Genomic DNA, 72,089 nt, shown 5'->3' with positions numbered 1-72,089 from the left:
GTCTATCAGTTTCTTGCTGTTCTTTGGGTCTTTGGCCCCTACGCAAACAAAGGGTCTGTTAATGAAGTTGTCAGCCCTCTCTATAAAATGCATCAAAAGCATGGGAAAATCATTCCAGTTAAGATTCGAAGAAATTCTGAAATCTCTCATAATACAGTTTGATAAAGTATTTTTTTATATATATGATGAATTATGACTTATTTTTCTTATTTTTTTTGGACTATTCACTTTTCTTTTTCTTCCTCTGTGATCAAAACTACCTACACCTTGTTATAAGAAGTTTTTTTTTTTTTTTTTTTTTTTTTAGCAAAGGCATGTGAGTAAATATACTGAGACAATTACTGCTAAAAAAACTCATCTAACATTCTACATAGGGCACCTGGAATGCACTGCTGTATCAGTATAGCACCATGTGAAATTAGCTACATCCTCAAATCCTCAAACCTAAAATATTCAGTACTGTCCGCATATTCATTTAAATTGCTAAGCACAATTTGAGTGGTGTAGGAAACAACTGTTTTACCTGTCCTCTTAGTTAATTATCAGTTAATTTGTCAGGAATATCCATATGTTTAAAAAGATTTAAACCTCCCATTTCAAGACTAATTTAACCATTTAAGGTATGAAATGCTCCTAGCTTTCACAAATGGTATCTTCCTAATAAATACAGGTCACAGTTGTTATAAGATAGGTATTTAGGTAATTACAGTCTGTAATATTATTCCTCAGTGATAGAAGTAGGCCTCAAAATCTTCATTTGCAAGCAGAGCTCAAAAATGCTGTACGAAAATAATCTTCCTGAAGTAGTTATATTCTGATATTAAAGGGAGTGTTTCCTGATTTTCATATTTTTCTTCTAATTTTACATTCGGAGGGAACTCCAGCATAGATAGCTCTAGAGTAAATTTTATGTTCCAATTACTTGCGTTACTGTTTTGTGGAACATTTTCGTTATAGAATATCTAGAAGAATAAAAATGTCACCTGGTGATTACAATTTTGTTTATGAGGTTTCTCAGATTGTTCTCAAGAGCATCAAGAAAACAGTGTACTTAATACTACAAAGATCACACCATCATTAGGAGTGGTGTGCTTGGAGTAGTGATTAATTTTAAGCAATTATTTCTCAGTACACAGGAGATAAAAAAGAGATTTTAGTATAATTATATTATGAATGCCAAGGTCATGATCAATAAGAATTAAAGACCATTTACAAAAACTATATTTGATCAATTTATATATGATCTTTTTCTTTTATTCAGATATATAAAAGTGTAGTACATAAAACTGTTGGGATTCTATGTTATCACCATCATAAACTTGAGTTTTCTTCTTGATTTGTAAAATAGTTACTTAATAACTTTGATTTTCCATATAAAATAAAGTTAGCATTTATGTTTAGTTCTGCAGGTGTCAATTTAATTAATAATCAACCAAATGACATTCTAGATTTTCCTTGGATTGTAGTTCAATGTCTTCTATTGATTTTGTATTATTGGACTAGATGTTGTCATCATTATTACTGTGTACAATGCTTCAGGCAGGATTTGAACTAACCCATAGTAAGTATAGAGTATTTCTTGATTTTGTTAGTTAGTTTGTCTGTTTGTTTTTGTCTTTTGGCATGGGAATTGTTTTATAGTTCAGCAATGAACTCAAATTTAACACATCCTTTTTATTTATTTTTTTTGTTTCTAGCATGATGTGTCAAAATGATTCAAACTAAAATGCTTCCAAATGTTTTAACTTGTTTATGCACTTCTTTTTATACATTTTTTTCCTTAAAACTCTATTATATTCTCCTGAGAATATACCACTAATGTAATATGAACTAGTATTTTAACATCAGGGCTGAGTTTAGATGGTTGTTTGTATATATTGACTTTTTTTTTTCCCTTCTATTCAGTAAAAGCAACACAGTATTCTCAGCTAGGCCTTCAACTACAGGAGCATATCCTGTGCCAGTGAGCCACGGGAACTGCTCTGGCAGGAAACCAGTCTCAACATGGACATGAATGACAATAGACAAATGTTTTGGTATGTTCAAAGCCTCTGCAACCCTGAGATACAGGGCATCTTGTATTGTATTTTTTGTAGCCGGGATTCCTTAGGGAGAGAGTCTTTTCTTGCAGGAGTGTCAGAATTTGAGAATAGTGTAGCCTTCTCTCTACTTTTTGTGCAGAAAGTACATGTTCCTCCCAAACTAGTACCTGTCATGAATTTAGAAAGTTTTGTACAGAGCTTTTCAACCTCAAACCAATACAGCTGCTAGTGAGAAAGAAAGGTTACAGATACTCAGATCTGGACAGTGACCTGTTTGAGATCAGTCTGACTGTTCTTATCATTAATGAAGACAACAGTGACTCCCTGGGAGTATGAAAGTGGCATATGAGTTGTACTTGTTTTTAATGGGGCCCAAAGTGTACTCAGCTCATTGTGCTGCTTACCAGGGTTTTAGAAATGGCTGAGACTCAAAGTGCTTTTGAAAAGTTGTAGTTCTTCACTGGAAGTATTGGATCTTTGGACTTTTTTGAGAGATTAGCAAAACCCAAATCAAAATACTACTGCTTTATAGTCTGCCTGGGCCCAAACTGTAGAACAGAAAGACCTTTCCTTTGTTATATCATACTGTTGTGAAAAAAATATATTGACCTCAAAATAGTATTTTTGGGTTAGCTGTCCATGTAAATGTTGCCTGTGATGCTGTTAAACTAAAGGAAAACATTCTAAACACAAACCCAAATATGTACTATTAGAGAAGCACCTGCTTTTCAAAATGGAGTAAAATATATAATTAAGTAATAACACAGAGTCAGTTTGGAGAACTTTTCCCAAACTTTGCTCCATTTTAATTTCACACATGTGACATCTTGTTCTGACAATTCATGTGATTATAACCATGTGTCACAATATGTAAAAATACTGAAACATGATGTATCCAAGCAGAATGAGTCATCCCAATGGCATATAAAATCCAACCTATTCCAGCTCAACTTTCCTTAAAACATACTGACTAAACCCTCCAAACCTGTTCATATTCCTTGTATTTCCTATTGCTGTTCCTCCTGTTAAGTAAAATTGGGTATTTTGCAACCTGCCTTTTTTGACTCAGCTAACCTTCACTTAAAGTCAGTACACAAGAGAAGAGAGGGATGTATAAAACGACCGGGATAAAATGCAAAACAAAGTATTCTTTCTTTACTTGTATCTTTGCTCCATTTTGAAGATATATTCATCTGGAAACGTAAACTTTATTCCTGTATTAATTCACACCTATTAGTAATCGGCATATTCCACTCTTAAAATCTGGAGTCAGAAGGAAGGAGCTGGAACATTTCACTAGTGTATCTTCTAGTGCAAACTGCAAACTAGCAATGGGATAGACTTCATTGGGCAAAAATCTCATTACTGAATTTTGTCAAGAATTCCTGGAGTATAGTTTCATTTTCTTTTACTCTAAGAGCTCAGAACTAAAGACTCAAAACAATATATTCCTGCTGCTACATGGTAAGAAAGAACAATAAATGATTTAATATCACTTCAAGAAAGATGATGTATTTTCTTACAGTTTTTGTTACCTGAATAAAAATTTCTAAACTTCTTATGAAGAGTTTTTGTCATTCTATTAGATATTTTTCAAGACATTTAGATATCAATCTAGAAAATAAATCATATTAATGTAGAAAATAGTACTATTTTCTACTTCTTCATTTTTGGTGCATGGTAGCTGTGTTTTTTCTCTTTCACATGCCCCACTTACTAGAAAATGCAAGATACATATTCTATAGATGGGAGGTGATAAAATTCCTCATCTTCAGGAATACTGCCAAATTCTTGATGATACTTTCTGTTAGATGTCCTTTTTTTTCTGAAGATGAAGATTGGGAAGGTCTCTGTTTGACTTCAGTCTCACATTGTTTTGAGAAGGAATTTGTGACCTGCTTGCAGAACAGAGTTAGCCTTCGTGGAGAGAAAAAAAAAAAAAAAAAAAAAAAAAAAGTATGTTTGAAGTTTTGCACAATTTATTAGCTGCTTTTCTATTCCTGAGCATGGTTAACCTTAATCCTAATGGAAAATATGTGCACACCTTCACAGGCAAGTGTGTACTTGCTGAATAGATTTAGTATTATGCTACTAAAGGAGAAAACAAGGAAAATGATTGCGGACTCCCCAGAAAGTGATGCAAAGCAAAACAATAATATTAACCAGAATGACTTTCAATAGTGATAATAGGTTCTAACATGGAGTTTACAGGACAGAAATCTTGGCAGCTCTTTTTTTTTTTTTTTTTTTTTTTGCTTCCTCTTCTGTAGAGAGTCTATCTTTCCCCAACAAGATGCTGCTTTGCAGTGCTAACATCCTGCTCATCCTCAACTATATATCAATAATGGAACTTAAAAAAAAAGGCCAAAAAAAGTATGATCTTGCTAATTTGAAATCCCACTGTACATGTGCAAGCAGGGGCAAGGTAAAGGAAAACAATGAGGAGAAAGAAAGCTGAACAGAGGAGATTTCATTTTGTATTGTATTTTCTGAGTGTAAGTGGGAATTCATTGAAATGCAAGCTGACAGACGGCTCTGAACTTCCTGCTGTAGAGGTTTTTCTTTTTTTTCTTTAGGTTATGAGCACAAATGAAGTGATATAAACAGCAGCCTCTCTTATATAGGTGGATATATCTGAGAGCCCTCATTGTTGCCCCACAAAATGTGTGCATAATTAGTTAAAACATAATCCCATTCAATAATAATAAACCATCTGCAAGTTATGGGAGAAATAATACATTTTGTCAGCAAACCAATATATTGGTGGAATGATATTACCAGGTGAAATAAAACATACATTTCATTAGTGTCTATTGCATGAGACAATATTCCTATCCAATTTTATTCTATAAAAATAACCCTGAAAAAAGGCAAAGATTAAAGTGAGATGTGTGGTAACTCCTTACATATTGACAAAATGATCAAATAATAGTCAGTACAGATATTCATAAAACATATATTTAAAGGCTAGAATGCATTTGAATAATTATAACTCTTCTGGAAATAATGCAGTATTTATTGAAACTGCTGTATATGCTATTATTTTAAACAGTTTGGTTTGGTACCTATAGTTATTTAATGCAGGGTTTTTTTGGGGGGGTGGCATAAACATGTTTTCTGATTCATTTTTTAATATTGTATTTTTACATGGCTAGATTTGCTAGCGAACAGCCATATTTCAGTTTGTCACCAGACTTCCTTCCAAATGGAGGCACTTTATAAAACAAGGGAAATCACAATACCCAATCATTCAGAAATATTGGGCTACTTCAAATTTTTATAAGCTCTTAAATTTGGAGGTGATCAGGGTTCTGAGCTTGCAGTGCACAGAATAATTTAAAATTATTGGAGCACTTCACATATTTTTAAAACCACTTCGGCTAGGAAATGATGGGGTTCTAGAAATATGTGGCATATAAGGGTGTAAAATTATCAGAGAGCTTAAGTGCTTCAGTGTGAAAGTGATCAAGGTTCCTTGCTTGCACATTGCAAAGCAATTGAAAATTACTGGAGTGCTTCAAGTGGTTCATGTTTTTAGAAGAGTTTTAGTCTTTCTTGCTCAAATACTCTTTAAAACTGTGAATGTCTCCAATATTTTATAATGTTGAATATATACCCGTTATGCTGCTTTTCATGATTCTGGGTTGTTATTTTTTTTAGTTTCAAATATTTAACTTTGGAAGCTCTGAAAGACAAGTAAGAAAATTCTGTTTAAATGCTTTCCGACACATAGAATCTTTGCAGAATTTAATTGTGCTATTGCTTCTGAAGAAAACAGTTCAAAAATAGTTTTAATAACATTAATGTTGAAAGCTGACACCTGAATTCATGCACACGTGTAATTATAGAATACTGCCTACAGAACCTTTATGCAATTAAAAATTTTACAAGGTATGATCCTTTTGAATTAGGTATTTTAAGTTATTTTATACAGCTTTTAATATTATTTTTTATTTTACGTTACCTTTAAAGTATTGATTTTTTTCTTCCTCCTTTTGTGTGCCCTTCCTTCTCTTCCATTCCTTGCTCTATTCAATACACACACTACACAAACCACAGGTATATCATAATTCATTCTCTCACAGCTCATTCTAGTGCTATGTTTTGGTAGAACTCACAGTGGGTAGATTTTTGAGCTGGATTTATCATCCACACAAGAGAATCATAATAGTTCCTTATTTTAAGAAGGAAAGGGGGAAAAAAAAAAGAGCCTATAAAGTGCATCACTCTGCAATGCATTGTTTCTGTATGTTGAATTTATGACTCTAAGAAGGAAATCACTTGTGTTATACAGGTATTCTGTAGTGTGCATTTAAAAATTTAATTCAGTCCCTACTGTGCTATTTGTTTTACTTAACTGTTTTCATGAACTTTGCTTATTTCAGGTCCATATTTCCTCATCTTATCTCTATTACAAACTATTCTCTTCAACTATTTGCTTTTTCCAAAATGCAAGAAAAAAGATCTATGCAGCATGTCTTTTTCATTTTCTTTTAGATCTAACTATACATAAATGGTCACAAATGGTTACAAGCAAAAATTATATGTGTTTTTATTAATCTCAGTGTTGCATATATGAACTGAAATAGTAATAAATGCTATTTTCTGAAAAGTTCTTTATTTAGTGAGCGTTTTACAATGTCTGGATAAAGAGGATGACTTTTTTGTAAGTGAAATGGTACAATCATTGCCTTTTGAAGAGGCAACTAGAAAAGATCTTTCTTTTCTTAAAGATCAAAAAGGATGTATTACACTGTTTAACATAAAATTTCATTCATTTTCATGCACTTGTTTCCTGTCAGAAATTCTTAAAACAGTATAATTCCTAACAACTGATGCTACCTGATCATTTGAATTGGCTGTTTAGAAACTTTATGCATTGTGCTTGTACAAACTGCAAGAAAAAAAAAAGGGCATACTTTGTAAGACACATTTAGAATTTCAAAAATGTAATTTTGTATACACTCTGTGCATGAATAGCACCCTCCAACCTTTATGACCCATGCAAAGTTAAAATAAATGATGTTTTCTTAGAAAATCATACTAATATTGACTACAGATATACCCATAACAATTTTTAAAACACTATCAAAACAATACTTTCTCAAACTTGTAAAATAAGATGGCTATTACCATTACAATTGTTGGGATAAATAAGGAAGATATTTATGGGCATTGAAAAGACTGAAATTGTAAACATTAATAGAGAAATTGTTTACGATGTTAACATCTATCAGAGACAGAATTTTCTGTATGTCACAATAAATCATCTCTCACTGTGCAAGTACCTGGCCTCTATTTTTCAGCTCAGCATTTTCAAATATTAAATGTGAGCATGAGGGAAAAACAGTAACAAAAAAAATTATTTATACCTGTTGTTCCTTTTAATCAAACTGATTTAAAACAAGGGAAAACATAAGCTGTAAGCAGACAGAATAATACTTCTCCGACATCTTTCTTGCATGTTATGGTTAAGGTGGGAAGAGGAACGTATCTAAGCGTTTTGAGAGATTTTCTTCTGGAAAACTTACTTAATATGTTAAAAATGTCTAAAGAAGAGATGTTGATATTGTCCCCTTCTACTCTACTACTGTTCTTTTTCCATAGCAGATATAGACTGATAGGGAAAACTGCCATGTATGCTTTGTGCATAGTGAACACGGAGCTACCGATGGAGGAGGTCAGAAGAGGATTCAAAATGGCTCCCAAAGTGACAGAGGAGAAATCCACCAGCACAATTAAGCCCAGACCAGCTAAATCCTCATTGCAGAAACTGAAAGGGGATTCGGGGAGAAATATCACTTGGGAGAAGCATGTCTCTATTCCACCATCTGTTGTTTTTTATTCTTTACTTGGGCATTTACTGCCGTCTACCATCAAAATAAGGATACTGCTTAAGGTATACCTTTGATCTCAGTATGTATGGTCATTTCCAGTCAGTACTTACCAAAAAAATGAATAAGGTATCATCACTGCCTAAGGCTATTCCTTGCTACTCTCTAATAACTTCAAACATCTCATAAATGTGCTGCTGAAAAAAATCTCCATTTCCCATGAGGTGGACATGTATTTCTTTAATTTTCATATACATATGAATGTGTTTAGATACTATAACCCAATTATTTGTTGTACTTTCACAATCCCTCTGTTATACTGATAAATCTAAAAACGTATTGGAAGGACAGTAACAACATATCTAGTAAAGGAACAAATGAAATATTCAATAAATACAGTCCATATGACCTGTCTTCAAGAAAAGTACATATAGAGAGATATTATTAATAATGTTTATATTAAGTTTTTCACTTAACTGGAACGTGGCAGTAGGGTAAATGAAATTTTTGTGAAAAATTGTGTGCAAATATTTGTCTAATTCTTATGGTAGGAGGAGACCATAAGTCAAATCAGTTTGGGCATTTTAAGGGTTCTGCTTTTTGTTTCTTTGCTTTTGTTTTTGATTTTTTCCCATTGTTTTGTTTGTTTGTTTGTTTTAATCAAGAATTGGTCAGAGGCCTGCTGCTTCTTTTGTTTTTTCCCTCAGCATTGTGACCGAGGTTTGCATGAGTGGATTGGCCTCTTTTGCTAGTTTATTCATCTATAAGGAGGATGAAAAGTTGTGTATAAAGACATGTACAACAGTTACATACATCATGAAGAAAGATGGAGGAAAGAAATGTTGACACACTGAGAATGTCTCCATTACCCTCTATTGCAAACCTACCTTGCTTGCCAACTGAACACTACTATGAACAACTAAGGAACTGACTACAAAAGTGGCCTTTATGCAGGGTAACCTATGAAAAAACGTACCAAGGTTTTAAAAATGTTCAGAACTGTCCCCTAGTTTGTTGTATTCTGAGAACATCTATTTCATGGTTAATCACAGATGCCTTCTGCAGCCCTGTTTGCTACGTAAGTGCAGTGGTTATTTGGCATCGCACCCATAAAAGATTAAAAAATTAAAAGACTTGGGTGTATATATATATCCTATTGTACTTTATTTTGGATACAGAATTTAAATGTGAGTGCTTATTTCAAAAAAGTAATTAATTGAACTACTTCTCCTGCACATAGAATATTAGGTATCAAACACATTTCCCTCTGAATTTTGATATAGGTAGCTTTTTAAAGACAGATTTATGAAAATGTGTTACTTGGTATTTGGAATATTTGGCTATTCGGCTAGTTTTGTTTTTGAATCCCCGATCTGACATATTTTTTTCATAAAACCTTCAGACCTTGATTTTTTCCTGACCAACTAATTGCAGCAATGTTGTAACGTTGAATTTTAGAGAAAGTATATATTTAAATATCCTGAACTTTTAATAACAGTACAAAATCCCGTAAAGATAGGAAATATATTGATTGAGGTTAGATTCCATAGTTCAAGCTACAGTAAACTTTTGGTACAAACTGGAACAGATCTGTAACTTCTGAAAATCATTTTGGCCACATCTTTGGGAAGTATGGCAGGCACTAAAGTTCACGCTGGGGTTTTAAATAAAATTCTGTAAAGATGGAGCTTTTTAACATAACTTTTACCTAGAAATATCAAAAAGTTATAGAAGTACTATTTCTATATTCCAAATTCTCTGTAAATTCTGTTTATTTAATTGTGATTTTGTTCTCAAATATTTTCCAGGATACAGTTATTTTTGTAGGCTGATCAAGGCAGCATTGTGGTGACTGGAAAAAGCCTTTCCATCAAAAGTATATATTTGACATTAAAAAAAAAATCTCAAAGCTTCATGATTTAAGTGTCTAAAGAAGGTGTTTTGGAATTGGCAGTAGATGGCATGCTGGAAATTCAGAAAATGATCCTGAACAAACATTCCTAAAAATACATTTGAGTTAATCAAAATATTTTGTCTCAGTAACATCAATATGATTAATATTGTATTTTATTTTAACTTCATTTAGTGTGTGCGTGAAGGCATAAAAAAACTTGAACTAAATTAGAATTTTTTAGTTTATGAAAGAATGGAAGAAATCATTTCATTTCACTGCTGTGAATCATCTAGGAGAAATCAACTCAAATCTCTGTAAACTACTACATATTACCGTATTAAAAAAAAAACAAAAATTTAACAATAATGTCTTAAACAATACATATGTATAGAACATTTTCATTGCGATGTTCCTTAAATGATAGAGTAGTTGTTCTTCTTACAGATTGTGTGTACTATAGATATCTGTTCAAAAAGTAACACTACTAATTTCAGTACTTGAAAAACTCCTATAAAAAATGTTCTTTAAACAGAAAAATATTGCTTTTTAAATAGTTAGAGAACATTTATATTTCTCATTACCTTTATCTGCAAAGAAAAGAGGTTGTACTCTTTCAAACAATGTTGGATGTCCTTTTTAATTTTCGCGGAAGAAAAATATTATCTGCACTGTTACTTTAAGTAAATCTTACAGAACTGATCACTCTTCATTTTTCTTTGAATGCAAGGCCATTTATTCTTTCCTCAACTTTTGGTACACCTTAATGGGGTGTTTAAACTATTTAATAATAATAAAAAAGCTTTTTAATCTTTTTCATCTTTTTTTTTTTTTTTTTAGCATGGTCTCATATGGAAATGAGGCTTCTGCTGTGATTCTCAATCAATCCGTTCCGTTCCAGGAGACGGCCACAGAACTTAACCATTTTACGTTGGATGGCAGCAAATACAACTGTTCAGCCAATGCACACGTAACTTGTGACATGCCACAGCACTACTCATGCCTGTGGGTATTGCAGGAGATCACGTGAGGGGGAAGAGTTGGGGTGACGGCCTGTAAATTGCCCAAGATCTGGCTACCTTGGGAAGCTGCTAAGAAACCAGACATCCTTGAGTCTCCTGATGATAGTTAGTTCTACTACTACTTATATAACTGAATAGGGATCCAGTGGGATCCAGCTGCATTGGCACACATTTCAGGAGTACAGAACTCACAATATGGCTGGGAAGTACTGGGGCTTTAGGGTTTACTATATCTATGTGTAAGTTACGGGTATACCAGCCAGCAATGTGCAGGACTCTATCTAGGACCTGGGAAAGCTGCCAGCTGGCACTTCTAGCTTAAAAAGCCCGGCCAACTGGCTGATCCTAGATTATTCACACAGGGACAGTGCCGATAATGCTTCTGCTAATTGTAAAAGTAAAACACTGGTCTCACACTTCCCAGAATAACCTGCAAACCCTTGGAGAGTGGGAGATGTGGACAGTTTGCCAGTTGGCCTTTGAATCGTGTGGCTGATGGCCAGCTGCTGTTGTTGGCTAATCCCACAGGAATACTAAACTGAATTGTAATCCTGTGTCCGACATTTGCCCTCATAAATATTACTGTTTCTCCTGAACATCAGCTCAGAGTAGTGGAAACTGGGCAGGTCATATATGCAGAGCTGCAAGTTTTGCAAGAACACTTTCTGACTCAAAGAATTCCATTATTTCCCTACCTATTTTCCTAGTACCTAGTGGGTACTTACTTAAAACAGGTATTGAATTCTACTGTTAATTTAAATGAAGGCGTTTATTAGCAAAGTTAATGCTTTTTATTAGAAAAGTCATTGGCCCTCTTCCTTTCTATTCTCTTGAACTCTTGAAAAGAGTTTCAAGATACATAATATGCTAAATCATAGAACAAAAGCAGTATTAAGACATAGTACAAAAATCCTAGTAAACAGAAAGATTTTGTGGTGAAGAGCAGCTAGCTGTCTTTACTGTAGCAATAGATTTGAGAAGTGCTTATATAAGATATTTGTCTAAAACATTAATCTCTGCTGTCTGGAAATCACTTACAAAAGCTGAATCATTTCTCACCTACTTGTACTCTCTGTCCTGCCTGTATTCTTTCCTTCTCCTCTTCTCTATGGCTAGCCAGGGAAGGGGCGTCTCAGATTGAACCTGTGGGAAACATTCAATTTGCTTTTTCTTCCTCTGGTCTTGCTTTCAGGAGCCCTTTTCATCTCACAGGTAGCAGGCAAAGGCTACTTAAGTGAGTGCTTTGGAGCACTCTGAAGTCAAATCTGCTTTAATAACATATCCATGCATGAAAACCTGTGCCTACTAGTACCTTTCAGAAATCTCTAGTTTTCTGCTCCATGGATACTTTAGTGTCATCGTCCTTAATGCAAGAGTGCAGTGATAAGTCAATCAGAGGAGTTTCTAAGCAGTTTGAAGATGAAGTGTTTTTAAGTAGGACAGGTACTTTTATCCGCCTGATCAGTTGTGTACCTCACTTGTAAAAACAGAGGGAAATGTGAAATAGTTACATGATGGCAAGGGCACCAAATATGTCACTTGATTTTTTTTTTTTTCATAGCTCAGCTCTTAATTTCCTGTGTGCAGGATTTGTCCAGTGCATTTGTCACACACACTGTGAAAGTACCCACCAAAGTGGCAGGGCTGAGTTCTGTGTCTTCTTTGTTGTAATCACTTTAGAAATTAAAAAAGATAAAATGTATATCCACCTACTTCTTGATGGTTTTGTAGTCAGTATAAATGGGTAACAGGTGTTTGCAGTCCTACTCTAGGAGAAAAGGAGAGATGTTAATCACCTCATAAATCATCTGACGTGGAAGAAACGCCTTGGTGTTCATATCAAAGGGATCAGTATGAGGGGTGTTTGCTTGGAGTTGTGCAAAGGTGATATTTAGCACTAGTGGGAAGGGCTACTTGGCCAAATGCCTACCTAAATGCTAATGTTTTAGAGGAATTCAGAATAGGTCATTTTTACCTTTTTTCTTTCCAGATTGGTTCTTGAAGTCTACTTTCTGCATTTCAATCACTTTGGAGGAAACACAGCAGCAGCCTGGAACTGCAGATGCCAGGTCCTCCCTGCTTCCCTGCATGAGGAAAGACATATTAGATGTCAGTTCCCTGACTACTTAGGCCGCTGTCCAGAGAAAAGATGAGGTCAGCGGTCAGGCTGGCAGCTGTCCACTTCCTAAGGGCAGCTTAACCTTAAATAGCACTCTCTTGTGCCCTCTGGGATTCAGATCTGCTCTTTCAAGTCTTGTGGAATCCCAATTTCATCTTTCTAAATATGATCCCTTTCTTGCCTAGAAGTCAGTGCCAGTATGAAGTACTGAAGGACCTGCGCAATCTGAATCCCCGGTTATTTGTAATGTCCCTATTTACTAAAGAATGGCTCTTTAGTTTTATTTGAAAAGGAAATTGCCTTCTCTCACTCTTTGTCATAGCCTTGTTAACAAGGAGCAGGAAAAGCTGCCTAATCTCGACATTATGAGAGTTGTTAGAATTGATCCCAAGTGAACTCCAGAGAGCAGAAAGTCAGATCACCTCTTTGTTTTGTTTCAGGGGGTTACCGAAAGGGAATGACAGCCTTCAAGGGACCTATTTCCCACCAGCTGAAAGAGTGCATTAAGCAAGCATGTTTAGTGAAGGGTAAAGAGGGTACCAGTGGGAATGAATGCCTGCTCCACCATAGCAGTCTCAGGGCTCTGAGCAGAGGAGGCAGATGTCTGTTGTGTAGAGTTCTGTAAAGAGGCCACGTGGGCCTTTCTGCATGTATTAATTCAGTACCGCAGCCTGGATCCTTGCATGCATCCTCTGGTGAGCTTGGTAGAGGCAGGCTGCCTCTTCTAGCCACCCCTTTCCTACCAGGTAGAAGAGGTTCTGAAATCCATAGGAGGTGTTGGGGAAGAGCAATTTCTGATAGAGTGGTTAGGTTTTCTCTGTCCAAGCATAAGTAGGATGTATTCAAAAATATTAATATACTCGAGTTTTGTTTTGATTTGTTTTTCCTGTAAGTTCTGAGCCTTGTTTTGTGGCATTTGGTGCAAATATGACTATTACAAATATATTTTTCAGTATCTGTATATTTCTTGATACCACAGGGTACATTTTATTGATCTCTGAGTTATTTTTTCCCTTTTTAAGACTTGTCCCTTACTTGTAAATAAAGATCTTCATGAGTCAGTTCTGTTCTAAGTGGGTAGGTACATTATTTCCATACTAGTACAAATTCAGCATGCAGAGTCAGAGGATCTGGTACTATAGTAAAAGATACAAGATGATAATTTTTGAGGTTTCTTGGATACAAAGAGAATTGCAAGAAGGTTTATTTTTACCTCTTCTACAGAGGGCAAAGTAAAGCTCTCATATTTGTCCCAGAGCAATATGTAAATAATTTGTTTTGACAAAGTGATTTTTTTTTGTTTTTGTTTGTTTTGTGAATTTGTTTTTGTTTGTTTAGAGTTGCCAGCAGGTCGAGGGAGGTGATCCTCCCCCTCTACTCAGCTCTGGTGCAGCCGCACCTGGGGTGTTGTGTGCAGTTCTGGGCTCCCCAGTACAAGAAGGACATTGAGCTTCTAGAGAGGGTCCAGTGGAAAACCACGAAGATGATTAAGGGACTGGAGCATTTGTCATATAAGGAAAGACTAAGCAAGCTGGGCCTGTTTAGTCTGGAGAAAAGAAGGCTGAGAGGAGATTTGATTAACATGTTCAAGTACCTGAGGGGTGATTTTAGGGAGGATGGGTCCAGGGTCTTCTCCGTGGTGGCTGGTGACAGGACGAGGGGTAACAGGTGTAAGTTGAAACACAGGAAGTTTAATCTCTGTATGAGGAAGAACTTCTTTCCTGTGAGAGTGACAGAGCCCTGGAACAGGCTGCCCAGAGAGGTTGTGGGGTCTCCTTCTCTGAAGATTTTCAAAACCTGCCTGGATGCCACCCTGTGCCATGTGCTCTAGGTGTCCCTGCTGGAGCAGGGGTGTTGGACTAGATGATCTGTAGAGGTCCCTTCCAACCTTAAGCATTCTGTGATTCTGTGATTCTGTTTCCAACCTCATTCTCAAGCATCAGAGAAATATTTTACAAGGCCTACACTAGGAAAGCCTTACTGAGCTCATACTTTTGGGCTTACAAAAATTAGAAGAGGCGAGTGCTTCCTCTGGAGCTTAGTATCCTGTTGAGGCATGCTACCACTGAACCTGATGCCCTGCCTTGTTTATGTGGAATCCTCACAATTCCACGTGGAATTGGAGGGTAGACGGCTGCCTGGAACGAGATGTACTACAGCTCCCAGGAGTCACTGCAGCCTGAATGAACTTTACTTTTTCTAATCAGACAAGGAAAAACTACCTTTTCCACAGTGCCTGAAATGCAAAGGGAAAACAGAAGCTGACTTTCTGGGTTTTTATATTGACCAGACAATATTTTAACCACGTTTATGAATGTAGAGCACATGTTTGGAATTTATATGCTTATATTCCTAAGCACACAGGGAGTTTTCTGGGGGAGAATCGTAAGGCATACCTTCTTTCCTTCTTGCTCTTCAGACTATGTTGAGCAGGCATTCTGTGTTTGCTTTGCTTTTGCTATCTATTCACGATTGAAAGCCATTGGTATTGCAGAGAGGATGATACTGGAAGGTTAGTTGTTCTTTCACTGCAGCATTCAAGGACTGCTCCAAAACTTGTTAAAGTCAATCATAAGATTATTTCTGACTGAAACATTGCATCTACAAGTGAAAATAGAGAAGATCATTGAGGCTGCTATTCTAAAATGTGCTCAGGAGATGATACATCCAAGTTTGAGCCATTCTTTACTGATTTAGCTCTTCTTGCTCCATCTCCATCAGAGATACTTGTCCACTCAAATGGCTGATGTTAGTAATAGAAGCTGTTGTCTGACCAGACTATTTTTTCTTTCTATTCTTTTCTTTCTTTTTTTCTTCTTTTAATTATATGATCTGAGAGTGTCATTTAGACCTTGTGATGTGAAAAATGTGCAGTTTATGCTATTTTAGGGAATGATTTGGAAGTTAGCAGGAAGGAATGGATAAGTTGATGCTTATTGAAAACAATTATATTTCAAGGTCTCTTAATTCTAATGATATGATACTACTTTTAGAGTTATTTAAAAGTATTTTTCATAACCCTTAGCAACTGCTTAACCCTTGAGCTGTAGCTATCCTTTCTGGCTTGAAATAATTATGTAACAGCTTAAATAGTTAAAATAAATAAATAAATAAATAAAGGCAACCAGCAGCTACTTTTTTTTTTTTTTTTTTTTTTTTTTTTTTTCAAGCACAGCTTGTATCTACAACAAAGAGAATACTATGAAGGGAACTTATTCTAAGACAGGATTTTTATCATGTTGGGACATTTCTTACCAGCATAATTTAAAAGATTTTTAAAAAACTCCTCTCCCACGCCTTTGTTCTTTCTGTGCTAGGAAATGTTGTTACATATTTAATACCATATTTTAAATGTTTCATATGTTTATGATATGGAATACATGTAGAATGTAATCAAGGTTCTTGAAATTCTGCTGTATCTATATCACTCCACAGAGCGCTCTGAAAGTTTGTGAGAAGAAACAATTCTAACCATGGATGCTGTAAATTGATTTTTAAACTAAAATTTCTTTACACTTTTCATTTCTTTCTATTATAAAAAAAAGTCACAAGGTGGATCTAACAAGCAGAATTCTTCTTCTTTTACTCTATTTTTTGAATTTACTTTGTTTATGCTTAAAGTTTGAGACATAACAGTTAGTTATGTCTCAACATATGTCAGCTTGAATTTGAGATAAGTGTAAAAAGGAACATAGTGCAGTTTGCTGATCATCATAAACTGGAATGGCACCATTGTTTTTTTCTCAAATAAATTACCAAATGTCACCAATTGGACTTGATACCACTTAGACCTGGCCCAGACCTGAAAGAGAGAAGAAAATCTTCATCTTTCAATCAGTAATGACTTTTTATTTATATGAATGTGACATGTACATCTAGATACAGGATACTTCAGTATTCCTACAGGTAATACAGCTTTTAATTTATTTCATGCCAAAGTCTCTATTCAGAAAGGAGAACAAGACATTTTTGGGGTAGCTATTATTATTATTATTATTTATTTTCATGTGTATATAGTATCAGGAATAAGAGAAATTATTTTAGAATATTTCACATATTTATATAAACTGATCTGTTTAAAGGTGTTTTTTTTTTTTGAAAACAAAGGAGAAAGTGAGCATTTTTGATGAGAAAATAATTTCTTTTCTTTTAAGCTTTTTCCAAGATTGTTTATGGGATATTCTAAAGTGCGTGTTATTGATCATTAGCTGTTCATGTACCTTCTGACATATATTGGAAAGGCCTCATAAACTGTTCCTCATACCAGATCTTAAAGCAGACGGTTTTGATACTGGAGCCTGCAGAATCTGACTGGTCTCATTTTAACAAACACTAACATTTACTGGGGTTTTTTTGAGCAGGAAATAATAATTGCAAAAAAATATATTTTGTGTATATAACAATAGGTGTTTCATTAGAAGATGCTGCACATACTAATGCTTCAGCTTATGGTCTTTTTTAGGTTATGAGACCAAAGCTTGTCTCCACAAGCTGTGTTGCCAGCAGCTGGAGCAAGTGAAGGTACTCCAGCAAGTGTGCCACCACTGCTGAACATCAAGCTGGACTATGGACAAGTAAGTGAAGTGAATCAGATAGATATGTGTGTGTCATGATGACACCTCTGGCTGGCTACTGGGATGTCCAGGGATGTCCTGGCAAGAGAGACTGTGGGGCCTGGGGATTGACTGAGCCTGATCTGCATGAGTGTGTGTCTGGGGCTGTGTGTGTGAGTGAAGGGCACTGTGCCCACAGGTGGAGCAGGGCTGTGGCCTTGGGGCTCCTATATGCAGATGCCAGTAACTGGGGATACCAGGGATCCAGAAACAGCTACGGGATGAACTGAGGGTCTGTGCGCAGCTGCTGGAGGGAACCACACTGCACTTACTGATATGTATGTATGTCAGCGCAGAAATCCCTCCTGGTCAGCCAGGGAGGGCAGAACGAACAGCAGCAGGGGTAGAGCCTCTAAAGTCTTCCTGCAGCATGGCAGCAGGCTTTGCTCTGCAATATGGAGTAGCAAAAACTTTCTGCAGAAGTACCAAGGCACTGTGTGGTATATTCTAAAGACTATAAGGTTTCCACTGCCATCTTGATCTCCTTCTGTTGTTCGTTTACTCCGCTTCTATCATACAAACATTTGTGTGCACACTGGTCTATCATGTTGCTCTAAACACATGTGTATATAATTACTAATGCTCTTAATTTGAATTTAATGTTACATGGTTTTTAATCATGCTCCAAGTCATTTCTTAATGCTCAAAAAAAGGTATTTTGGGAACTTGTGTGTCTCAGATTGGAAGGATGTACTGTTGCCAGTGGTGGTTGAGATTATTTAATTTATTAGCAAGTGAGTGTTATGTAAATAGCTTTGGATGGGATTACAACCTTAATTAACAGAAAGAGAAGTCAGGAGGTTAAAAATAAAACTCAGATTCTGTTAGGATTCTCTTAATACATATTAGTCAGTCATACATCTTATTTCCCCTTCCCAAAATCACATGCCAAGCATATATCTTGCATCTTTTGTTTTGAGGTGTCTACAAATATTATATTTTGTGTGTATTGACTTAAATTCCTTTTGTTGCAGTAAAGTGTATTTAAAAAAAATCTTTTTAAAAGTTAAAAAAAAAAAGAAGAAAGGACTGGAAAAGTGTCATTCCAGGAACTCTAGAAATGCAATGTCTTCTGTTCTTTGGTGATGCAGAAATGACAGTAAAAGACTCCCAGTCTTTTGCTTTGACTTCATCACTATACCTTGAATTTACCATTGAAAAACAACATATGGGATAAAGATTTACTGGAATCATCTTAACAATTTTTGGTGTCTTTACTAGATTTCAAAAAAAAGAAAAAAAATGGCACTTACGGTGGCATATGAACTCTGGAACTAATGTTTTTAGCCCTGGTACCAAAAAGTATATTTCTAAATACACTTGGAGAATCAGAAATTTCCTGTTTTTCAGAAGTACTGAACAATTACAACAACTGTTGATGTCAGTACTGCTGAAAGAAGGTAGTACTCAGCAGAGGGATGTAAGATAAATGCTCAAATGCGTATTTATGTTAAAAATACATTTTAGAGAGTTTCAGATTGTGTGTTTTCTGTAGTTTGGACTGAAACATATATTGAATGATCATATGTATATATGTATATATATATGCAACTATTTATGTGTATACCAGCAGTTAAGTATTTTACTTCTACATAAAGAGATAGGAAGAGACATGAGAAGCTACTTTTTCCACTAAAATAAATCTTAATGCATTAAGCTATTTGTATTTACTCATCAGCTGAAACAAGCAAACAAACAAAAAACAGTGGGAATGTGCAAATGGCAGAATTGAGGAAAACACAAGTAATATCTGGGAAAAATCACAGGTAGTAGCATATATTAACCTTAATCTGGTTTGCCTTTTTTTTTCCAGTTTGTTTCATGTGCTTCCATTGTTATGTCACCTCTCTCACTGTGCTCTTATATAACATGATTTAACAATGTTTTCATCCAGTGTTTCATTGTCAGTTGTACGGAATTTATTTGGCTGTTCGTGCTGCTGTCTGATTTTCTGTGTTGCCTTTCAAGTGATTCCTTTCCTCTCTGTACATGAGGTGGATTTGCAAGTCATCCTTTTGCTGTGTTGCCTACAACTGGGCTGAAATGTTTGATGTTGACATGTCTTGTTTGGTTTGATTTTTCCCTATATCAACTTTTTCTTGATTCTGCTGGAACAATATTTGGGAGCACAACTCACACTGGAGTGTGTGAACAGGTATATACGTATTTCACAGAATTTTTTGTAAATTCCTCTAAGTCGCTCACACTGTATGTTGTTTTCATGTTAATTTTCATGGTTGTTAATTTTATATGCTTGGTATTTTCCAATGTACTACAATCACTGACTTTCATAAAAGCATTAAAAGAGTTTCTCTGTACCATTCTCTGGTCTGTGGCAGTGGCCAATGGCAAAAGTGAAAAAGAGGCCTGGTAAGCCTGGTGTGATGTCTTCCCAGCTTCTGACAGCCAACCCTCCAAGGACATGCTGCATCAGACTTTGCACCACAGCCATAGTGTTTATATTTCTGGACAGACTTCTCTTCTATTAATTAATACTATTTTTTTAAAGCTAGTTTATTACTTCTGGCCTTCAACTTCAAAACATTCTGTGGCAGTGATTTCTGGCATTTAATGGCACATTGCATTAAAAAAAAATATTTCCTTTTGTTTGCTTCAAATCTCATTGCTCCTAGTTTTCATCATCTGTCTCCTCATTCTTTCATCATGTGAATTGATTGCTCCCTATACACTTTTTCTAAACAGCTCATGATTTTATAGGCCTTTATAATATTTTATCTCAGCCTTCCAGTTTCCCAAATGAAGTTTACTTACACAGAAGCATTTCCTTGACTTTCACAATCCTTATTAACTTTCTCTCCACCTTTCTGTTTCTTCCATCTGTTTTACAAGATTTGATGATAAATATTATGTAGTCAACAAAGAACAGAGGATCTTGATGGCAGTTTGTAAAAAGAAGTTATCGTGAAGCTTGTTGAGTATTCTGCTATGGAAAACTTGTCTCTCTCTAATGTGATCTCTAGCTTGAAAAGCTAAGTGCATCCTTCCTTACTTCACTACCTGTTACCACTCTCATATTCTCTCTACATAGACTGTCCTGGCAAAATCAAACTCTCTCCAAGATACCTGACTATGCAGAGTCTCTCTGAAGTGTTATATTTGTAGGTGATCTCATCTAGATTGTGATTACTTCTGCTCTTCAGGATAGGCTGTAAGCTAAATCAATCAGGGAAAAAATAAATACAACAGACTGATTATCTTCTCATATAGCACACTTGGAGATTTAATTGAGAATAGCTAAAGTTGTTCTGAAGCTTTCCTGCAGTAAAAAACATAATAGTGAGGGCTCAAAATAATTTCAGTTAAGAGTGGTTGCTTTTACATGCTTGACTTTATGAATATAATTTTTTTCGATCATGCAGAAGGACTTGATATATAAGGGAACAGAGTTTAGGATTACAATTATAAAATTGCCTACGATTTATTGCAAGCTGTGATTTACATCATTCAAACATCTGGTCTAAGATGAGTCTTTTGTGTTTTTCTGTGAATGAAACAGGAAAATATAGATGATAGTAAAACTTCTTTTCTTTCTTCCCTCCCCCCCTATTTTGGAAGGATTGAGTCTGAGATACAGTTGCTTTGATATTGAGGTAAAGTGTCATTTCTGTTGCATTTTTTCTTTCTTTTTTTCCCTTCCATATCAGAAACAGTACTGAAGTGTTTTGTTAACACTACTTTTTAAAAATCTAGTAATACTTAAAATATATGTGTTTAAGTTTTCAGTATTAGGAGAGGATGAAATATTTTTACAAAGCCATTCAGAAGTAAGAGTGACCATTTGCAATTGCTCATGCCAAGACATTTGGCCTTGCAGTATCATTGCTTACCAGTGTCATAGAAAACATTAGATATGATTAGCTGCAGGTATCCATGCCAGATGATATCCAAGTAAAGTCCTTTATATATTTCATCTTATAATTGTATTTGCAAGTTAATGTTTGAAGTGTCAGTCTTTGTAAAATTAGCTCATCTTGTTATGATTTAGAGCTTTGATGTGAGTGAAAGGCTTCAATTGCAATGCGCAGTCACATCTGAGAGTAAACTGCATAGACAAAGAGACTTACAAGACTAGTAAATCAAATACTCTGAACTGTCTATGTGGATTATGAGGTACTATTTGCATAACTTTGAAGTATTTATACTGATGAAATTACAATAATTAAAATCATTGCTGTGTCAATTGCTAGATGCCACAAGGCATAGCAATTACTAGCATGCAAATCAGACTTTGTGTAAGCATTTTAAAGAATAATTACCTTATTTGATTCAGATGTGCCTGAAAGGCATTAAGAATCATTTGAGCTATTTTGCCTTCAACAATTTTTAGGTCTCAGATAATATTGTTTTTATTATTATTATCGACGATAATACTTTTGTGTGTGTATATATCTATAGGTCTCTGGTTTGAGGCTTAAAATGAACACTAGTGCTGAAAGCTGCTGAAATAGCTAGGAAAGATTTGATTTATATTAGTTTGTTGTAAATCTCTGTCTACAAAGTATTTTGCTTTGCATAAGAACCAATACAAGCAGGCAGTCCCTCAGTTTTGTGTTACTTCTTTTTAAATGTTATACTATAGGAGTGATGTGTAAATCATTTATTAGAGATTTATTTTCCTTTTTTAGATTTATAATATATATTTTATAGATTATATATATTTGGGGTTTTGTAATGCAAAATTAAAATAAAAAATCAAGAAAAGGACTGCAAAGAGCTGTTCACTCATTGCAAATAACTATTTATAGTAAATATAATACAGATAATAAAATTAATTAAATCTTGCTCAGCTTTTGGAGATATTCTTCTAATGAAATCTGGAAGCTGACAGCGTAGTCTGCAGCGAACAGAAACAGATTATTAACAGACTGGTGCTGTGGTAAAACAAACGGCAAAGTGTGAAGTGAGGACTCCTTCCGAGGTGAAGCCCATAGGAGCAGCGTGAAGCCATTAGCTCAAGAAGCACAGCCAGATCATTTAGGCCTTAGGTGCCATCAATACCCTGCTTCTTCCTGGAAAAGTTCTTGCCTGCCGGTCTATATCCCAAAGCTCATGCTATGCCCCTTCCGAGCAAGCAAGAACACTGCTCTCCCTCTCTGCTGGTTTTGTTTTCCAAGCAGTCTCAATAGGTGGCTCCTTGCACAATGCAGTACCTGTTGCTGTAGAAAAGCTGATTGTTTATAAGGATTTGGCACATGTTCAGAGGCGTGTAAGAGGAATGACTGTTATTTAGCACTTTTATCATGAATTTTACAAAGATTAAGTGAAGCAGCTGCTAAGGGGAATGAAATTGACTGCATCAAAAATCCCCACATTACCACAAAATAATGTTTGTTGGCATAATTATCTTTAAAATCTTTGTTCTTGTAGTTAAAATAGCAAATAATTAAGAAAACAGACAAACGAGAAATAAATAATGGACTTATAGCTGTGAATTGAACCACAGTACCTGATGTTATTACAGTGGTGTGTTGAGCAGTATTGAACACCATAAAGAATCCTACACATCCGTCTTTGTGTGACAGTGTTGCTCATCTTCCTGCTTCCGTCTTTTGCAAAGTTTCAGTCATGTCACTCAACAATTTGTTTTCAGTAGAATATAGACTGTTCTCCCACCTGAGAAGAAGTTTATGATTCCTATGAACCTCCAGAATCGTATGAATTTTTCAGAGTGGCAACTTCAGAGGTAAGATTCTCCAGTGACAAATGGTCTCTGCATCCTGATGTTCCTCATTACCCCTGTAAATAATTGCAATCACAGGTCCTCTAGCTGTCTGAGGGACGTCTTCCTGGGGATCCTGTAGCTGCTGTCTGGGTTGTCCCCAAAGGGCAGGCTCTGAGATGAAACGTTCTGTTGCTGTTCTCAAAAGGAGAAACCTGACTCCATGGCTTGGCTGACTGCCAATTAGAGCATATGAACGAAGGAGCAGGACACATCTTCCACCTGATACTCTGTTCTCCTGTGGGGTTGTGACACTCCAGGCTATGTGACAGCCAGATCACACTCTTCTGAGCATTAAGGAAAGATCATTCCTTCTTGTTGGTTTCTTAGGGAGAAGTGCTCCTCCAGGTCTTTTTTTTTTTTTTTAATTATTCCTCAGTAATACCCCTGAACAAGGGAAAATCATGTGTAGCATATAATTTGAATAATATGAAAAGGAAATATTATTTTATGAAGACTTTAAATTGTAGTTATGTTCATTAAGCTCTGGTGAACTCTAGGGACACAATAAAAATCCAATATGTAGTTCAGATTATAAATAGTCATTAAAGACTCTTCAGAAAGACTATTTTGCTACATCTTTCCTGCGCTATTTCTATACATAGCTTTATTATAGCATTTTCTGAATAAAAAGCAAAAGCTTGGTAGTTAATACTTATTAAATCAAAATAAACTTCTGCTTCTTTGCCACTTTTTTCTGCCACATATTTGTCGTTACCATAGCTACCTTGCATACTTTACTTTGGTTAACTCCAAAGGGGTGGAGAATGGAGAAGGTACTGTGCTAATTTTTTAAAATGCTTAACAACACAGTCGGTAACTATCTTTGAGGCATAAGGAGTCGATCTCAGTCTTATGTGCATCTATGTTCAGATACCACTCACTGTTTAATCACCCTGAGTTCATGTCTTAAGTTTGTGGCCATTTGAGCCTTGCAAAGTGGTAGATGCTAGTGATGGGAGATAATTCCTCCCAAAAGATGTTTCATTTAATTTTTCTTCACTGTTAATAAACATCTTAGTTCACTTGCTTCTTTTTTTCTTTTTTTTTTTTTGTGTGCATGTGTACATTCTGAAAAATTTCTCTTTTGAGAATGTTTTGTTGTTAAATTGTCTTTAGTTTTAGAGGCATCTTTTCACTGTAATGACTTTCTGAAGTGTTTATACCGGAATATACTCATATACATCCATACATGCACTACTCCATCAATATTTTTTTTACAAAGGTCTTTCTTTCACCTTCCAGCTCCAGTTCCCTCACATATAAGCCTAGTGCCATCATCATTCATCATGTTCACATAATGGGTTGGAAGAATAGGTATACTTGCTCTCCTTAAATGAACTGCTACTGTTATCACAGAGGTGTGATTGCTACTGATATGATGTATTGAAACCATCCAATGTGAAATGCATTTTTTGATGGCTAATAAGTACATTAGCAGCCTTTATGTTTGTATTATTAGGATTTAGTTAGAAACCTACTACTCTCAGAAAAGACAATCACCTATGCCAAATCATTTCCGATCTGACCCTTATGTGCAAGGGCATCAGTATAACTCATCCTAGTTTTTCCTCACTCATACTTCTAAATAGTCTTGCTATCACCATCATTAACATAGCTTAAAACTGGCTACTGACAGTAGCTGGCATTGCCAGCAGTTATCACGTGGAGAAGCTACGATTTTCCCCGATGGTTTTTAGATTCAGTCTGAGCCATCAATGAATCCACCAAGGCTGTTTGTGATTTGTATCCCTTTCCAATTCCCTTCATAATTCCTAATGATATGTTTTTTGGAAATCCGAACAATAAAACCAAAACCAAAGCAAAATAGAACCCTAGCACCTTAGCCTGCATCTTTTTCATGCACATTTGGAACTCTTCTTCCAGTTCTTACTCTTTTGTTTATATTATATTTTCACTGAGAGATTTCAGCAGAGATTTTGAATCCTTAAAGACACTTTCCTATTTCATTTATTTGCCTCACCAGAGGTGGAGTTTTTTGGAAAATTCACTCTCTTTTCGATACTTAAATAGAAACTGTCAAGTGTACTGAGATCCTTTGGAAATCTCATTCCTTGTTAACATATTTTCAGACACCATTAGGTATTAGGTTTTAAGCAGAGTACTAGACTGATAAAGTCTTTTTTTTTTTTTCCAATGTACCTTACTTTCTGTGATGTCCAAAAGAAAACACTAGAGTGTACAGTGCTTAATTATTTTGTACATACATCTTCTTTATCCCCAGTGTTACTGAGACTATTTATCTACCCAGAGAAAGCAAATTAATAGGAGAAATGTGAAGACATTGCAAATGACAACTTACTAGTCAAGAAACAGCAGCAAAGGGCTATCTAAGGTGCTGCATTGCTACTTGGCATGGTCAATGGTAAATCTAAAATTCTGAGGGCCAAAACCCCTTTTCTCACTGGCCTGTCACCAAAACATGTTGTGACAAAGGAGAAGGAGAAAGAGAAAGAAGATTTGTTGGCTTCTGTCCAATCGGCTGCAAATGTCGTTCCACTTCCTTCTCCCACTCTTGGTTTCTGGGATTTTGGACAGGGCTGAGGCAACCTAGTTGAAGCCACAGATTAGCATGGATAAGTCAAAAATGAGGCAAAATGGTATAATTCTGTGGGGTTATTTTCCTTCTTCTTGTAGTGAGGCTTTCTTGGCTAGAAACCAGATCCGCCTATCTGAAATCATATGGCATTACTAAGAATAGTGCCTTGTGTCCTTTGAGGAGTCCCTCCCTCCAAGGAAAAAACATGTGATACCAGACTGAATCTTGAAATTGTTTATATGACTACGTTACTTTGATGGAACATACCTCCAGGAGAGCAAATGAGATCTGGGCAACCTCACAGCTAAAAGGAATTACACGTGCTCTAAAAAATTAGTAAGTTTGCCTGGTGTGGCTGCATGAAATCTTTAGTTTTTGGCTCTCCAAAAAATGTAAAAAAAAAAAAAAAAAAAAGAAAATATGAAAATAGGATATTCCAGCATTAGCTATTTCTTAACATTTGACAGTCTTCAAAAGCTTACAAGGTGCAATGACAGAAGTTCCCATACTGTTTCTGTCAGTCCACGAAAAGAGCATTTTATAATTTTGGGAGAACACCACTATTAAGCATTTTCTCTGTTGATTTGCTGTGTATTCCCTTTGGAATCCTGCCAGTTCAGCTTTGTTGAGTTTGGGAGAATAACTTTTAATTAGCAGCATTTTTGGTTTAACTAGGGCCAAAACAAAACATATAAGGTCAGCCTAAATGATACTTCGTGAAACAAATAAGAAGATTAGTTCTTGGAGAAGAATCCTTAGCATCATGGAAAAAAAAAAAAAAAAAAGACTTTAATTGTTTTTCTGTTTCTTTTCCACCTACGTTTTCAGATTTTAGCTACAGTACTCTCACTAATTTAAGTTACATTAAGTATAAGAATACACTGTGGTGAACCATTCTTAGAGTTTGGGACCTGGCCAAAGAATCAATGGGGCCCTGCTATTTCCCTCAGATCAGAAGATAAAGATGTTGCCATCTTTCCATAGGAATCTAGCTAGAGAAAGTAAAAATGTCATAGCCAGATAATTTGACATATATATATATATATAATGACAGAACTTCATGTTGTCATAAGGAACTTCTGACTTACAGTTTCTTATTTTAAAAAGTTTCTTAAGTAAAAAAAATACACACAGGAAACTTCTGCATGCTCTGCATGCTCAGGGTGCAAACAGTAAAAGTTCCACTACTTCTCATTACATTTAAATGGAAAAATGGCTCAAACCCAGATGTTTCACCACTGGATTTCTGAAGGTTTCTGTAGTTCATACGGTTGATTGTTGTATTTGGCCCCTCTGCAAATACACTGTGTTTTATAAGTGGCTAAAACTGGCTCTACTCCCTTATGTAGTATACACGGTAGCTGGAGGGAGTGTTCTTCTCGGAAAATTGTGAGTGTTGGCTCTAACTCCTTTTAAAAATTATGTGGAACAGAAGGATTTACACCTCTTAATTAGAACTTTACTCCCTTTAAGCTAAAAAGTCTACATTCCTTCTGGGTGTGCTGGGTTTTTAAACGGGATATCCAAGAACCGCAAGAAAATCGACAGCAGGAAAGGAGGTGATGAATACAGGTTGAGATAAATACAAGGCTTTATGTTGTGACTAGAAATACTCTTATAAAACTATGTATCGGATGAGAAGACTGGAAGCTGCCAGGTATCGTACAGTGGAAGGCTGTATTTACTAATTTACCAGACCTACAGCATAGAGTATTGGCCTGCGGTGACCACTTATCCTGGAAACCTAAGAACCAGGTCTGAATTAACAATGTAGCTACAGCTCATAAAATTAAGCAAATATTTCCCCAAACAGAAACATTTCCAGCTCAGGCGAGGAATAGATGTTGCTATTGTCTGTCCTGGTATGGAGGAATCACCGTAGCTTGTATATAATTTTCCTTAAAGTGGAATGTTCAGCAGTAATTTAGCAAAATCTGACCTGAGATAAAAATACTTTTTAGAGGAAATTTTTAGAAAAGAAGCCATCTTCACCAATATATAGATTTTATTTCTTTCTTCTGTATCATAATATTGCAAATCCTTTGTTTATTCCTGTCTCCTAACAGTCAAATTACTCAGAACAGTGTATGTAAAGTGTAGGCTTGGTGTGAATATATCCAGGATGTTTTTTATGTGATACAAATTTCCTTCATCCTTAAATCATGTTTATATTACTTTAGTTATGCATCACTTGAAGTTTGCAATTTAAATTAATGCTTTTCTGTATTAAATGCTGGAGTCTCACACAAGCGCATCGCATCCTACTCCATCAGTTTACAGTAGGAGTGAAAGTATAGGAAGATAGGAAGTGTCAAATCTCTATCATTATTTATGAAAAAAAAAAGATTGATATAATTTGTCTGGAATTTGCTCATTGTTTTCTAAGAAAAGGCCTAGGAATCTCAGTGAATAGCAAAGTATATGAGGAATTCTACTTTCTGTGGTATATGAATAAGAATTCTGGGGAAGGAAGCTGAAGTTCCCCCATGGGCAGCTCTGGATAGTGCCTCACTTCATAGCACAGTCTTTTATTTGGTCCCTGGCAAATAAGATGTGAGGAAACGACAACAGACGACCTTGATGGTTACTACAAAGTTGTCTGACCTGAGGTGGATTCACCAGTAAGTGGACCTGGCTCAAAAGAAAGGTATTGTGATATTGTGGTATCATCTCTGACAAAGAATGAAAATACAGATTAAGAGCTAGAATTGGCTATGAGGTAGCTTATTCTTTTATGGCAAGGTCTCCAGAAGAGCTGTGTTTTGGTTTGTGGGGTCTGAAAGAGACATTAGTATGAAGTGTGGTAGAACAGTGTTACTGTGTATCACTGTCAAAGTGATTTCTGAAGATGAGATCACTGGGAGAGATAGCCTGGTTACAAGATGTGTATTCTAAAAGATGTCTGCCATTGGAACAGTCACGCAATAGGACTAAATACTGAAAGTTTGGTGAACATATTGATTAACATTAACAGGAGGATTTAAAGCGGGCATGTGAAAGGAAGAGAGGAAAGATCATTATTCTCCCAAACAGAAAAAAAAATAAAGTAAGATATGTAAGATGAAGAAAATGGGCTGAAAGTGAGAATAAGAACAGAAATATTGCTGAATGTGTTCAGTTGGCTGGAGAATACTGAAGACGTCTTGTAGACATAATAGAAATTTGAGCAAAGACAAAAGCTTTATGTTTGTAGCAAAGGGAGAGAATTAAATAACTTCAGTGTTTGTTAATTTACTTTCAGTAATACACAAGATTCAGAGAAGTTTTGAATGAAAAATAAAGATTTGGGTAAAAATTTGAATAAAATTCTTCATGGGTTTAGCAGGTGTAGGTCATGCTAGGCTATTCTCTTTGCTTGATAAGACAGATGTGTTCTAGACAAAAGAAATACAGCATATCCAATTGCTTTTAGCAAAATATCTGAGATACTGCTACAAGGAAAGTTATTAATCTAGGTGGGAGATGAAAATTAGTGTATTTTTTTTTTGAATAAAGAATGAGCTAAAAGGAAACAACTCTATATGAAAGGTGAGCTAGAAGGGTTCAGTGAATTTATTATTTGGATTGTATAGGAACTTGTTTGATTTTATTAAATATGCTCAGTTACATACCTGAAAAAAAAACAGTACTAAGGATATTTGTGGGAGAGGTTACTCCTTTTGGAATTGTAAAAAGAGACTGGATGTGGAATTTGAACACATGTGATAGTGTCTTTCTAAATTGAGAGACTTGTAAAAATGACCATATAGAATGGGTCAGGTGCTGTATGCTCAGTAGAAGGAAAGTAGTTTTCAAAAAAGAATAAAGGGAATATAAATAAATATGGCTTTAGCAAGGATTGATCTTCAGAGAAATCAGCATCTCATGGTATAATGGTCTATACTTTAATGTGTTCTGAGTAGCATGTTTGTGATAGGTAATGAAAATAGGTGATGAAACGCTCTGTTAAATCTCCTCCTGTAGTGTACCGATGTCAGCATCACTTCTGGATTTCTCTTAATTTTAACTGTGTATTTTGAACAGGATAATTAAAAAAAAAAAAAAAGAATAATTGTCAGGGGAGTAGAAGGCTCTGGGGTGCAAAGGAGGAGTGTATCTTTTAAAATGGAACCAGATAAGTTTATAGGGAGAGTTGCATGAGTTGTGCACCTTTGGTAGGCAGTCAGCATAACTGGATGATTTGTGTGCTATTCTTTACAGATAAAAATCTGTTGATAACAAGATATCATCTTGTGAATCAAATTTTGAGGAATGCCCAGAATTTTTGAGGCATTGGGGAAAAAAAAAAGAAGTATTTTTTTTTTTAGCTTGTAAACTCTTGTTGAATAGTGATTGTAAATTCGATTTCTACATTGTTCTGTTGGATTTGGAATGGATACAAATATGTATTGTCTTTGCACAGTGGTTGATTTTAACTTTAAAATGCAAAAATTGTTACATTCCTGGAGCTTATAGTTAATCATGAAAAGGAGGGAAGAAGGTCTAAAAGGTGATAGATGACGAGGTGGCAAATTTTGCCATATGTTATATTTACATACATACTGTAAATTGCAAAATATATGTTTGATTTACTGAATTCAATAGAAGCTCAACAGACGTGTCATAGAGCATAATTTGGCCTTCAAAGTATGCAGAAGCAAATATAATACAGTTAAATATAACATGTGTTGATATTCAGAGCTTTTCTACTGCCTTCTGCTGATAGTCTATGAGATTTGTACTTTTAGGAATTGTATCTCCTTAGTTCATCAGTTCCTCGTGACTAAAAGCCTAATCTCTTTGTCCTATGAAAGGAGTTTTCTCCTCTTCCATTTTCAGTTTCCTCACCTGCAGAGTAGCAGTTATTTTATATACTATCTCAGAGGGTAATACTTACAAAATATAAAAGTTTTTAGTTTGGGTGGCAGAATTAGTAGAATTAAAATGATATATTTTACCAAAAATGATATGAAGAGGGAACAGAGAATTTGTATGGCATGCTATGTTTCCTGGCAATAATTTGTCTGTCTGTAGAAATTAATATTATGGGGGAGATTTTCTTTCTCATATGTGGGCATACACCAATCTGAACATTACTCTTGGGAAGAAGAAATCAGGAAAAAGCTAATTCCTAAGAAGAGAAGAAACATCAAATAAATGTAACATAAATCCCTCTAGGAGAAATAGAAATGAAAAATTTACTTTATTCATTTACTTTTTGTAATTTTAATTTTATTTGCTTGCTTAGTATAGATTGAGGGCAGCCTAAGAGACCAAAGGCTGTATCAGCAAAGAGAATGTCATTCTTCAGATTCTTGGAGAGAGTTACAAATTTTGTTGAAAAACCTTGTGATTTTCCTTTGTAGGTGTTTTGATAAGCAGTTAAGTAATGTACTTGATGTTCTTTGCACATCTAGTCTTGCTATTCTTATTGCTTTATGTCTCAGATTGTATCTATTGATTGAATATTGAAAGGCTTTAAGAATTTTTTTTTTTTATAGAGGAGGACTAAGGTCATGTGATTTTCTTCCACTGAAATCCTGAAAATATATTTAAAAGCTCATTTTAAATTTCAGAGCTTAGTAGGATCCCTTTCTGTTAAACAAGTGGCCTGGTTTGTATTTGTTAATAACTAATGGTTAAAATTTCCACATGTGTGACCTAAGAATATAGGTCACAATATGGGAACTGCATAGTACTGTTGTTGTTTGTTTTTTAAGGATATAACAAAAGTGAATATCTGATATATTTTCTATTTTTATATGTTTCTGATATTTTTCTAGAGAGTATTTTTCCGGCAGAAATGAAAGGGCCTGATGCCAGGTCAGATGAAACCAAACCTAAATGAAAGCCAAAAATTAAAAGAAAGGAATAGTAGACTGGTAAGCAGTTTTCTGACTGCAAGTTTATGGTGCAGCGCTCTAGTACTGCTCTTTAATAGGATGGTCTTTGCCATATTAACCAAAAAAGAAGAAAAAAAAAAAAAAAGGGATCTGATTCTGCGACTGGCCTACTGTCCTAAAGAGGAGTACAGCCTTGCAGTTAATGGTTGTAACAAAGAGACTCATGGATTAAAGTTTAAGTAGCAGAGTGTCATGGTTAATAGAAGTAAGAAAAAGCCTTGATAGATGCCTTCCTGGCTTCTGGCATTTCTCCAGCTACTAACATTGAACAGTGGTCAGCATATGCCAAAAGGAAAACCATGGCAGAGATATCTGCATACCCAAAGGACATTTGTACTCTCCAGCAGGAAATCTAAGCCATAGAGGCTTAATATTGAAAATACAAAAGATGGGGATATTTTATAAACACATGCAGAGGCTTTCCCACCTTTTGTGCCAGGACTGTCGATACGGTGTCCGGAGTCTGGGTTTGATCTGAAGGCCCATTCTGTCTAGTCCTCACATGGTTCTCCAGCAATTTTAGACACCATAAGGTTCCTTTCTGATCCAGCTCCTGCATGTATTTTCATGATATCACTTGCTTTTTTTACAGGAAACTGAATATTTCTGATTTATATATAAATTCTATATGAGAGTTTCCTGCTTTCAGGAAGAAAACGTTTGACTTTCAGGAATGTATTGCTTTATTTTCCCATATTTGAACATGAGGGCCTAAAGCCAACTTTCTTTGATTCCTAGAGGAACTCATAGACATATCAGCCTAGTCCCTGTTGTTGCCAACAGCCTCTGGCAGACATATTACACTCTGTAAAGTTCAACTAATGAACCTTGAGTTTGTTGTTACAGAAAGGCATAAATTAGGAATTCTGTACCATTCTAGCAAAATGAGTTTAATTTGAGATGGGATAATGAGGAGCAAACAGGTCTAATTTTCATTAATAAAGTTTTCCTGTAAAGCAAAAAAAAAAAAAAAAAAAAAAAAAACAGGTTGGACAGAAAGCCAAACTTGCCAAACATAAGACTTGGCTGTTTTGGTAAGAACTGTCAAAGCCGCAAAACTTTTAAAATTATTCCTCACCCTTTTTAGCTCAAGCAGTGGCTGGGTCACATAGAGAAAATGGTGATTTTTTTTTCTAACAAATTTAAATATTTTTAATTTCTCATGTCATTATTAGGTAAAGGTATTTTCCAGCATTGACCTTCTCTCTGATGTGTGTTGAGAGGAGGAGTGCAAACATGGCCATCATGTTGGCCATCATGATCTTGATGATTAGTGGTGGGAGACAGGAGCTCTAGCCTCTATCCAGGTTCTATCTCTAGAGTACGAAAGCCTTTTAGATAAGAAACCCCCTACTAAAAGTTTTGTCACTGGTTTCCAGATAGTGGTATCTGATGCAGAAAATTCTCCCAGTGCTTTGGTGTTGCTGTCCATGTGCTTGCTACAAGAGTTTGAGATCTAAAGTATTATTTTGAATATCAGCTGGAACATGGCTTTGCATCATTATTGATAAGACAAAAGGCTTACCAAATATCACAGAAGGATGCTGAAAAACCACATCTGGGAAAGTATATCTGTGTTAAAGTATCAGCAAATTTCCTATGGAGAATATGGAGCCTTAGCAAGACTGCTTCTTCAGCTGAATCAATCCAGATTAGGAGGATCTGTGAGGTTCCTCAGATACATGTATGCTTCCTTGTGTTAAAAGTAATCTCTGTTGCAGTTAGGACATGAGAAACTTTCATATAAATGCAATAGGAATATTGTTGTGACTGTCCTATTCCTGTTTGAAAAATAAGACCTAAAGCCTGAAAGACTGATCTTCCTCAGTGAAAAAAATGATGTTTGTGTTATGATACATACATATCTACATATACATGCATATATGCACACATATATTTATGCTTTGTAAAGATTTTAAAAAGTGATTTGCTGATCTGGGAAAACTTTTCATTACAGTTGAGTTTAATTTATTGTAAAATTAATTAAGCCTTTAAAGCTGCTGATTATTTCTATCAGGTTATTTCTTCTGTATTTTCCTATATCAATGAACAAACGTTTCATTTTTTTTCAAGTGACAGCAATGTGTGTGTGTGACAACACAGCAATGTTTGCTAACCAGATCCATTTTTCGTACTTGGTTTTAAGCATATAGCAGTTTTTAGACTCTTTTCAGTATAACATGTGCATTTAATTAGCTTCAAAAAGCTACCATAAAAACAATAATTGAAGAAATGTAGTTTAAATATATATGGTGTGTGTTTCTGTTGCAGAAAGTAAAACGGTGTCAGAAGAAGTTGCTGAGATTTCATGTAAAAAAAGTAAGTTTCAAGGTGCTTTCTGCATAGAAAAGAGATTGTTGTGAGTTCATGATAGCAGCAATTGTGTGGAAGGGCCCCACTTATTAAACTGATGGAACAAGTATCCATTACTACAATATGAGCATGTGCTCTCTCTCTCTCTCCCCTTTGGAATCACTGGTGTCACACATTATGAATTTGTGGAAAGCTATTTATCCTGGCTGCTGTCTACAGAGAAAAAAATACAGCCAAGACTAAAACTTGGTATGGTTTCAGAGGCAGAAATATTTGATGCAGTCTACCTTTACGCAAGCCAACTTCTAAGATATTATTGTTTGTCCTGTACTTAACCTTCTTTGTCAAAATACTTTTTGAAGTTACACAAAACAATATCTTATTGTTGAGGCCAAATTTCCTTGCTTATTATGATAAATACATGTCTTAAACGTATTTTACCTGCCTGCAAGCTCATGGGAAAAATAATTTGTACCCATTTACAGATATCTCTTTTATTCCTTTGTGTTTATGTAGTTGTCTTATTTCCAGAATCCATTTTTCCTTCATGTGAAACTTTACACCAAATTTAAAATATTGCAACTATTAAAATTAACAGTTAAATAATTAAAATCTGTATATCTTAAATCTTTGTTTCATTTTTAGTAGTCTTGGTGGTATTTTCCATGATACTTTCTATGCAAACTAGATGCATGTAGTATTTTATTGTCAAAATAATGTTTCAAGTAGTAAAATAGCAAGGGAATACTGGCAGAGCTATTAATAACACACCAGCTTTTAGCTGGCAAAGCAGCCTTCCTTCCATCAAATATGTCTCAGCCTTTAATAAAGAAACTCAAGTGGTGTAGGTGAAAAATTACTTTTCTCACCCGGTCATCTGTCTGTCATGTATTATTCAGGTCACCAATGTTTGTCCTGAACTGTATCATTCTGTAGTTGTGTCAGGTATGAAATATGTTCAGTGTAATTCCATCAGACTTCACGAAGTTGATTAGAACAGATCACCTTTCGGCATGGGCACAAGTTATCTCAGCAGATTGAGTGAAAAAGACTTATTTATCTTTGCCTTATAATAAAGAAAGAGATGAGCAAATTTATCCATTAAGTCAAAAGGAGTCTCATATTTTGTGTGAAAACAAACTGAAGGCAGTAATTCTATTGAAAATACTTTAATACGTGAATGTTTCTTTGGAAATACATATCTGTGTTTGAAACCACAACATATAAACCTGAGCCACATGCAATATATTATAGGCTTTTAAATGACAAACATATATTTTTCCTGAATAAAATCATTGGAAACAACCAAGCTGGTGCTGCTTTATTTTTGATAGGTTGTTACGTTGTAATAACTCCTTGTTTCATTAAAGCACAAATGTTGGTGAAGGTCTAAACAAAATGGTGTGCCATATGGGATTTAGACTAATTACTAGGGGTACAAAATAGATGAAAAGTATTTTGTCAGAAAAAAAAAAAAGAACTGATGAAGATCAGAAGCAAGAGGATTCTTGTTTCTCAAGAATGGTAACTGGGGCAACAGGAGCTCTAGTTTGGAAGAATTTTGCAAAGGCAATTCTTTTAACATTGTGTACTTCATATGATGGGGTACAACAGTGCGTGATTATCAGGATGGGATTGATAACCTTGAAAGACCTGCCCAGTGCAATCTCATCTCCAGTCCCATACCGAGCTGAAAACATCCTTGCCTGAGGTTTGTCTCCCATACCTGTTCATTACTATCGTTACAGGGCACACTGCCTAAAAGCATCACATCTTGGCAACAGAAAATTCTCCACAGGCTGCTGGGCAGACTAGGAGTTGCCTGTCAGCTTCTTAGCTGTTATTTTGCCTGAAACCACCTCGGCCCCTTACTTGGGGCAAGTGCAGCTTATGAGTATTTTTCTCACTGTGTATTAATGGCATTGGTGGTAGAAAGGAGACGGCAAAATGAGTCAGGTGGAATTTAGCGGCCAACAACTTCTATAAGGCCGTTGCATCCCTGGTTGTCTCCCCCAGTCAAGGAATAGATTTTCTTCTGGTTTTGGATGAGTGCTCCCTATTTCCCTTTTGTGTGAAAATATTTGTTTTGCTGCATTCCTCTAGAAAAGGGCAAAGGGCTTTGCATCCTAGGCAGAGGGCAAGCATTTAAAACATGAATCCAAATTGTGTATTTTGTAGAGGATACCATTTTTTTTTGTCTTTTGTACTCTCCCTTTTTGGTTGTCCAGTACATGAAAAGCTGGACTAGTTTCTAAAGTAATACCTGAGGTGTCCCTAAAATAATTAACAGTGTTGTAATAGAACCAATAGAACAAATACGCCAAATTATTGCATTGATCCAGACCTTACTGGTGTTAAGACCTGCACCCAAGAAAAGAAAAGTTTTAGCGTTACAGTTTATAACATTATAGTACCCATATATCACAATTTACTCAGTTATCAGCTTTCTTCAGAAGGGCTGGTGAGAAATCTCATCTAAAAGTGAAGATAACAAAGGGCAATCTATTCACTATAGAATTACTTTAGTAAATGACTTGTTAGTGCATGGGTGTGAGATGAATGATTTTGTATCTTCTGCTTTAGTTAGATAGTCTGAAGTCTTTTCCTGAGCATCCCTTTGTTTCTCTGGTGATGCAGTTGAGTTAAAAAATATCTAATTTCTGTCTACTAAGCAGCAAGCATGTCTAATGTCTAAAATAAGAGTATCTGGATGACTCTCTTGAATACTTCCAGAATATTCAGACCCAGTTCCTGATTCCAAATAGCTTTCTAGATTTTACAGTGCAAAGTGTTTGAGAAGAGCAAAGTGCACAAAATACGCTGTTCTTCTTTTAGTGTTTTATAGGGCGATCTCCTTGCAAGAAACTTCTCTAAACTGTCGCAGATTGTTCTGAATGTAACTCAGAATCACTCTGTTAGAAACCTGGATCTGTTAATTTACCCTTTTTTAAAAAAACCTTATGTTAAAGTTTAAGAGATATTTCATTTTATATGAAACAGTTAAACTCATCTTTGAATTTTAATTTTGAATCCTTACAATGAAGTTGTTTAATAACTGCAGCACACGCTGGTATTTTGCTTTGAATAAATGGAACCCCAAATTTAATATATGAAGATAAAACCTTAATTTTTGTTAAAGAAAAAGAATCTCTAAGATCATTCCCATTTGCCTCTGAATTAAAAAATAAGAAGTAAAAATTTAATAATAATAATTTCTACAATATACTAATAATAAAATATAAAAATACAGTATATTCTAAAGTGCTGACAATGTTGACAATGTGAACTGCTTTACTAACCTTTTAAATAGTTAAGCTTTTTTTCAAGCTGTTGTTGTATTCATTTTATCTACTTTTTCAGAAACCTTTGAGGGTCCTTTTCCCATTCTTTCCCCATCCATTTATCTGTCTTTCTTTTCCTTTTTCTTTTTCCTTTTTTTTCTTTTTTTTTCTTACTTGATAAACAGGTATACAGACTAAACCCAGTTAATGGATGCAGTGAGTCACATTCTGCTCTCAGATACAAAGTCTGTGCTCAACTCTCATCGAATTTACAAGGATGCAGTCATTCAAAGTTTCAGTTGTGTATTTGAGATTGGAATTTGGCCTAGTGCATTTAAGGAGAACATATAATTAGCTAATGTCCGTCATTTGTGCAATGAAAAGGAACACTGACCTCTGTATAAATACTCAGCACAAAGCTCTTGCTACTGTGGAAGGCTCAGGTAGAACATACAGCATGCTAACAATTGGTTTAAAGACCAAGGCCGCAACTTTTATTGAAATAGAATAGCTTAAGCTGCAATGTTACTTAGCAGATGATAGTCTCTGCAGACGTAAGTAACCATAAAACCCGAGGGTACCAATCACGTGCTTCAAATCTCATGAAGATGTGATCTCTAAGCTGTACCAGGGCTAGGAAAGAATTTCTCAAGGGTGCCAGTGTATCTTTACTTCTGCTGTGTTCATTTTGTGGGGAATGCTGTGAAATTTTGTGGTTTGTTAAAATCTCAGATGCCAGAATAAAGTGATCAAATGAGTAATTTATCTTTTACTTAAGGGAAAAAAAAAAGAAAAAAAAAGAAAAATCTGCTTCTCTGTTTGCTGAGAAAATATATTTTACATATAAACATGCAGTAGTACAGAGATTCAATAGAGAAAGAAAATGAAGGATTGTGGAGTCTGCTATTTTTTATTCAGGCTTTTGAGTTATTTTATGCATTTTTAAAGTATTAGGGATGGCAATACTGATGTAAGAGAGTAAACGGTTTTATTAGGTAGGTGATCCAAAGTCAAGCAATTCAAAAGTTCTTAGGTACCTCAGTGTGTATTTGTCCAGTTAGAGTTTCTCCATTTCCCAAACAATTTTTTACATGGATTTGGTAACAGGTTATATGGTGTTATATGGCAGTAGGGTATGGTAGCCGTTTCTGCCTCATAGCATTCATGCCAGAAAAATATCAACTAAATACAAACCATGCCTGCTAATAAAAACCTATCTAATGAAATACAGAGGTTATAGTTACTCTGTTTTGGAGATGTAAAACTTTAGATTAATTCTCTGTGTACTTTGTTGGGTTTAACTTTTTAGTTTTGTTTTGTTTTTGACATCTGTGGTGAAATGAATTCCCAGATTAATATCCCTACATTTAAGTCCCTGAGTGTGAGATATTCAAAATATTTAGTACATAGTGAGGTAGGAGTCTACATTTGATCAGCCAAATTGTTATTTAATTGGACATAATTAGGCCATAAGTAGCTATACAGTGCCATTTGACACGTCCTAGGGCAGCAGAGAGAGGCCCAGAAGGCTGGTAGATATAACAAAGGATCTATTGGAGATAGATACAATAGCTCTTCTGGAGCTGTCTCTGAAGGACTGCAGGTTACTTTAGAGCATCTTGGGCAACTGAATTGACCTTTACCAAATGGACTGAGTAGGCTTCTGTTGACAGTAACATGACCTTAGATACTTAAATCCATATGAACACTAGAATTTAGGCACCTCAGGTAGGGATGGCTTGGACCACTGCTATTGTAAAAGCCAGTTGGTTCATACTGTGATTTATATACTTGGGCTACCATACCTCTTTGTTTACATCAGGATGAGGTATGTTGGAGTCTTTCCCATTGGGAGTGGGAGTGTATTCTTAGATTAATAATTAAATGTCTGTAACAATATAATATTCTTCCCATCAATGACTTCTACAGTCATGTAGAATCTGTTGCTCCCTTCCTCAACTTAACTAAGCCAAAATGGTATCAGGGAACTGCCGTGATTCTTAGTCTTATTTTACCCACACAGTTGTGGACATTTAAGATGGGAGGCGGTATTTCTGAGGGGAAAAAAAAATGGAAAATGTTAAAATTAATCAGTGTTGACTATTAGTACAATTTCCATCTAAATATCTCCGTGGTAAATAAGTTGATTTTAACTTGACTGTGATTTTTGTGTGTACTGGGTCTTTAATCAAAATTTTATGAGTAGTTGGAACATCTTAGGTCTTTCTTGAATTGTGTTGCCTATCTGGCATGGGATAATTAGATTCACATTTCAAAGTAGAGAAGCAGACTTTATATTTCAAAAACATGTTACCGTGGACAGTCAGTACTTGATTTTTTTGTATATGAAGAGGAGGAAGAATTCTGTTGTACAAGCCAAAATGTTGATGTACAAGACAAATAGTAAAATATTTAAGAAATATCTGTTACAACTAAAAAGTATAGACTAGCACGTTTCAAAGCTTGATGCTTTAGGTATAGAGGTGTTAAAACCAATATTGGGAAAAAAATCAATATTTACAGTGGTAGCTGTTTTTATGATGGAGGAAGAAACTCACCAAAAACTTGGTGGGGAAAAAAAAAAAAAAAAAACATTAATGAAGTGGCATGATGTTTAAAAGTAGTTGAATATAAATAAATCTGCTCATACAGTGATTGAAGTCTTTACCTGGTAATGCCGCTAAATTCACACTTTAGAGATTAATGAGACACAAGCTCCTGTTAAATTCCTCCCCCTTTGATGAGGACATATTTGGATCAAGTGTGGGCAGAGTTTTACTATAAATCTTGCAAACATATAACCATGCTGATTTCTTTATTTTAAAATGTCTGCTGAGCATGAATTCTGTCTGCATTTGTGTGGCTCTGCCAGATATGCCAGGCTGTTCAAGGGGAGATGTCTTTTTAAAAAGAGTCAGCTTTGAAAAAAACATGAATCAACATTTAGCTTCAAAGAGAATTAGAGTGGAGTTAAACTGATATCAAAGAAGTTAGGAAGTTTGCCTTGTCATGATGTGAAAGACAGCCATACAGTATGTTTCTGCAAGCAAGTTTGCAGATAGCATTTTGAAAATCAATGAACTTATAAAGTTGTATATGGATTTTTTAATACTTGCTTAATTGTAATAATGCATAGCTTTTATGTGCTGTAAATGTATTTAAAAGATAACTTTAACCTTCATGCTGCTTACTTGTCTTTAATTATGTTTATTGTGCTGTATCCTGTATCATCTCTAAGAGCCAAAGTTTAATAATCAAGCTCTATTACTAACTTCTTCTTCACTGATATATAGTGCATTGATTTAGAACTAAATTCAACTTAAACAGCTGTTTTAGCCAAGAAAAAATACTCTTATGATATAGGAAAGTAATTGATACATGTAGGATTTTATTCTGAATTTAAATGAATGTCTTGGATAATGATACAAAACTCTTGCAGCATTCTTTGCATCTGTGAAAATTGATTTATAGAATTGATTTATATAAAATTCAAGATGGTATGTACAAGTGTGGCAAAGTAAGTAGAAATAATATATTCATATATTTTGAGTCTACTTTAAATTGTACCAAGTCCTTATCATGAAGCCTCTGAAATTCTCCCGGAAGAGTGTATGCCCACATTCAATTTTAGTCATGTTTTGGGAGTTTGCTCTGATGAGGAGTATCTGTTTTTGTAGAAAATAAAGCCTCCAGAGTTTCAAAACAAAACATCTGTCAGCGTACATTTTTAAAGTCTGAGGAAGAGGACATGGACTGGTTCAGGGAGAATGTGCAGCTCATAATTTTAAAGAAATAGCACTGTAGAAATCATTACGCTGTCACATTTAATACATGAGAAATGCCACACAGAAAATACACTCTGTTATGTTGTAATGAAGTACTTCTATCTGTGAGAGTTCAAATTTGTGTATTTGCTAATATAACAGAACATAGCACATTGTCTGGAACATTCTTTGTTAGCGATCTTATCTGCTAAAACAAAGTATTTGCCATCCCCACTGAGATCAAAGAATTTTGAATTTGATTAATTCCTTTTAAGTGATTCCCTTGAGTTCGACACATTAATACGATCTCAAAGTACGAAGGCTAGATGATGACTGACTTGTTTGTTTGTTTGTTTGTTTTAAGAAAGTCCTTTCTTCAGACTTTGTATGAGCAAGTCTGTGGGGACCAAGTTTAATTTTCTTTAAGGAATGTCACTGACCAGTCTTGTAGATTTATTTGATCTTACCAAAGCACATTATGGTAAATGGCATAATACAATATGAATTGCGAGGATGTAAAACCTAAGCCATCCAGGATTTTGTATCACCCCATGGATTTAGCAAAATAATGACTTGGTCCCATGTGACTGCAGTATTTTAAGTAGCAGTGTTGTAGATGAGATTTTATTCTAAGCACATTTAGAAGCAGGTTTGTTTCTCATTCTAAAACATTAATCTTGTCTCTTTTTTTCTATTTGATAAAAATCAGCATTTTGCAGTTAATGTAAAAAAAAAAAAAAGGTTTCAAAATGATATAAGTGGAAGGCAGATCTCTCTCTCTATTGTAAAAGGACCAACATTTCATGAGGAACCAGGTCAAATCTGAGTCTGTCAGGTCCATAAAACAATTTTAAACTCTCTTTTATGAGGTTGTTCTGAGTGAAAGAACTGCTTTATATAATTTCATACTACTTATAATATGAAGAACTAAACAGTATTCTTTCAATAATTTTTCATTTTGTATCTTCATCCTGTTGTAATTTAAATTCTTCTTCTGTCAGTTTGCACATACAGCAGTATTACATAGTAATAGTGATGAAGTGCTAGGTAGAAGGCCCTTGGTGTTTATTTATTAAAAAAGTAGTGTCACCAAAACTACCCACTGTATCAAATTTACTTTGAAGAAGTTTTTTTAAAGTAACTTCACAAGATTCTATTTCTATTTTGGACACTGTACACCATGATTCAGTGTGTATATTTTCAGAGCTACTATTTCTTGATTGTATTTATAGTAATGTTAAACTGAAACAAGATATGTATGGTGTATAGTTATGAAAATACCTGTCCAGTAAATAGTGTACTTATTGAGTGCCTAAATATGCATACGGTTTGCAGTGTTTTGGTTGTATAAGATAGTTTGAGTGTGTCCCATTTTCACTCCATAAATTATAGCTGGCCAGGGTCAACTGTAAGTTATGTTTATTTTTTTTTCCCATTGAAAGTATTTGCTTTTTTTTTTTTTTTTTTTCTCTTGGAACTGCCATCCTTTATACATGTCTTCTTTCCTCTGAAAGATGCACACCCTGTGTCACATAACTGGAAACATTCCTGCAATGTATGCAATTTCATGTGCATGTGTTACCACAGTCCACATTCTTTTAAAAAGTAACCGCATCTCAAATTAAGTAAACTTTTGATACTGCAGACAGTAATGGAGAGTATGTTTACCACCACAGATATGTATGCCACCACAGGCTAGGAATGGGTTATTAATCTGTAGGCAGGAAAGAGGGAGAGGACTTATACCATACTGCAGAAATTGCTGGCACTGGCACGGCACAAAAAAGACCTCTGTCTTGTAACCTTGAAATAAATAAAAGTTGTCTGCTACTTAGCTTGATGCCTGTTGTCTCCTAGCTTGTAAGAAATATATATATATTTTTTTTCAAGAGCACTGAGAATTTTCACTGGATTTAGTTGAACCCAACATCTTGATAACTTTTTTGATAAAAGTAATGCGTCCAACTTGCTAAATACTTCAGTTCTTTTGCTTTGAAGAGATAGGAACCCTCTTGTCCAAAACTTGTCACTTCTTACTTACTTAGGCAGATTCATGCATTTCCTTTGCACATCAGCTGAAGGAAAACTTACTCTACTTAAGGAAGTTTTCAAACACTTTACTCTCAAGAATATCAGGCTAGGTAATGTATAGTGCAGTCTGTACAACTTTCCTGGCAATGGAAGTGGAATTTCAACATCATGATCTGTAGAACTGTTACACTGCCCTGGCCTTTATTTTGCATTCACTCTTCAAAATAATAAATAAAACAACCTCTATTTTCTCATTTGGAATTGTTCAATAAAGAAACACTTTCAAATATCAAATGACTAATTAAAGTTTAGTTAATCTAGCCATGAGCTTATTTTGTTAGAGTTTTTAATATTAAATCCCCCTAGTGAATATAAGCTGGTACAATTTGAAACTATCCTCCTAATGATCAAACAAAATTAATACTATAAGAAGTGGAATAGTTTACCGTTACTAGGAATCAATCCCAAATTCTTACAGGTGGGGGGTGGTGGTGAGAACTGAGAATTGCAACTGATGGCTTAACTAACTAGACATCTATTAGTATCTAATGGTACACAATATGATTATGTAACTTGACAGTATCTGAAAACCTGTGGAAAAAAAAGGAAAAAAAAAAGGCAAAGTAAAATTGCTAGCTTTTAATTTTCTATTAACTTCCACTCTCTTATTAATTTTTATCCCAGTGAAACAATGTTTATATTATGTGATTATATAAATAGTCATGCAGGATTCTGTTTTGGCTAATTTTTGCATAATAACAGAAGAAAGAGTAACTAGATGGAAACAAAAGCATCTATAAAAGCAGATGATCTTGTACATAAATAAATTAAATAGTTCAGCATGGAATGACTGTACTCAGGAAGAACACACATTAGCAATTCTCTAGTATATTGATCTTTCAAACTCAGTCAGCCATGTGTGCCACAGTTAAACACTTTTGTGTATTTTAAATCTGCCACTTGTAAGTTTGAGCAAAGTAGAAGAGTCCTTAAGGGAAGCTGCCTAATAACAGACAGATCTGCAGTGTTTAGTGTGTTTTCTTCATCTTTTATTGAGTAGGAAGTCTTTATTGGTAGGAAATGAGGGTCCCTTTCATGCTTTCTCCTGGAGAGCTTCACTTCTTAGAGAGGGCTTCACTGTCAGGACTAACCATGTGCAGTGGCTTGTTTGCTAGGAAGTCCTTTTTCTGCATATGCGTTGAATCACTGACCGGTGACAGTCCAAGCTGATATAGCATCTAGGCAATGTCTGTTGCAACCTCCTATACTTTATTTCACAACATCTGGTGAGTAAAATATCCTTCATCCTTATTATCTTTCTCTCAGACTGCCTGGAAATCTTAATTCATGCTTGTGCATGTACATGTGTGTGTGAATTTAAGATGGAGCAGTTTCCTCTGTACTTTACAAGAGAAGGTTCTTACTAAAAGCAAGCAGCCATTTTTATATTACCAAGGATTTTGTCTTAAAAAGACAAAACAATGTGTAAAAACAAATGTGAAAAAACATGGCTTCATTAAAAGTTGATTCAGTTATTTTTCAGTGCAAATTTGAACACAGAAATCTAAGTAAAACTCTGAACAAAATATATGATTAACATCACATGAGATTTGACACAGATCCTTGGGTTCCTCAGAATATTGTTAATTTGAAAAGGCATTTTGTAAAAGAATACGTTATTACACATCAATCAGAAAGTAAATAGGACAAAATTGTTACTTTGATATGTGTTAATCAGAAGATGATAAAAATTATGAGGCAGACGGGATGATCTAGTAGTTGAGTTTTACTATAAATATCTTTCTTCCTAGATGTAATACATCATATTGCATAGCAGTAATGATGACCCTTTCAAAAATGTAGTCCTGTATTGGTGCTTGAAAAGAGAAAGATGTCTTGCAGAACACAATTGATGTTGAGCAAAAAAAAAAAAAAAAATGTATATCATAATAGGTAATTACTTTGATGCTAGCTTGTTTTTTTCCAAAGATAGAAAAATAATTGCTGATCAAACAACTTGGTTATCAGGAGATCTGATTGTATGGTATTTCTGTATGTGATTTTGCTTTTATGCAACTTTACAGCTCTATTACAGAGAGAATATATCAGTATTATATGAGTATTCTATAAACCTTTTTTCATAATTTCAAAAATCATTTTAGTATGTCTGCAAGTGGCTAGAGATGAGCTTTCCGATTGGTTTCCTTACATTGCATATTATGTTTCTGTGTTATAACGTATGAGCAATTAATAAAATAAAGCAATATACTTCTTAATTGGCACCTAAAGTAGTAACTAAAATCTGACAACTATTATCATTATATTTACATAGGAGTAGTAAAAATCCCATTATTTTCTTTAAAAAATAAAAACATGGGAGAAATCCTTAAACCTTTTATTTAAATAGAACTATATTAGTGAGAAGCTAATTTAAGCATTGGGTAAAGCAGAAAGGAAGCACCATGAAGTCACTGTTCCCAGGAGTGTTCAAGAAAAGTGTAGATGAGGCACTTAAGGACATGGTTTAGTAGGCATGGTGGTGATGGGTTTACAATCGGACTTGATGATCTTGAAGGTCTTTTCCAACCATAATGATTATATGATTCTATGAAGTGAGTAGCTACATGAACACTGAACACGCAGCTCCTTTGCTTCTAGTGGTGGTACTTCAACAGAGCACTTGAGCATGTTTAACTTCTTGGCAGTTGGGTCCTTCCTGTTAAGTTAAAAGACCAGAGACTGAGGGTGACAGCCCTACCGGAGTCATCAGCAAAGATGCTGAGACAAACAGCTCATCAGTACCTATGAGTTATCTCTGGCAGAAGAAATAATGAACATATGCGAGGACTTTGGTAATCCAGGCCAGGGGTCAAACAGACTGCTGCAAGGGAAATCTGGAGAAAGCTGGAGCCTAGTGGTATGGACTTTCAACAAGAAATTGTAGTTATCAGTTGATGGAGTCAATCTTTTTCTGGTAAGATCTTAATATCTGCCATGGTAAAATATTAGGATTTCCATCTGAGGTTGTCTTTACTTGTGTACTCTGGCAATGAGTATCCTGGAAGGGCCTGCCAACCAACCTCTCAGTACAAATGGTACTAGGTAGCTCAGGGTTGCTAATTTCCACTTCTAATGTATTTAAAGCTTATATCGTTTTCTTTTTTAGGGTTTATTATTATTATTATCTTTTTATTTCTGAATTTCTTCTGTCTTCAGCAATTCTGACATCTTTCTACTGTTTCAGTATTTTTTTTTATTGTACCTTCAGGCAGAGTCTTCTTAAGATTGTAAATCCACCCTATTTAAGTGGCTGATTGACTGCAGGGCACAGGTTGTGGAATTTCTGGCTGAAAGTTAGCTTACAGCAGTAAAAGTTATTTTATTCCAACACCATCTGTTCCCATTATATGGATACCACAAAGGCACCAAAAGATAAAATCAACTGCAGAAAGTATTCACACTTCTCATTTCTTCTACAAGCTATTTTTGCAAGGATTTTTTTGCAAATTGCATTTTTAAAAATACTAATGAATCTCAAATTGGGATATTATCCTTGATTTCCTTTCCCCTCTGCTCTCAACCATCACCCTGACCCTTCCTATGGAGATTGGTCATGAGGAATGAAGGGAAGAGTTCTTAATTAAGTAAATTGCCACAAGAATATACTGTAACATGTATTAGGTTAAAGAACATCAGAAGAGTATCAAGTAAGTTTCAAGTAAGATTATTTCTCTTGTCCAAGGAGTTCTTACCTCTCAATAGATTTGTGAGCTTTGTCTTCTCTTTTCCAAACATGAAAATTTGCTGCATTGAGGGTAGAAAACTGTACATACATTTGATTCTTTTATTTCCCACTTCCTCCTCAGTTGTACCATATCTCACCTTTCCGAGACTATTGTGTAACTTCTTCAGATTGAAAATCGAGATTTTTTTTTTCTGCTGGGAAATTGGTGCATTTGGTGCCACTAATTCAAAAAAAAAAAAAGGTAGAAGTTAATTTGTAACAACTAAAGAGTTCTCTATACCTAAAGATTATTTTAAAATATGCAAGTTTTCTAAAAGATGTAACTAATACTTTCAACAGTCTCTGAAATAAATCTCATATTTACAGGGGCCCTATAGAGAAAATACTTACAATGCTTTAGATAGATTTTCTTATTTTCTTAGAAGGTTTTGAATGAAAAACTATCAGTGAAAAGAAACTTAAGAAACAGTTCAATAACCTGTAAAGAATAAAATGATATGCTTTATTGATAGACATCTCTTTCTGCATAAGAAAACCTACCATAGCTCTGAGCTTCCTTATAACTCCTCTCAGATTTTCTTTGTTGATTCTTATGACGCAGTGTTTAGTGGCCAATTGAATTTTCTTTTTTTCTGAAATAGTGCAACAGAAAATGTATCAAAGGAAAGGTGAAAGATATTAAGATATTATTTTATAAAACTGTTATCACCGTATTTGTACTACATTTCCTCAGCCTCAGTCAGAATCAAGGTTCTTCTACTGTTTCAGGACAAAGCCTCAACAAGCTGCCATGAAGAACACAAGGGAAAAGCATTAACATCTATTTGAAATTTAAGTATTTGGATATACTGTATTTTACTGTTTCAAGTATCAGAGACAGGGAAATTCATTTCATGCTCAGAGTCTTGAGAAATGATAAAGTGAAAAAGATGAATTTCTTGCATCTAAACAAGCATATTCACAAATCAGTGCTAGCTAATTATATAGGTAATAAATAAGCATGATACAGTTAATAAATAAGCAGTTATACATATAATAATAATGCATAATACATGTAATATTAATATAATCAATAATATTGCATCACTTGGTTTTGATGAAAGCTGAAAATATTTATGGTAATGGTGAATTTGGTCTATAACTACAATTACAGTTGAGTAGAAGTTGAATTTCTGTAATTACTAGAATTATCTAAAACAGAGCATGTAAAAATCGTCACTGGTGGTCAATGGATCTTTCCAGTATTTAAAGGGAGATTCTTAAAGGCAAGGAACAAAACTCAGAACAATGTGGCTTGGGATTGCTTCTCAGTGGTAGTATTGAGTGAGTCAACTTGCAGCTTGGGTCATTTGAGGGGAAAAAAATGCATTTTATATAGGTCTCAATTTTCAGTCTAACTTTCAACAGAAAGTTAGACTTTTCTTGTAACTTTTATAAAGTGTTATGTTCCTTTATCACTGAGTATAAAAAAAATGTGCTCTTGAAAATTAAAATCTGTTTTAACATGTGGAATCCCAACTCAAGGGTAAAGTTGTACTAATTTTGGCTTGCTATAAGAAAGCTTGCTACCTGATATTTTTTACATGTTTCTTCATGCGATATTTGATAGTGATTTACTATTTTGCATTTAGGAGTTGGGAAGCTAGTGATTTACTATTTCATGTTGAGGAGTTGGGAAGCTTACAAGAAATGATTTCTCTCCTTTTGGATTTGCCGGTTTACCATCAGATGAGAGATATATGACTAGTATGTTGGGGTTAGAAGTAATTTACTGGCCAATTATATTATTAGGAATTTGGTAGGAGTAAAAAATGGATGTGGGATACTAGAGGGTGCCTACTGGGCAAAATTTCAATAAAATATATCAAAATAGCAAAAATATTGCTATTATGACAAGGATTAATATGCACAGAAGACGCATTTAAGGTTGCATTGTGAAATCCAAATTTCTTGATTTTCAAAATCTAAGAGATGATATGATTAAAAAAAAATCTTCATTTTCTCATTTTCAGAAATGTAGGTGATGTTGCACTGTATTTTAGAAGGACAAGAAAGCACTTTTAAGTAACTCTGAATTGAGGTACCCAGGCAAAAAATCCTTAAATAGCCTACAGGTGTGAATGCATGACTTTTTTCCTTCCCAGATTTTGGCTTAAAGGCCACAAAAACCATGTGAGTGTCAGAATGCCTGTTAGACACTTCAGTATCACTGCACTGAAATGCTTATTGTTCTATCATGAATAGGATAATCTCCTCCTGCCTTTTTTTTTTTTTTTTAATACAAATAGGTTGAAAGAGGAATCTTGAATATGATAACTTCCAATGAGAATCCTGCTATTCTATTTTGATTGGGTGGAAGTTTCATCAAATCAAGTCAAATTTTACTTTATTTATTGAATGATTCTGGAAAAAAAAAGTCCGAGGTAATTTTTAGTCATGAATAATATTTATAATTTTATCTGTGGAATTTAAAATAAAATAAAATGAAAGGCTTAATATTTATTCCTGAAAAGATATCCCATTGATCTTGGAGAAAAAAATGCACTCAATAAATTGCTGGACACGTGGAGTTTCCTAAGAGATCAGTTTCCAGTATAATCACAGCAACTTAGTTAATGCAAGTTAAGATTTAAAGATTTAATGAAGGCTTAGAAATTCCATAATTGGGGATTATATTCCTTTTCCTTCAGTGAATTTATCTTGTTCATTGATTATTTTCTTCTTTCTGTTGTGCTGGTGGAAGTTTGTCAAAATGAGTATTTACTGGCATAGTCATTTCCTAATGTATTTTATTTTCAGATTAAAGCTTTTTATTGCAAGAATTGAACACAATATGCACTAACTCAAACTCTATCATTATTAACCTATTTAAAGACATGCATTACAAATTCTGTAATATTAAATTATACCGTGCAAAATGGCATATGGTCTTAAGTTGCTGTGTTCTCTCTCATGTATCAGCTGTGTTTGCAGCCATTATCCATCCAAACAGTCCTGTTGTTACATTCTGCAGGACTAATCAAAGCAGCAAGGATTATTCATGTCATAGAGGGAATGGGACTTTTTAGGCTGATGTAAAATCTTTTAGCCATTTTGAAATTTCTAAGAAATATTTTGGCTGCTTTTCATATATATGTATTAGATGGAAAGCCATGCGTGCACAGACTTTTGTATTTCAGAAACCAACTAGCTGTTATTCAGTGAAGTGCCAATTTAAATCTGCTTAAGTTTTTGGATTTGCTTGAATGTAAATAAGATCAGAATCTGGTACTTTTTTATAACAGGTGTTTGGTACTTTTAGGAAGGTTTTAAGTGTTTTCCTGGGAGAATAGGAGCCATTTAATCTATGATTAATGTTGCAAAAAGTTCTCAAGACTCTCAAGAATGTAGTCACTCATACCTGCAGCTGGGATGGCTGGTTTACTGCTTCATCAGCTATGCTAGCAGAAATGGTTGTGCGATTTCTCCCTAATCCATTTTGATCCAAATTTGATAGGCAAGCACAGAGTGACTATTTAAACTCTCTGAGCTAAACCACCTTATTTTAATTGAAATATGTTAGGAAGTAATCACATGTGCAACTTCAGCCTGTGGTAATTTTCCAGGAGGGAAATATGGGACCAAAGAGACAAGGGGAAATCTCGTATATGTGTTACTAGAAGAGGACATATCTACAAAGTATTTAAGATGTACACAGTGATATAAGTGGAAGAACCTAGTAACTTGTAACTCACTTAAATTAACTCCATAGATTAGGAAAGTTCCTAAGAACATTATCCTTAATAGGTTCTATTTAGCAGAAACATAAAGTTAAAAATGTTAAAAATGTGAGTGACATGGCATGACCACAGAAAAAGTAGATAAGTAGAGACAGCAAGTGTTAAAGCTGATTTTATAAAGTATTCTACAAGTACTTTTTGCTTACTTTTCAAAAAAAAATCATAGTTGGGCTATGAACAGATATATCAAGTTACTTTCTTTACTGATCAAAATGGGAAAAGAAATGAAATTCTTCTGGGAATACTTTTATCTTTAATATGGGATGAAAATTTTACTTATACTTCTTGTTATTTAATTATTGATGAATGTAAAGGGGAGTAGAGGAGTCAGTTTTAATATAACTTTTTCTAGGTCATTTACAAATTAAAAGTAAGGTTTGCCAGTAAACCAGAGTTTATTCCTCCCCTTCTCTACCGCCCAAGGTGGAAGCATCAGTAGGAAACCCAAAATTATACTGGTATTGGTTATCTCCTTACAGTGAAAAGGTATTTGACTGGGTTGACTATCTTCGTTCAGCATTTGCAAAGGTGGTTTAAAAGACCTGGAAAATATACGCACTACAGGAAATACATATAACAAATCTTTCCTTTATTTTATGACTAGAAGAAAAATGAAAAAGAAGTTGTTTTTTTTCTTTCTTTCTTTTGGCTATCCACAAACAAACAAACAAATAGAAAAAAAAAAGGAGGAGAAAGAATTACTAAAAAGTGATAACATTTTCTGACTGATATTTATCAGCTTGGTTAAAAATAATTTTAAGTAATTTGTACTTCTATTTGTTCTCTTCATCCTAGAATATTTTGCCAGATAATGCTAGTTACAGCTATTACTTTTGTTTGCAATATAATATAGACATGTATAAATGTAACTTAAACACATATGTAGCCTGTACTACATTCTCAAGACTGTTTCTCCTTACCTTCTATTTTCCCTCGGACTTCCATTTTGATATATCAGCTGCTGCATCCTGCCTTGAAATTAAACTGTGAGCCTTTCAAAATGGTATGTAGTAATATAGGCTCATAGGTCCGATTAAGCCTTTGAGTCATAGTGCGATCAGTAGATAAAAAAGATGCAGCAAGAGAACTATTGTTACCTTTTAATTCACAGGAATTCTGCCACTGTTCATGAAAATTTCATCCTAGTAATAGGATTCTTTTATTTTTCCTGTATTTTTATGACTTGTAGTTGTTTTGATTTGTTTTCAAACCTATAGTGATTAGACTCCTATAATACTTATTAAACTTAATTTTCCTTTAAAAATTAAGCCAATTATTGTTGGAAAAGCTCAAAGAGGCTTTATTTATTTATTTTTTAATCTGCTTTGAGATTTGAAAGATGGATATCTCTTGTGGATATGCTGGCAATATTATTGATTATCGGGAAAATCAGCCCTTAGAAGAAGAATGATTTATAATATTTCAGAAAATAACCAATGAGAGACAAGTGAGATCTGGTAGCAACCCTCACAGGAGATGGAGTTTTCCTTGGAGTGACTAGATAGAAGTATTGTCCACTTGGGTTGAAAATTGCTATGCAGAAGTTCCTAGAGCGCAAGCCTACTTTTTAAAGAAGAAAGTCAGGAGGAAGCAGGTGGCACTGCAGAGAAGCCCACCCTTAGGCTGACATTGCTGTTCATTCTGCCAGTTTGAACTCTATCCCCATTTCCATGTTAGCTGCTCACCACATCTTGGTCTCTCTGTTACACAGAAGCTGTAGAATGATTAATTCTTCATCACCATGGTCTCTCTTCCTTGCATCAATCAGGCATAAGCTGTAAGTTTGATTACATTGGGCAATGTGCCATGGCAATACAGTGGTCTGAAACCTTGGGAACAGCTCCTTCCTCTTCAGTGTTTCTAATAATGTCACAGCACTGTGCTATTTTATGCAGAAATTGCTATCAGTTAGAGGTGAAACTTAGCATAGCAACTAATAACTATGCTCAGATAAGTGGCCACATGTGTAGGGGCTACAGCTAAGTCAATAAGAAGGCCATGCTGGATAATTTTCTCAAGTGTTATCTGAATACATCTCCATAAAAAATAAAGAAAAAGAAGCTTAAAAAATGGTATAATAATACAGTATAATTTTAATATTAGTCATACAATTAAATATTCAAAATGCCTCATTCAAAATGAGCTTCTGAAGGCTCAATCGTGAAAAATCCTTTTGACAGAATCATAGATAGACTCATAGATAAAATTATAGAATCGTTATGGTTGGAAAAGACCTTCAAGATCAACAAGTCTGATTGTAAACCATCACCACCATGCCTGCTAAAGCATGTCCCTAAGCACCTCATCTACACATTCATTGAATACTGCCAGGGACGGTGACTCCACCACTTCTCAGGGCAGCCTGTTCCAACGCTTTACCTCTCTTTCTGTGTAGAATTTTTCCTAATATCTAACCTAAACCTCCCCTGGTGCAACTTCAGGTCATTTCTTTTTGTCCTATCAGTAGTTATTTTTGATAGAATCATAGATTCGTTATGGATGGAAAAGACCTTCAAGATCATCAATTCCAACTGTAAATCAATCACCATACATTTTCATGCAGTTAATCCTGTAACTTTTTTTGGATTCATGTTCCATAAATTGAGTTCTCCAAATATTCTGTCCTCTATTTTTTTTTTTTATTTATTTACCGTCAAGGCAAAATATTCTTTTTCTTTTCATTCTAGAATTTGTAAGTACTCTACTATTTAACTTTTCAAAAAGTTTTTGTTCGTTCATTTTTTGTCTGGTCCTGTCACCCAAAGTGAAGTTTTACCTCTTGTGGACAATTAAATAACTAGAAAAATGACTCCCTGCATGTATTTAATGCTGAGAATTTACCTTTCTATGCATTCTCACATTAATTCCACAAGTGTTTTTGTTTAATTTAGTAAAGATGAGGGTCTGAATTCTTAGCTTTTTCTTGATTCTGCACATTGTTGGGCACTGTTAAAAGAACCAGATTTGTACTCTTTAAGTTGCAGGGTTTAGCTACTGACTTCTGTGGGTCTCTTGGTACAGAGAAATAAGTGGCTACTGATCCGTATGAGCCAACATCTCTTTGCCTACAAGGTACAAAGCACTGGGGGGAAGAGTGAAAATGGTTACATGACTCTTCTAATCACCATCCAGGACAGGCCTAAATTTTTGAATGCCAATAAGTAAATGCAAATTGTGCGTATCTGTAACTCTAGGCTTCTTAGTTGTTGCTATTGCTAGCCTAAGTAGCAGCTGATTTAAGTATGTTTTAGAACTTTACTTTGAAGAAACACAGAGTAGGAGCAGCAGTGAGGATGCTTTTGAGTCCCTGGCCTAGAAATGTGTGCAAAGGTTCTAAAAAATGAATGTTTTTCAGCTAGCTGCTCAGTGCTCCATGAACTATTCTTGGCAGTATTCCGGGTGGCTCATAAGTCTATAATGTCTGCTTTCACAGCTTATTTCACCTTTACTGGATCATGGATAACAAAGCCTAGTGCTTATTCTTGTTCTTTTATTCAATCTTCAGCTATTATACTGCTGTACGAGAGAATTGGTGTCATGTTACTAGGAAATTTTTTCCCCTACTGATATATTACAGTTATTTTAAAAATCACAATTACATGATTATCTGGCTACCTTGAACAGTAAAGTTGTGAGTCAGGTTAAAAGTGCTTTGAGATATCTAAGTTTATAAATATCATTTTCTGTTAGAAAAAATATTCAAACTTACAGGTAGAAAATGTGAAGTATGCAATAAAATTAAACTATAGATAGAAGAGAGAAAGTGGAGATAGAAATGGAAATAATGTTTTAAAACAATTAAGTACACAACTCTTGGGAGGCACTTTTTGAATTATATTATGTAGATTGGTTAGTGTAACTGGAAAGAATAAATGAGTATGTAGCAAAACAAAACCTGAAATATTACTATAACTAAACACTTCTCTAAAGATCAAAGCATTATTTTCCTACTCAGATAATTACCAAATATTTATAGAAATTTTTAAAAATATTTATCTTTTTGCTTACAGCTTTGATGCATTTGAGTCTAGTTCATGGTCCCTATTGTACTTAACTAATTAAGTGCAGTTGTAGGGACAGAGTATTTCTTCTAGAGTTATAGGAGATTATGATAATAAAATAAAAAAAAAAGTAATCCATGCATTTATAAAACAGTCTTGTAGTAACAATTTTGAACTTAATACAAAATAAGAAAATATGCTACAATGCTACAATATATTTCATATACCTTTCTAATGTTGTAAAATGTGTTGCCAAAGTAATATGCAGAATATATTTGAATTATAATGCATGAGAACAAAGAGACAGATTTACAGTAATGACTCAAGCTTAAGTTCTTCGATTCTTTCTTTTGGTTGCTTTTGAGTTTTTCCTCTTTTTTTTTTTTCCCCCCTAAATGTGATAAATGTTACACTTTTTAGTGCTTACACTTTTCATAATTACAGTATTTACTTTGGAATCTTACCTGTCCTATATCATCTTTGTAGTGGTGGGCATCCTCACAAAACTTGATTTAATTGTTATGCTGCATAACCAATTGATTATGTATTTCACTACTGATTCTCAAATTCATCTTGCACCAGAGAAAATGTGCACTGGAATGCAAGTTCCTTAAAGGGCAGCATAGATTTCCCTCTAAGAAATATGGACATGAGAAAATTGCCCCTTCTTAATCATAAAAGAAATTTTACATAGGTCTTAGGAGGGATTTGTGCAGTTTCCTTATGTTCATACAGATAATGTGGTCACATTTCTCAAGTCAAAATCTAATTTAATTCAGAAAGAAACTGAAAGGAGAAGATCTTTCATAGCTTGGCATCTGGACCCTGTGATTACCTTCCAAAGATGACGAGAAGCGGAATGAAGTCATGTGTAAATTGAACTCTGCTTCAAAAAAGTATAAGCAATATTTTTGTCAAATAGAAATAAAGCATTCTCTAAAAGTAATGCTTGGGCCTTTTTGGTGTTTTGTGGGTCCTTTTTCATGGTAACAGTGTCAAAAAAAAAGAAGCAAAACTATTTTTCTTATGTGTTTGACCAAGCAGAAAGTAATGGAATATGAAATGTGGAATATAACTATTTGGTATGCTTACCTTTGTAATGACTTGCAGTGATGAGTTGTACTGTTCAGCACATACTGCTTTGTAATGTCAGGCTGAATTTTAAAAGATTCATAAATTTGGTTCTGGTAATCAGAACTGAAGAATAATGATATTAAAATTTAATTGTTCAACTTGTTCTTGCTCAGAAAGGAGCAGAGGGTAGAAATGGTGGAAAACTAGTTTTAAAAGGACTGTTCTGATTTACTGGGCAGTGTACATAATGCTTTTTGAACATACATATATATATACTTAAACCTGTACACAGGAGGGATCCACCTGACACAGAGAAAGTGTGCACATTATTTGTGGAATACATTATTGCCTGCCTATTTATTCTGTTGGTACTTGCTCTTCCATCCCAATAGTATAAGAAGCAGAATGTCCTTATCCAATACTCCTTACTGTTTTGTGTCCATGGCAGTCAACCACTACATCCTTCTCACATTACTGTCCTTGTTTCATCTGTTACTGTTTGTTGCCTAATGGTGAAAAGTTAAAAAAAAAAAAAAAAAAAAAGTAAACTGATGTTTGAAGTCTAATTCACTTTTTTTTCCCCCAAGAATATATCTATTTTGTTTTATTTAATGATGAGACATTTTGCCCTATGTTTGACTTCTTAGCCATTTACAAAAGGGACTCACATGCCCATGGAATTGTTGCAGCGACAAAGCTTTGTGAAGGAAACTGTATAGTTCAGAAATTATGTAAAAGAGGAAAATCTCTACCATTTCAGAGAAAGATCTAGCTCACAGGAAATATCACTGCAGGTTCTTAAGGGTTCAAAACACCACACTGATCTGATTATCTAGTCCTCACATGTCTCAGTGGGCAGGGGACAGGTAAGTAGTGTCCTTTTATAGAAGAGCCTAATTTTCAACAAGCTTACCACGTGTCCCATTTTACTCAGGTAATGAGTTGAAAGTCTAACACTCCACCAGCTTGTGCAGGGGAGCTGCAAATATTCCTAATATTAAAGCTTTGCTAAATGCATTTTAAGTAAGCTTTCTATATTTGTATATTGAAATGCAATTAGCTTGCTTGTCATCAAGCAAGTGACTTAATGATGAAAAAAAATCCTTTTTTTTTTTTTCCTGTAAAGCAACTTCCGCCATTCCACTCCTTTCTCATTTTGACTTCATTTGGTCTATTTATTCAAAAAGAAATGAGGTCCTTTGCTCTATATCCTTTCTCTCATGCAAAAAAATTGTCCAGAGATGATTATTAGCTATTTGTTGTGTAGAGAAGATAGGAAGAAGGAAAGAGGAGCAGGGAGGAAGAAATTAGAGGTATCCTTAGGCAAAATAATGTTTTTCCCAAAGGGACTGAGTAATGATAGCTGTGTTTCTGTGCTCTAGCCAGAAGAAAGCAGATGTAGAGACTCCATAATGAGATTCTCAGCTATAAATTGCATAATGCAGTTGGCCTCCTGTAGAAATTCTCCTATTTGTCTCCTGTTTCACCAGTGCATGAGAAAAGGTTTCCAGAACATGTCCTTAGCACTTTTCCTGAAAATATGATATGAACCTCAACACTGTCCACCAATTAGCATATACTTAAGTACGACATTGATTCCATAATGAGTTGGTCTGCTCTATACAGCATCTCTTGGTATTTCAAATCAGTCATTGGTAGTTTGGGTTGTACTATTTTTGTGCTACCATACATGATGGAGTGCCTGAATTTGAATGCAGAGGGTGAATCTTTCCATCTACAAACAAAACTATTTCTAAAAACTTGTTTGGGATATTCTTTAAAATCATGAATATGATGATGCTAGTGCACAATCATTGTAAATGTCATTAAAATCATTTAATCAAATCATGAATCAAAAAATGATCCATAACAGTCTGTAAAATCTCTGTGAAAATGTATGTGTAGCTATTTTTTAATGTTATGTAGCACCGCCTTTCTATAAGGTTTTCAACACCGATGTTCACAGTAAGGAGTGTTATCCCATATATCTACTGAACATCTTCCCTTGGTGATGGATTCCAGTAATGTTAATCGTTATTCACTGATTTTATATGTTGCCTTAATGGTCAAGGCTGCTCAAACTTGGGAGATCTCTTTTTTGCTACTTCTGCCCAGGAAAATGAGAAGGACTGATTCTTTGCTGTGTGCTACAGAATTGAAAACCTCATTGGGTTAAGAGGGTTACCGTTCCCAACCCAACTGTCAATCTCAGTCCCTTGGAACATCAGGTTTCACAGGTCAACCCACAGCTTGTTAAGGCATTTCAACAGTCCAGAAGTAGTAGATGTTTAGTTAAAATCTTTATGCTGTACAACTTTCATTACATTTTATCTGTTTCTCTACATTCCTTCTTAATATTGCTGCCCTCTAACAGCATATATTGCTCTAAGAATGATTAGAAATATCCTTTACTCTTCCCATTGCAACCAATTGACCTCCAAACAGCAACAAGAGAGATCTGGAAAATAACCTCTCTCAAATTTAAACTCTTATTGTAAGTCTGAGTTCTTCCTGAAGCTGGAAGTCACTGTAAAAGGTCAGTGCATTGATACGCGGTATATTAGTGAACTGTACCTCATGTTAGCCCAAAATCTGTAGTGCTTGAGGTAAAAAAAAAGAGTGATAAAATGTCTCTGAAAACTTTCCTATCAGTATACTCGTTATGTGGGAAGGATGCTTTTGTGATGATATGGGGAATCAAAGTAGTTATTCACAGATTCATTTTTGGTCTAACAATCAATTAATGACCTCAGGTCACAGAACTCTATTTTTTAATACCTCCTTATCTCTAAGCAGCTTAGGATAGTGATGGCCTCTTGGTCTTTTTCTTTCCTCTTCTTCTTCTTCTTTTTTTTAAAAAAAGATGTCAAGTGTCAAGGAAATTTATATTTGGGATTTGAAAAAGCTCTACATTTTCTACAAGAGCAAGAAAGCTTTGATTAATTTTGGCATGTTCTCATTCAAGAAAGTATAAAAATTATTGCTTATAGTAATGTGTCTAAAACATTTTCAGCCAACTTGGTAACCAGGCAAATAGGTTAAATAACTCTTTAAACTGGCATTTGTTTAAGAGTCTAGCAGGAGGTATCTATGCAAAAATACTTTGTGTTTAACGTAGTATGAGAATTTTGGCTTTGAACTTTATTGGCACTTTGTGAAGTAGTATCAATAATATTAGGTGAGATACTTAAGTGAGAATATCAGATCAAATTCTAAAGATGTACAGGTGTTTAATAAAAATGGTAAGTAGATGAATAAAAGGTTTGGTTTTGCTAATAGGAAATTCAACATGTTTCCAGATTCAAACTCAACCCATTTAATTTTTCAAAGTGAGGAAAATAAATGAATGAGGAAATAAATGAATGAGGAAATAAATGAATGAGGAAAATCTTTTGCATGTGTTTTTTTTTTAATGTTTTCAATTATTAGTTGCTGTACATAACTGTTCAAAATATCTGATGCCCAGATTGTTGGCATTCCAACTTAGTATCAGCAATTCATAATTTATAGTTTTCCATTTATCTGTAATTTTAAGTTTTATATATACATTCATGTATATAGGTCTTGGTACCTATACAGTTTCTCATAAACTGAAAGTCTGAAGATATCCTCTGTTCTCTAGACATCTTGTAAGAAAATAAATAAATGTCTTACAGGCTTTCTTGTGGTAGAATATTAAAAATATTCTGAGAAATATTCTCCTTCTCTGACCGGATAAAGTTTCTATCTACCAACAGCTTCAGTCGAAATGTTTCCCCTTAACATAAACATTATATTCAGTTTCATAACATTACAAATAATGCCACTAAATTCTGCTACTATAATTACAAATAATTACTGGAAGAACACACAAAAAGCACTTTTAGTAAAAATTATTTGGATATCTCATGGAGTTATTATTTGGTGATTGTACTCATAATAACACCAGCTGAGATTTTAAAGTTCAAATTAGAGCAAATATAACTAAGCAAGAATCTTTATAGGATTTTGCAGATCTTCACACAATAGTAGGTAGCCTTATGAGTATGGCCTTATAATGTATCAATTTCCATGTCTAAACCAGATCTTAGTTTTGATTTGTCTGATAGAATCAGATAATTATTTCTGTGTGCTGCCACTTTATCTGATCTTAGCTTTGCTGTCTAGAATTTTAAAAGCTTTAAGAAGTGGACAAAAGCTGCAGAACATCACTGTTTTTAATTGGCCCTAAAATATAGTGAAATAAATGGTAGTGACTTGTGTTGTGCTGCCATTTTACAGGGATTCATCTTACCTTGCTGCTTCTTTGCTACTAAGTAAAAATCTTTCTACTGCACTGACTATTTCAATACGTTCTTCATGTTCATTCCATTTACCAGGATAGGGTAAAAAGTGACTAATGCCTTTAACATAAGTTTGCAGTTTCCTTTTGAAAGCAGAAAACATGGCTCTTTCTTGTCATTTTCCTCTGCACTGGGACTGGGAGACACTTCCAAAATATCACTGGCACTCTCTTCAGAACCTGCATACCAGCACTGCTCCAGGCAAAGACTAGGCAGGCAAATGGTCCTAACAGGCAACGTGTTATTATTTCTTATTAAATTATAAATTATTCTTATAAATAAGAATATATTTATAATAAGAATTCTTTTTAATTCTTATAAATTATTATTCTTATCGTTATTATTTCTTGTATTTAAAAGGCTAGGTGAAAGCCTGGAGACCTATATCTGATCCCTCTCCCATCCTCCTTTACCCCCCTCCCCTTTTTTCTAGTAGTTAAAGTGATTTTTTCAAGGATTGAATAAAACATTATAGCAAATACTACCACTGCCTAGATTTGCCATATCTACTATATATCACTTCTCCTGGAATTGTTTCAACTTTAATTTTGTTTCTTCTAAAATATTGCATGTTCTTATTGCTGAATTTGAATAGCTGTGGTGTCTAGCTCAAGGATTCTTGTTACTGGTGCATTTTTAATTTCTCAGATCAGACTTGTGACTTGTAATACTTCTGGAGTGCGAGAAAACTATTCTAGATAGTTAGGGTAAAGACCCTTGAAAATAAAAAGAAGACTATAAACTGAAGCTGATATCGAATGGGCCACTTGTATAGTAAGTAAAGTACAGATGTCTCTTATCCTAGTTCTTGTAGTTTTGAAGGCATACAGCCAGCCAAATGATTTTCCAGTCAATTAGCACTGCCTCATAATTGACTATATTTCTACTGAGTACTTGGTGCAGGATGGATGGTTATATACATTTGGTGTGATGTGGCACAGTTGTTCCAGCGACCTTGATGATAATGTTGACTTACACAGTGATGTTTGTTGATAAGTGATACAACCCTTTAAATTTAAAGCTATGTTTGACTATAATTCTAAATTTTAAATAATAGCATTTACATTTATAGACTGAGAGGAACAGCACATTAATAATTTTTTTGATTAACTTCTTTGTTATCATTCTTTCTTTCTCTCCTCCCTTGAGTAATGCCAGCTCAATCCTAGGTCTATTGAGGCTGTTCACCCTGCAGGCAACTGTCACAGGGAAGACAGACATGTAACTGTTACATGCTAAATGACTGGATATATTTTTTTCAGGAAAAAATAAAGACTCTCTTCCAGAAGGCAAATTGTGCTGTGAATAATAATATGATGACATGTTATTCCCTTTCCTCATGATTTTTCGAGTATAGGGAAAAGTTGTTACAAGGACATAGCCTAGTGGTTTAAATCTTTTAATCTGGAATTCTCTTATATAATGAACTACCAAATAAAAATTTCACAAGAGCGTACATACTGTAGCTTCTGTATAGGTATTGATATTTTGAAGTTCAGCATTCTGTGACCCAAAAAAAAAAAAAAAAAAAAAAAAAAAAAAAAAGTGAAAATGTGCAAATCTGCAAATTCTATGAAAAATATAAAAGTTCTTAAAAGAATTTACTTATATTTAAAAAGATAGGGCTATCTAAAAATCTATTCATAGCGCTAATAAGCATTAATTGTTAGAATATTTTAACTGTACAGACTTATTAATATAGTCCAACCCCCAAATTCCTCACTTCTTTGTCTAATAAGTTGTAAGATTTCAGACTACATATCTAACGTATGACTGATAATATAGGATCTATTTCTCATAATATTATTAAAACAGCGAAGCTCTCAAATACCTTGCTAATTTCCATATACGACCTAGTCCTATATATGTATTTACTGTTGGAAAATGCAATTATTTTTAATCTCCTGCTGCTGAGAAGATCTGAATGGCATGTACTACAGTTATGACTTATTTTGAATCTTCACAGAGCATAAAAAACAGCAGGAGGTTTTCAGCAGGTAAATAGTTTTATTTTTTTAAAACAAGATCCAGTTGGTACTTCATTCTACTCTTAAAGCTAATACATTATTGGCTAGACTAGTTATGTCAGAGAAAAAAGGATGTGCTTCACTTTTGTCCATGCCACTTCAAACCATTTGGGGTCCTAATTAGAAATGAATAGAACATTAAAATAACTAGCAGAGGACACTGGAGATATTTAGTAAAAGCTTTGATATTTTTGTTTGTCTGAGCTACATAAACTGTACTGAGATTGGGAAGAATAGAAAAACAGAACTGTATCAAATTCTTTGCCTTTCAAAGACCAAAAATTATACTACGCAAGAATTGTCTTGTGTGAAATGAATATGTATTTCAAAATATATGATGAGATCTCTTTTGTCTCATCTTCATCATTTATAAATACCAAAGAAAATGTTCCACAGTGTTACTATGGGACAGCCTGTCTCTTTCAGTCTACTTTGAGCTTCGAGCCATATTTAAATAACAAATTTGAACTTGCTTGACATGTAATTCCAGCTTAAATAGGATATAATATTTTAAACACGCTTTCCAAGTCTTTATTACATATAATTGAAGCTCAAATATCATGCCTGAAAAGAGTTTTGGAAACTTTGACATTGTCACCTGACCAACCAAACCATGTTTGAAATTGTTATCACTACTGCATTTGTAAGTGGGCTCAAAGCTCAGTGCAGACAACCTGACAGGCAGCTACTTGGAAGTATTGTGTCTTAGTAACCTTAAACATGGCTTTTCCTTTTGAACACTTTAGTAGTTGAGATAAAGTGGAAGCGTTTTGGCAGCCGAACTGTCTTTGATCCAGTCTGTGGGAAAAAAATGGTGCTGAAATGCCCCCTAGTCCTGGATTATATAAACTATACCTGGATGACAGCTATCTGTCCTTTCCCCTGCCTTTTCTACTTAAAACCACAGTTAATGCAGGAGTTTCATTTAGATTGAAAACTGCATAAGGAAAAGAAAAGGACCACCTAACTGCCTTCAAAAATCCTAAAATGCCCTATAGGCTGGCATAAAAATAAACAGATAAATAACTGATCCTATACTTCCTATCATAATCGTCTCTGTTGGTAAATTAAGTGATATTTCCCTACACATACATCAGTGTCATTCACATTTCAGAATCTCTGTTAATATTTTTAAGTTATTCATAACTTTTGAAACTATTTCCCTTTTTGTTGTCTGTTGGCAGATAGGAAGCAATATGTCCTGTTTTTTCCCTGTTTTTGGTGTTGCCGTGTTCAAATTGGGAGATTTAAGTAGGTTTTAAAAGATGAGGAAAAGTTGGGAATAACATAGAACCATGTCTGTTCTTCTCAAACAGAATACCAGGATAAAAAGATGGCTGTGAGAAGACACAGGGCCTAGAAAAAAAATTTAAAACGGCTATTTTATTGGATGTCATTAAGCTGAGGAAAAGTGCCTGAGAGATAACAAGGGCATAGAGGATGCATACTACTAAGTTACAGGAAATACAGGGGTTTTTTTTGTTGATTGCTTGCTTGTTTGTTTGTTTTCCAGACAGGAATAGCCAAGGATCTTTAATTGGCTGTTCACAGAATATCTGCTGTGAATATCTGGACTCTCTCCTGTAGTTTCATATCTTTCTTGCATTGGAGAGCCCACACTACACACATCGCAGCTGAGTAGAGGGGGAGGATGCCCTACCTCGACCTGCTGGCAACACTCTTCCTTATGCACTCCAGGGTACCATTGCCCTTTTTGGTTGACTTATGGTTAACTTGTTGTTCACCAGGACTCCCAGGTCCCTTTTCTGCAGAGCTGTTTTCTAGTGGGTTTACCTCCAGCCTGTATTGATGGCTGCAGGTGACCATGACATATTATACTTAAGATACAAAAAAAATGTAACAGTATCACCTTTCATAACCCAGTCAAAACTTATTATGCTAAGTTATGCCCATCCCAAAACGTCTTTTCTAATTCTGAAATATCATTTTAAAAATTAAGAGGATGTTTCTGAAAAATATGAGTTATCAGTTGCTTCAGATTATCCATATAGTTTCACATGACTACCTATAGCAACTTTCCAAGATGATGATTTGTTGGGAAGTCCTGGGGTGCCCGACCAATAAACCTCTGCAATGGAAGAAGGCTCAGAGGAGATGGTCAAGGACAAAGTGCCCATGAAGCTCAGGAGTAACGCAGGGTGTGACTCATTAACCACAGCTGTTTCATGGAATTGACTTTATCTCAGCACAGAGCCAGCCACAGAGTGATCTTTGTTTTAGATAAGCAGATGTATTTGGTGAGTGGATCAACTGGTGTGAACATTTCTTCCTGGGTTTATCAGAAGAGAGTGAATGTCTCTTTGAGATAGCCAGACCAGCATGAAGGAAGTGTATATGTGGCTAAGACCAATACAGAGTATCACCTGAACAACTGCCACAGGAATTGAAGACAGCGATGGGCTTGAGCATGGTTCACCCCACGCATAACTTACCAACAACTGGGGACACCCTGCATTGTAGCAGTGAGCATATTATAGAAATGGCTATGGAATGGGTGAATCACATTGGTACTGCGATTGAACTATATATTGCAATTGCTATATTTTGTGCAGCATATACGCTTTTACTGTGATTTCAGTATATTGCTGCATCACTCTGCTAAATCAAAAATCTCGTGTAACATCAAAATACTTTCAAAGTCAAATTTAAAATTAAGCATTACACCCTGTATGTCTGGAATATCTAAAAGAACCTGGTCAGAGAGTATTGAACCGGACTCTGACACCTAGTGAGTGCAAAACACCCGAAACATGAGTATTACAACATAGTTTGGGACACAGCACACAGACAAAATTGACTCCGAAGTCAAATCATATGTTAGAGATTACAGGTAGCTTCAGTCTGACATAAACCTTTTATATGTAGCTGAAAGTTCACGTTTGTTCACCAGGGACAGATTTTTTTTTCAGAAATATTATTAAAATTTCAGTCATATATATATAATTAGGTTGGTATGGATGAGCTGTCAGTAATTGTTAACATTTGACTAGACCTGCTATCTTCATACAGTAACACTTTTAATGACTGCTGATGAAGAAGGCTGTTTGTGGTGTGAATAGATCATCATCTGTCTAACCCTTTTCTGCCTTAATCCTAAGCAGAAGGAATGCAAATAAAAACTCTTGGACAGCAACTTAAGGCAAAAGGCCAAATACGTGCCTGAAATACAGATGAGACACCAAACCTAGGAATCTCAGCTAGAATGTAGAAAAATCACAGAATCACAGAATGGTTAAGGTTGGAAGGGACCTCTAGAGATCGTCTAGTCCAATCCCCCTGCTCCAGCAAGGACACCTAGAGCACGTGGCACAGGGTGGCATCCAGATGGGTTTTGAGAAGAAGAAGACTCCACAACCTCTCTGGGCAGCCTATTCCAGTGCTGTGTCACCCTCACCGTAAAGAAGTTCTTCCTCACATGGAGGTGGAACTACCTGTGTTTCAACTTGTACCCATTACCCCTTGTCCTGTGGCTGGCCACCACCAACAAGAGTCTGGCCCCGTCTTCTTTGCATCCCCTCAGATATTTATACACATTGATCAGATCCTCTCTAATCTTCTCTTCTCCAGGCTAAACAGGCCCAGCTCACTTAGCCTTTCCTCATGTGATGGATACTCCAGTCCCTTAATCTTTTCACAAGCAACAGAGCAGAAACCATTATTGCTACTCCCCAAAAGTAGTCTAAAAGATTAGGAACGTGCATTTAGATTGATCTTTATCTTTTCAACATAGTCTTTTCTTTTTTTGTTTGTAATTATATTAATGGTTATTTTTTGAATTATAATTGAATCCTTTTTTAAAAAAATAAAAATATACATTGGATCGCAGAAACCTCAGATGGATTACTGAGAGTGAAAATTTCCGACAGAAATTTGGCCCTGCTCTGAGAGCCATGTTCACAGCATAAGATGGGAACTCAGTCCTGTAGTAATAGTTTCATAAAACTCTCTATTCAGCAAAATGGGAGAATAGTGCCCTTTACTAAGAATAGTTCATTCACAGCAAGAACAAGGCTTAACCAAGCTAACAATATCTTCACAAAGGCACTAAAACTTGTTTATTTCCACATGTAGTAAGGCTATCTAGCAAAACTTGATAAAAATTAAATATTCTTTTCCTTCTTTTCTACTTCTTCTGCATAGGTCTGTCAAATTTTTAATATCAGATGTGGGGTTCTAAGTAGTTACTTATCCTAAATCTATTAATTTGATTTTAGTATATTTAGATTTTAATGGGAACAATCAAGGATTTTATTTGAAACATGAATCTCTGGTTTCATGCACTGTATATGAAGATATAATAATCTAGATAGCAGAAGCTGCTTTCCTTATCCTGTATTGTGTTATCACATACGCTTTGTGGAGCAAATACTGAACTAAAACTACTGAACAGTTTAGAAAGATCTACCAACTATTGACCAGTTTGCCATGTCTGTTCACAGAAAGCAGAACTTTCTACTTCAGACTTAAGGATGAAGTTTGAATCATATGAAATATTCTAGTGAGGAAGGAAAAGGAACAGGCTACCTCAAATGGCTTTTCACAGAATCACAGAATGGCTGGGGTTGGAAGAGACATCTAGAAATCATCTAGTAAAACTCCCCTTCTCAAACATGTTCGCTTCATTTAGTGTGGTGAGATAACTAACTTTAAATTATCCTTTCTATGATGTCTTGTGATGTAGATCTTTTGTCTTCTATTTTTCTTTCCATTTTTCCAACTACCAGATTGAAATATTTGCAGAAGCAATGGGGAGAAATCTTATCTATCCGATGTGTTACATGTTTAACATGAAAGTCACTTAACGACAACAACAACAAAAACCTCAAAGCCCTGTTATTAACAAGGCATGTTTTTCTGACTTTTCCAGCAAGTTGAGATGCCAAGTCTGTCAAGAGTTAGCAAACTTATCTCTGTCAAGATAAAGTTAATTGATAATTTGTGCTTAAACTAGACAGGTACAGTATCTACATTTTTAAAATATTTTTTGGCTATGATAGATATTATGTGCAATGCTGATTGCATAAAAATTCCACTATGTTGACTAATGACATTTTAAAGGGCTAGTCAGTAGTTCATTCAAAAGAAAAATTTGAAAGAGGCATCTAAGCTCCTTAAGATCACAGCACTAAGTTGCTCTCAAATGAATATTCTGTTAAAGTTCGAAGCTTCCATTCTCCATGGGACTGACTGAAATTTCCTGAGAGACTTCTTCTCCCTGTGTGATTATAAGCATTTGCACAGCTGCTAAAGGTTTTGGGCAGATGTCCACAACTGTGGAGCCCCATCTGGAATAAATCTAAAAGACCATAAATTTCAGTACCTTCAGAAAAGAAAAAACAGTGAAACCCTCTTCTCTCACCTATGTCTAGCAAAGCCAACCAGTTCCTGCTGTTGGGAGGGATGGAAAGAGAGAAACAGAGAACTTTTTGTCTTCCCTGTAGCAGATATGTAAGATGCTTTAATACTCTACTAAAGGGACAGAACATAAACTTAGATAACTAAAGCCTGATCTGGGACATATGAGCCAAAGTCAAAGGAGTTAATTCATTCCCAGGCATTTGTAAAATAAATCCTCACCTGGTATTACTCTTAGGGGTGATGGTTAGAATTTGAGTCTTCTCTTACATCCCATCTTTATTTACAATGAATAGCATATTTTCTTTTAAAAATATCTTAGTAAGGTACAGTTATCACATTTTAATTGCACAGGAAAATAATTTTCCTTGCTTATATGTTAAGTAATTATTTGTTTTGCAGTGCAATTTTGAATAACTTACTATTTTGAAGATAGCTAAAATTTTAAATTCCAGAGGGAATTTCAATACAGTGTCTATTAAATGTATAACTATATATTTCAGGAGACCATTTGAATTAGGTTGACATTACATTATTTTTTTCTGAAATGGGCATCATAAGGTGGAATTGAGATACTGAGAGTGAGAGAGAATGTATAATTTAAAAATGCTACTTAATAAAGCATATGTTAAATACAGTTCTTTGTGGAAAAGTCCTTTAGGGTTATTTATAGTTTGATTTATTATATTAGAGTTCTTCTTAATAATAGAGTTATCTTACCATTGTAATTGAACCTATCAGTCAAGATTAGAGAGGAGTTTTTACATGTCTGAAGCAAGATGGCAAAGTAGATCTGTGTATCTGTGTAGCAAGAACCGAAGTTAGCAGGAGAAATCAATACTATTGAAGCTCAGTGTTTTCTTAACTTGAATTTTCCAAATCATTCGAGTCTGGAGATATGTTTTTATGTTTGACAAAGTCAGAACTGAGTGACCAGCTGCCTTTGCTATTAATTGGGACTCTTAATATGGACTTTAAGATGAATGTATTGAGTCATCAAACTCAATATAGACAAGATAAGAGACAGAACCCTGCATGGATAGGCAACTACATGAAGAAAAATGATATCTAAAGAACAATCTCTGCACAAATGATCTTTGTTTTGTTCAATGTGAGGTAAAGAATGACCGCATATGACCTGCCGAACTGTTTTCAGACAAGCCCTGAATTAGCTTCTTATGGCTCTTGACAAACCCAGGCTTCTTAGATTCCATGCTTCAAAATCCCTCTGTTTCTTCATGTCTGGACTACTACACAAAAGTGCCAAGACTCTCCCTCACTATCTTAATTTATCTCTTTACACAATGGTTCTCTAGGAAGTCTGTTAGTTCCATCTTGGAGATAAGAAGTTTCGTGGTTAGAAAAAAAGAGAAGGAAGAGCGGAAAAGTGAAAAAGAGATAAGTAAACCTGTTGTGGAAGAAAGAGTCAAATAGTGCATGTACATTTATTACTTCATGCTGTGTTCTGGGCAAATATTATTAGCCTTAAAATTATTGTAATACAATGAATGAGAGAAAAGTAAGGTGCAAAGTATTCAATGGCATCACACAGAATTTAGAGAACACAGGAGGAGCAGAACAGTTAAGGATTCTCAGCTTTGCTCTGCCAGTCCTTCTGCTTGGAAGCAAAGACTAAGTAACATTATTGCTGAAAGTAGCACAATACGAAAACAACAACAGGGAAATTGAAGATTATACATTATTTTTGACTGACTTCATAGGAAAGTAGTTGTTTCTTTTGATATTTTTTACTTGCTTTCTGTTTTTGTTTTTGTTATTAATACAGTTAATGTTCTTCCAATGGGAATAACTCTACGAAATGCTGTGTCTTCATCTGCTTGTCAATTACCAAAAAAAAAAAAAAAAAAAAAAACAGTTATCTCAGACTTTTATTAGTCATAATTCTTTTTGTTCTGCACTGCTTTTAGATTATCCAGTACATATTCATCCAATAGAAAAACAACCAGAATTTCCTGTGTTATATTGGTTGTAGAAGGTCACCTGCAAGACTGATGCAGATCATAACAGCAAGGTGTTTTAACAATGTGTGGCAAAGTGATCCTTTAGCTTTCTACCAAAGTATAATAGGATCTATATTTAACAGAAATAGTCAGATTTCTGGTTGCATATGCTTGTAGCAGAATAGCAATGCAAAAAAAAGCTGTGAAAATACTACTAGGAGTTTTAAAAGGGATAGTGAAAACTTAGAATCATGATTGAAATGAAAATCCTTTGTTCTCCTATACTAGTGTTCCCATCTTGAAACCTGCCACTATCTATGCTACTGATGGTATAAATGGTTTTTTTTTTTTTTTTTCTTTTGCGTTTGATCTTCTGACCGACAGTCTTACACGGGATATTACATAACATTACAGCTTTGCATGTATAGAGGCATCCCGTATTAAGATGAGGCAGTCAGTGTAGCATCTGTTCCTTTCAAAAGGATGTGTGAAGGCATATGCATAGGAGAAAACCTCCATAGCATTAGCAAAATCTAAACTCTGAAGGGCAAGGTTTTATGATGTTTTTGGGAGAAAATATCTCTGGTGACTCCTCCACCACCACGCAGAGCTTCCTCTTCCTCTGTCATTCACTCCTTTTCCCACTTCTGTCCTTTTATTTATGTTTTGTTTCTTCACTACAGGCAAATTACAAATTACTTGCTGATTTAAGTTTAATGAACTGCCTAACTTCTACCATGTTGTCTTGTGAAAGACGTCTCCTTGACTTTATACAAAAAGCCAACAATCCTTACTTTCTATATATCTTCAGAATCCTGTACTTCCCATCTTAGCAGATTGGTCAGCTAATAGATGTAAAGCATTTAGGGTTGGTGTGTATTTATGATCTACTTAGGCATATAAATCATAGATATCCTTCATTACTCTCCTTCATATTTGTTTCTTTTACCTTTGGATGGAACTCAATGCTGCTACTGGAATTAAAGTAATGAATAGATATTTATGTATAAGACTTCAGGATGTATCAAAGACATTACATCCTTCCGGATAAGCACTTAACAAAACAAAATTAGTTAATAGACCTATTTTGTATAATTTCTCTCTGTGATTTTTTCCCTAGCGGCTGGATCATGCTCTCCTCTCACAAGGTAACAAAAGGCTTTAGTGAAACAGAACATTGTGGCTCTGACATACAGAGAGCTTCAGCATCTGTCATTTGCTGTCCCGCCCCCCGCCTTCCTTTTTTTTTTTTTTTTTTAGTCAAAATATGGTACAAGAAAGGCTGGAGAAAGGAGTTTATGTTGTCTGGTAAGTTTGTTAACTACAGGCTATTTTAAGAATAGTAGAGACCATTAATACTCTCCTGTGGGCTGGAATGGAGAAAAATATATTTCTCTAACACCTCAAATTCTTCAAGTAAAGGTATTATTGTACAAGGAAGTCCATACACACAAGGAGCCCATACATAGTCCTGTCTCAGCTCCTTTTCACAAATACCAGGGTTCTTTTATTATTATTTTTTACAGTCTTTATTTCCTCTAATACTGAGTTGCCTAGATACACCTGCATCCTCCTATTAACATTTTCAGTGCAGTATATTTGGATAGACAGATCTACGTACGAAATCATTCCATTATGAAGGTATTACCTATACCTCACATCACTCAGATAAGAGGTAACACGAAGCTCCAGACCACTACCTACAATTAAAGCTCCTAAACATTTTTGATGAAATTGATAGTGTTATCTAGAGAAGATCAAATAAAGTAGCAGAACACATCATTCAGAAAATTTTAGTTTTATGATACGCGCAGTTAACCATTCGCAGTATTTCCAGATCAATTCAGTAGATGAAAATATTCAAGAAGTATCATAAATGAATACAAAAACCTATGGGCTATATGGAGTATATAATATTATTATATATTCTATATATATTTCTCAAATCACTTAAAGAATCAATACAGGTATTTGATGCTTTCTTTCCCACTAATGAAATCTTGTTGTATTTTTCCTCGTGTTCCTATCCCCATTTTCTCTTCTGGTAAATTATATTCTGTCTATTTAACCTCTCCTTCAGTTTTAATTGAATGAAATGTCAAACTGCTTGTAATGGTCCTGTAAGCAGTTAAAGTGTTACCATTCTTCCATGCAAGTACTGAAATAATTTCTGTAATGAATAGAATACTTCTTGTTTATAAAATATAATACTTGTGAAGTGCTTGAAGTTAGTGTGAACGAAGGGTTTTATGTAAGATATTACTAAAAGTAATTTAAAATCTGTAAGAAAACAACAAATTCATATTACTCATGTTACTTTTCTTTTTTTTTTTTTCCACTCCAGGTTATGGGAACACTCATTCTTTTGCTCTTTGCAATTTACGGACTTTCCTTAAGAACACTGCTGCTACTTAATACTGAATGCCTGATTTAAATGAATTATTTGGGAAGTGACTTATGGCTTCACAGGTCTTATCTAAATCTTATTGAAATTGAAAGGCATATGAATAAGGTTTGCAAAAGTGAATGTCAGATTTTTCATTTTTATTCTTGAGGCTGACACAAATTAATTTGATTAGAAAGCTTTTTTTTTTTCTTCCCTGAAAAATGTATTCTAGTCCCTATAGCAGTTTTTAATTTTAGACAGAGAGTTTTAATTACAGGTTGTTATAAAGAAGCATTTAAAAGTAGATAGAAAGAAATGCATGTATC

This window comes from Tinamus guttatus, unplaced genomic scaffold (genome assembly GCF_059628265.1).
Source record: "Tinamus guttatus ecotype Peru unplaced genomic scaffold, ASM5962826v1 Tinamus_guttatus_pri_ptg000086l, whole genome shotgun sequence".
Lineage (NCBI taxonomy): Eukaryota > Metazoa > Chordata > Aves > Tinamiformes > Tinamidae > Tinamus > Tinamus guttatus.
The sequence above is the reverse complement of the archived record's forward strand: the minus strand, read 5'-3'. Positions refer to the sequence as shown.